The sequence below is a fragment of the Pistacia vera genome, unplaced genomic scaffold, assembly GCF_008641045.1.
Source record: "Pistacia vera cultivar Batoury unplaced genomic scaffold, PisVer_v2 Contig582, whole genome shotgun sequence".
Lineage (NCBI taxonomy): Eukaryota > Viridiplantae > Streptophyta > Magnoliopsida > Sapindales > Anacardiaceae > Pistacia > Pistacia vera.
The window spans coordinates 163759-235847 of NW_022196426.1; the positions used below are offsets into that span (position 1 = coordinate 163759).

General features: G+C 32.5%; 6 protein-coding genes and 1 pseudogene across 7 annotated transcripts; 4 read left to right on the forward strand and 3 right to left on the reverse strand.

Moving 5' to 3' along the window:
• Positions 1 to 3844: 3844 nt before the first annotated feature.
• LOC116109566 lies at positions 3845 to 4799 on the forward strand. Its single transcript, XM_031395793.1, has one exon. The coding sequence runs from the start codon at positions 3915 to 3917 to the stop codon at positions 4563 to 4565; it is 651 nt and encodes a 216-aa protein (XP_031251653.1). The 5' UTR covers positions 3845 to 3914; the 3' UTR covers positions 4566 to 4799.
• Positions 4800 to 19657: 14858 nt separating this feature from the next.
• On the forward strand, positions 19658 to 25056 carry LOC116109562 (protein NUCLEAR FUSION DEFECTIVE 4-like). Its single transcript, XM_031395789.1, has 3 exons — positions 19658 to 20112; positions 22995 to 23878; positions 24285 to 25056. The coding sequence occupies exons 1-3, from the start codon at positions 19783 to 19785 to the stop codon at positions 24754 to 24756; spliced, it is 1686 nt and encodes a 561-aa protein (XP_031251649.1). The 5' UTR covers positions 19658 to 19782; the 3' UTR covers positions 24757 to 25056.
• Positions 25057 to 26452: 1396 nt separating this feature from the next.
• On the reverse strand, positions 26453 to 27417 carry LOC116109563. The gene has a single exon (XM_031395790.1). It carries the CDS (start codon positions 27318 to 27320, stop codon positions 26718 to 26720), a length of 603 nt encoding a protein of 200 aa, XP_031251650.1. The 5' UTR covers positions 27321 to 27417; the 3' UTR covers positions 26453 to 26717.
• Positions 27418 to 35403: 7986 nt separating this feature from the next.
• On the forward strand, positions 35404 to 39722 carry LOC116109564 (zinc finger protein 830). Of its 2 annotated transcripts, none has more exons than XM_031395792.1 (8): positions 35404 to 35545; positions 35632 to 35731; positions 36032 to 36266; positions 36654 to 36939; positions 37507 to 37582; positions 37688 to 37734; positions 37839 to 38052; positions 39366 to 39722. In XM_031395792.1, exons 1-7 carry the CDS (start codon positions 35454 to 35456, stop codon positions 38023 to 38025), a joined length of 1023 nt encoding a protein of 340 aa, XP_031251652.1. In that variant the 5' UTR covers positions 35404 to 35453; the 3' UTR covers positions 38026 to 38052; positions 39366 to 39722. The 2 variants fall into 2 exon arrangements, with proteins under 2 accessions (XP_031251652.1, XP_031251651.1); XM_031395791.1 differs by having other exon boundaries at positions 37839 to 38046; positions 39366 to 39721.
• A 268-nt stretch (positions 39723 to 39990) lies between these two features.
• Positions 39991 to 40793, forward strand: LOC116109553 (protein SINE3-like). Its single transcript, XM_031395782.1, has 3 exons — positions 39991 to 40109; positions 40188 to 40286; positions 40465 to 40793. Exons 1-3 carry the CDS (start codon positions 40020 to 40022, stop codon positions 40789 to 40791), a joined length of 516 nt encoding a protein of 171 aa, XP_031251642.1. The 5' UTR covers positions 39991 to 40019; the 3' UTR covers positions 40792 to 40793.
• A 4181-nt stretch (positions 40794 to 44974) lies between these two features.
• On the reverse strand, positions 44975 to 47776 carry LOC116109559 (annotated as a pseudogene).
• Positions 47777 to 53870: 6094 nt separating this feature from the next.
• Positions 53871 to 55826, reverse strand: LOC116109561 (amino acid transporter AVT6E). The gene has a single exon (XM_031395787.1). The coding sequence runs from the start codon at positions 55625 to 55627 to the stop codon at positions 54299 to 54301; it is 1329 nt and encodes a 442-aa protein (XP_031251647.1). The 5' UTR covers positions 55628 to 55826; the 3' UTR covers positions 53871 to 54298.
• Between the last annotated feature and the right edge of the window lie 16263 nt (positions 55827 to 72089).

Below are 72089 nucleotides of genomic sequence, written 5' to 3' on the forward strand. Positions count from 1 at the left end.
CAACATTTTTCTCACTTTTTTGGTTTCTATTTTTTCTTTTTTCTTTATTTAATCACTTTAATTGTTGTAATTAAGCTTAATATTTTTTTCATTTTAAATTTTTATTGAATTCCATTTCTTACTTATGAGTTGATATTCTTGAAAATAAAATTTAATTAATTTTTTTTGTAATTATTATATATTTATATATTGATTTTTTTTCTTCTCCTCCACTACATTAATGGAGAAAACAATTTGAAAACACAGTTACATTGCTTTAAAAGGAGATAAAGAAATTAGTTAATTTTGAATTATCACCAATTCAAAAATTGAAATTAATTAATGTCGAATCAACAGAGGTAGCGATCATTATAAGTGTCATATATTTAACTATTCGTCATTGTTGTGTCTTTATTTGCTATCAAATTTTAATTAGCCTTTCAAAAATATGCAAATATCTATCATTAGAATAAGATACTTGTTTATTAACCATCTATGGGTGGTTGGATAGGGAGATAGAGACTCTTGGGTGTATTATTTAAGAGATCTTAAGTTCGATTATTCTCAATTGCTAATAAGAATAGCGACAACTGAAAGGTTTATCCGATCGTTAATTTCAGGATCCTAAGGATTAGTCTAGATGCAAGCAAACAAGGTTGAGCACCTCAATCACCAAAAAAAAAAAAAAAAAAAAAAACTTGCTTATTAGGTCTTTATATATTAATAGGGACTTATAAACAAAACTACTACATAAATAATTATTTATATTAAACTGATAATAATAATAATAAATGAATAAACTTATTAGGTCCATGGCCGATAATGGCGAGGGATCTAGCCGTTAGCGGCCAGATCCATCGATCTGGCCATATCAAAGCCTCCTGGAGTCTCCCACCGAGTCTCCTTCTTTTTTAGGGACTCTGGTGATTTTTTGGCAGTGGCCCATGGTGGTTAGCCGCTGTCGACGGTGGTGGCTAGGTGGCAATGGTGGTGGTGGCTGGGTGGCAATGGTGGTCTGTAAATTATTTTAAATATAAATGTATTATTGTCCAAAATTTTAATTAAATAGGGATAAAATTGAAATAGGATATTAATGTAAATTTGTTTTAAAGTAAGGGTATTATTGTCCAAATTTTTTATTAATAAGGGATAAAATTATAACAAAAAAAAAAGATAACCCTAATAATCTCAAAATACCTAAGAAAATGGAGGTAATCAGATTACCTCCAATATTACTAATGATAATCATTACTGACATTTAAATATTACCGATATCTTATATTATTTGACAACCAAACATGGTTATCAAATAATATAAGATATTATTACCCTAATAATCCTCTATAATCCCAAACCAAACACCCCCAAAATTTAAATCTAAAAACTCACTAAAATTATCAAAACATCTCGATCGCCGCAAACCTTAGGTTACTGATTTTGATTTTGATAATGTGAATTTAGTAAAAAAATAGAGGGTAGTTTGGTAAAATAAAAAATGGGTAATCAGACAGATACAACAGCAGAATCTGACAGTTGATCTGTAAAATACTAAAATTTATCTACTTTAGTTTAAAACGGACCCCACAACATAGTAAAAATTTAATACGTGGCACTTCATTATGCGCCCAGCAAATCTCTTATAAATGACGCCTTATGCACTGTGCTTCCATAAAACCTATCGACTCTTATCTCACCCCCCATTAAGGAGCGTGCATTACATGATAAAAGATAGTACTATCTGTAATAAGGAAGATTTTGTCATTTATATATATTTTATTAATTACCATCATAATTTAAAATTTCTTTAAAAAAAAAATTTCTATAAAAGTGTGATGCTATGTTCACCTTAACTAGAAGAAGGAAGTGTGAATTTAGTAAACATTAAAAATGAAAAAATTTGTAATTATAATTATATAACTATATCAATTTTCTATTATTGTGAAATATTTATATAATTAGGAAAAGATCCAAATTACAAAAATATAATGAGTGGCATTACACATCCTTAAAATTTTGCGTCATTTTAACCTTATTATGTGCAAATATTATGCATTTATAAAGTATTTGTTGTTAATATCATTTTCTCAAGAAAAATATTATGTTTGCAATTCAATCTCACAATCTTCTCTTACAACCTTAACGTGATACCAAAGTCACGTCAACTCCCACCACATCCTAAATACTAAATGTTTTTACTAGGAACGATTGTTCATTTCTTTATAAAGAATTATTGTTTCTTATGAATGAACGATTATTCTTTATGAAGAAACGACTACTCCTTATAAAGGAATGACCATATCTTAAGAAAATAAGGAACGATCGTTTCGTAAGAAATGAATGGCCGCTCTATAAGTAAGGAACGACCATTCATTCAATAAGGAATGGATGTTCACTATGAAAGAACGGTCGTTTTTAAGATCTTATAAAATCATTTTGTGTCTTGGGTGTGATGGAGCTGACATGATAGTGTCAATTCAGCTGCCACGTCAGAGTTGTAAATGAAGTTTTTGAGAATAAGTTGTGGATATAGTATTATTCTTTTCTCAAAATATGTTTTAGATATGTTATTAAATTTTTAAAATATGGCACTAATTTTTATTCTTTATAAAGTAATTAACGTTAACAGTTTTACAATACTACAATACTAACATATTTTTCACTTATACTGTATTATCCAGCTGTTATAAATTCACATAAATCAACCCTTTGCAATTCAGGTTTGTAAGCTACTAAGTTGGATAAAAATAAACTCCTTTTTCTAACCCATTAAAATTACAAAATATCAATAATAATCATTTATATATTAATAATTTAACATTTAAAAAATCAAGTCATAAGAACATAATTTTATATTAAAGAGAATACAATAACTTCTTAGGGAATTATGTATACAAATACAATCAAATTAAATGCGTACAATAATGTATGTATAACATTACTTTTTACGTGATTATAGATAAAACATTAAAAATCCTAATATGGATAAAACTATAAACCTTTTTCTCTTCTAACCCCACTTTATTTTATTCTTTGATTTATTTTCTTATGTTAATATATATATTTAAAGAGTAAACGACTTTTTTCCACCCAAGGTTTGCTTTAATGACACTTTTTTACCCAAAAAGTTTTAAAATACCATTTTTCCACCCAAAGCTTATATTCTGACTAATCGTTGATCAATTCCGACATTTTTACGACCTCAAATCATCACAATTCTCTTCCTCAATCATCACTCACCAAAACCCCTTAAACCTTGCTTTCAGCGACTCAGTCAATCGCTGACAATTGAACGATTTGTAAAATGCGTAGCTGCTCTTTCTAAGTCAAATTATGACCAATCCTAACCACCAAAATTCAACCTGTCACCACCAAAAGACTTAACAATATCCTCTCTTCAAAAACCTCAATAGTCTAAATCAAGTTTGCTCTCTTTGGATTGTCTAATCAAAAAATGTATTTTGATTAGTAAATAAAATATAAACTTTGGATAGAAAAATGATATTTTAAAACTTTTAAGTGGGAAAATGTGTCAAGGCAAACCTTGTGTAGGAAAATGTCGTTTACTCATATTTAAATTAGAATAATTTCATAAAAATATTAACTTGTTGGTCTGCTTTACACTCTCTACGCGCGCGTGAAGCCTAGCGCTACTAGGCCCACAGTTTTCTTTTCCTTTTCGGCCTTTCGCAACCCGAAAAGGAAATTCTAACCCGCGACTAGTAGTAGTCTCTCTCAATAACCAGCGAAACCCCCTTACTCATAACCACCCCTCCAACTTCCACAAATTACAATCAACCCACCGCTTCTCCCTCTCCCCACCTATATATACCCTCCCTTCATTTCCGTTAGGTTTGCCAAAATCAGTCTCCAAAGCCGCACTTCAAGAAAAAAAAAAAAAGTACAAAAAAACTCATACTGAGTGTGCTTAAATCAAAATGGCGACGTCAACGTCATCAAGGAACAAATCGAACGGTCCAGATCTTCACACCTTTCGCAGACCACAACTCTCCTCCTCCTTCGCTTCTTCAACCGCTTCAAGTTTCTCCTCTTGCTCCTCCTCCACGTTCTTCGCACGTGCCACTTCTCCCACACGTGTCAGTCTGTATGGATACAGCCACTCCAATCACAACGACCACCGCGTGTCACATCGATCCTCTTCGTCGGTTCGGTTTTCTCTCGACAACCGTCCGATCTCTCCCAACCGGTCGATCTCATTCACCAGGCAGACCGTCACAAACAACGGCAATGCGAAGGCGTTCAACACTCCTAAGAGGACCTGCGCTTGCTCGCCGACGACGCACCCTGGCTCTTTCCGGTGCGCTCTTCATAAGAGAGCGAACAACTATCAGAATCACAAAACGATGTCCTCTCCGTCATACCACTCCAGTAGTCGGCTGAACTATAGGAGATCAGCGATGACGAACTCGCTTGTGAGAATCGGAGGAGTGGAAGGAGAGTTGGTGAAAAGAGCATTGTCCGCTCTAATAAGGCCGTCATCTCACCACCAGCGCCGCCGAGCCGCTTTTCAGCCGAGACCGAGTCGGTTCTACATCATGTCAAAAGCCGAAAATTCAGAAAATTTATGAATGTTTGAGCGGGATTTGAGTTTTTGCTAAATGTTTAGTGAACGAGGGAGACGAGTTGACTCAGTGCTATAGCTGTAAAGCCGAATCACTTTTGTTTTGTTTTTTTAATTTTTAAATCTTAATTTGAGTTGTTTTAGGTAATATTTGTTAGGAAGAGAGCGGTTTTTGGTGTAAAGAGAAGAAAAATATTATATTAAATTTTTGGGAATTAAAATTGTACAGTGAAAGAAATTAATCAACGTTTTATTCTTTTATTTAAATTCTGTGCGTCAGATCACAGACGGATGGCGTGACTTTTGGTGCTTTTGAAATTTTGGTTTTGGGGGCCATCAGATTTTTTCTCGTAAATTAGTACTATTAAAAGTTGTGTCATGTAATCAACCAGTCCGTTGCGTTTTGATATCTTATTATATACATTGGAAAAAATGAAATTATTGAAAGCAATAAAATTTTAATTTTGTATTTAGATATTGACATGATACGATCGGAAGTTTTCTAATTACGAGTATCACCGGTGTAAAGGACTTTTTCCCACAATCACTTCTTCCCTTACAAACTTTTAAAATATTATTTTATTATCTAAATTCATATTTTAATGAATAAAAAGTAATTTCGGTTTAAACTATTAGGGTTTTAAAGAAAGAGACCAATGAGTCTTATGATAAAATATTAGATTTTAATGGTTAAAATTGATCAAATTAGAGAAGGTTGTGCAAACTCCAATCTTTCGATTTTAGTAGGGCTGACAGAAGTAAGGTTTGAAGGATTTTGATAAGTGATGATAAAAAAAAAGAATGGTAATTGTGTGGGATTGCAATGATGCCGGAATCAGAAATAGAATACAAATTTGGGTAATAAAATGATATTTTAAAGGTTTGTAAACGGAAAAATATCATTAAACCATTATTTGGGTGAGAAAAAGACGTTTACTCTTATCATTATCATCATTAAATGTTGGACTAAAATAATATTATAGAGATAAACAACTATAACTCAAAAAAAAAAAAAAAAAAAAAAACACAAAAGGATGAGACATATTATCTTTACGTGATTCCAATTCTCGTTCAAATATGGTAAAGTTAAAAAAGATAGGATAAGATAAGCAATTAAATTTTGCTAAAAAGTAGATTCACAGATTTCAGATGGTTTATGTGAATTATATAGTGGGGGTCGTAAATGTTATGCTATTTTCTTTTTTGTATTGTTCATCAAGAACACGTGGAAGTTTATGAGCTTTCGAGTTTGTTTGAATTGACCCGTAGTAGTGGTACAGGTAGACTTGATTGGGTCAAAAGAAGGTTTCTATTGTATTTGTTTTTATATATCAATTGGGTCAATTTTGTTGACTAATCAAATTGTATCTTGTGGTTGTGGGAAATTCCCATTAAATTAAGAAAAAGTGATGGAAGTTACCTTGGACCTTGGAGAAAAGCATGGTTTGAATCTGATGATTGAATTTTCTTAGCAAAGTAGAAAAAAAAGTAATAGAATTAGTCAATAAAATGAGAATTGAAAGTGGTCTACGGCATAACATAAATTGAAATTGGAGCCTTTGACAATTTATGGGCTCGATGAAGATGAAGACTACTTCGATACACTCACCAGAATCTGTGTTTGTATTTATGTTGTTAATAATATATTAGGGAAGGCAGAAAACACCCAAAAAAAAAAAGGGCGAATGACTTGTACATACCCAAAGTTTACTGTAATGACAAGTTGATACCCAAAAGGTTTTGAAACGATAAATAGGTACCTTCCGTCATATTCTGTTAGTGAGTTTTGTTTATTAATAGTGAAAAGACTAAAATGCCCTTCAAAGTTTTAATTTTTGTTTTTTATAAATTTAAAAATTTCTAAAAAACCCCCTAGGTTTGCTAATTTAATTAAACACCCCCACATATAAAAAGTTTGTAAAATGACAAAAACACCCCCACCACCCCAATGCCAGATTCCGGCCACCATCGCCGGAATCTGGCCGGAAAACTGCATTACGACACAGATCCCCATCGGATCTGTGTCGTAAAGTGCCGATGTGGCCTTTTCAGGCCAGATCCGCCACGGATCTGGCCGGAAAAGGCCAGATCTGGCCGTCGAAGCAGCAGCCAGATCTGGCCTTTTCCGGCCAGATCCGTGGCTGATCTGGCCGGAAAAGGCCAGATCTACTGCCAGATCTGGCCGTCGACGCCGCAGATGGAGTTTTGCGGCGTCGACGGCCAGATCTAGCCGTAGATCTGGCCTTTTCCGGCCAGATCAGCCACGGATCTGGCCGGAAAAGGCCAGATCGAGGCGTTACGACACAGATCCGACGGGTCTGTGTCGTAACGCAACTTTCCGGCCAGATTCCGGCGGTGGTGGCCGGAATCTGGCACTTGCCGGTGGGGGGTGTTTTTGTTATTTTATAAAACTTTTATATATTGGGGTATTTAGTGAAATTTGTAAACTTAGGGGGTTTTTTGAAACTTTTAAATTTATAAAAAACTAAAATTTAAACTTTTAAGGGTATTTTAGTCTTTTCACTATTAATAAACAGTAATAAACAGAAATCACTAACAGAACATGACGGAAAGTACCTATTTGTCATTTCAAAACCTTTTGGGTACCAACTTGTCGTTACGATAAATCTTGGGTATGTATAAGTCGTTCTCCCAAAAAAAAACCTCACTTCCATATAGGGGTGCAGTAGGGATGGACACAAAGCCCGGCCCGCGGGGGTCTTGTCCCGACCTGGCTCAAACGGGACGGATTTTTTCCGAATCGTTCGGGCTTTGGGCCGGGTTTGAGCCTAAGATTAGCTTTGGAATTCGAGGATGGGCCAGGGCCGGGATAGGTCTTGCCCCGGCCCGGCCCGTATATATATATTTTAATAATTAAAAATCAATCATATATACCTATATTAATTTTAATATTTGAAAATTAATCATATATACCTACAATAATTTTAATATTTGAAAATCAATTATATATTATACAATGACAAATTATAATTGTGTAAGTATTTTATGAAACTATATATAAATAGGTAATAAATAAAACTACATTAAATATAATAAATCATTATAAATATTTGTAATATATATATATATATATATAGAGAGAGAGAGAGAGAGAGTAAAACTTCTATATAGTGATACTCTATATAGGAATAAACTCTATATAGTCATAAAAAATTATATTCACAATTTGGGATAATTATAAATAAGAATAAACTCCACATTGTAATAAGTTATAATTTTTTTAATTCTCGTCTTAAGGAAAGTTGCCTCCACATAGTAATAATTATTTGTATATTGCAAAAAAAACATATGCTATGTTACATTAAAGGTTTATGATCAAATAAAATATTTATCTAAAGTTGTTTATGACAATGATTTATGTTTTAGAGTTGTTACCAAATCTTCTAACTTGCGGGTATGTAATAACCCGCTAGCATGGACACCTTCTTGTTAAAGCCAAAATATTTCTAGCTTTTCAAGCATGTTTAGAGCTTCATGGCATGAAACTTTTTGCATTTCTGTACTATCATCCTCAGAATTATTTTATTTCTCTTCTTGTCTAATTGCAGCAATGATTTCTTCTTCAATTAAAACACATACGACTTGTTGCTCATTTGGATGGTCAAGGAAGACATTAATATCCATTCGATTAGTGTAGTAAAGTTGTCGAATCTAATCACTCAATTCTACAATGACTCTTTTATTCTCTTCATCCACTTCATTTGTAACTTGCAATTCATTGACATCGGGGGCCCTAATTTTGCAGTGCTTAAAACAATTGATAATTGTTTGTGGCTTCACATCAATTGACCATGTAGCAACTGCATTTACAACTCCATCAAGGATACTTATCTTTTCTGGTTCCAATACATGATCTTCTATCTGTTTCAAAAGTAAGCGATTAAAGTGCTGCCGATAATAACCTTTGAAATTTCTGATAATGCCTACATCACATGGCTAGATTTTGGAAGTGCTATCTGGTGGTAGGAACAGAACAGTTGTGTGATGAAGTGGGGGGAGATTCTCCTTTTTGCCATGTGCGGTACAATTATCCAATATAAGCAAGACATTTCTATCCAAACGGCTATCAAACCACTTAAGCCATTCCATAAAAAACAAAGATGTCATCCATGCATTTGAATTCGCTCGATACTTGCAATTGAGATTATCACGGTTAACATTATTAAAGCATCTTGGATTAAGAAACTTACCAATGACCCAAAGCGGAAGTTTGTCAGAGCCATTGCCATTGCAACAAATAACAATTGTAATCCTCTCTTTGTTTTGGTTTCGGCCCTCCAACTGCTTTGTTGCAAGAGAGCTATCGACTTGCATTCGATAAAATAAGCCAGTTTCATCCATATTATAAATGTCCTTCCAAGCCATTTGTCTAATTCCTCTCTTATTGATGGCAAACTAGCTTCAATTTTCTCCATATTAACTGAACCACTTTCCCCAAAACAACGAAAGGAATGAATTGCATGTCGTTGCTTGAACTTTTCCAACCATCCATTTGAAAATTCAAACAAGGTAGCTTCGGGATAGAGTTTCCTTAAAAAAATATTTCCCTTCTCTTTTAACAATTCACCATTCATATTGACATGCTCTTGATGGCATACAAACCATTCATAGAGGGCAGACTCCATTGCTGGGTACTTTACCATCTTTGAACGTTTTATGTTTGGGTTCAACAATCCTTCTTCTTGAAGGAGGTTAGTTGATCGTTTGAGTGTCTTAGATATTGCTGCTTGTGATACCTTAAGACCATGAGTATCTTCTAACCACTTCACAAGATCTTTCTACTTCCAACTAGGGTTTGATTCTTTCATTTTGCACAGCTCAACACGAATACTTTCGGTCAATTGAGTTCGTGTATTAACTTTGGGTGGCATGATTGATTTTCTAGAGGAAGAAGAAAGATATCACTTGAATTGGTGGAAGATTTTATTGAAAACTTGATTGAATAAGTTGAAACATAACAACCACTATTTATAGGATAACTAAATAAGAAATCCTAATACTACTACTAAAACAATGAATTGAAATCCTACTAATACTAAAACATGAATTGAAATCCTAATACTACCAAAATATGAATTTTAAAATAGGAAATCAAGTAATATTAAAAGTAAATAGGAAATCCTAATATTACCAAAACAATGAATTGAAATCCTAATACTACTAAAATATGAATTGAAATCCTAATACTATCAAAACATAAATTATAAAATAAGAAACAAGTAATATTAAAAGTAAATAAGAAATTCTAATACTACTAAAACAATTAATTGAAGTCTTAATACATACTACTAAAACATGAATTATAAAATAAGAAATCAAAATAGTTTTTTTATAACTACACCTCTATTAAGTTATAACCTCCTTATAGTAATAAATTAGTTTGATCCCAACATTATAACTATAGAGAGGTTTTATTGTATATATATATTATACATAATATGTTAATGTTATGAAACAAAAGTTATACATTCGACATTATATACTATACATTATATATGGTATACATTTGACATTATACATTATACATTGTATATTATATATGGTATATACTATATAAGTATAATGTATATAACATATATATGTTGTACATTATAATTTATACATAATATGTTATTATCTATAATCTTACGTTAATACATAATATATATGTAATATATTATTTGTTGTTTTGATTGATTATAATGAATCAATAAATCATTATAATTTTTTTTCTTTTGTCCCTCATTGAATCATTATTTCAATTCTATTCCCTAATTGTCTTTGTTATATTGTGATAGCTATTTATTTAGAATTTATTATAATATATATGTATAATGTATCACATGTAATACATTATATATTAAAGAGACATTATATATGTTAATACTTATTACTTAATACAATAATACATAATATTATACTGTTAATATATAATATATTTATATATATGTATAATGTATTATAATTATCATTTTGATAGTTGGATTCATTATAATCATTAATTAGGAGCGGATCCAACACTTGTTGAGGGTGGGCATTTTAACAAAAAAAATACTAATATGTATAATTGTGGGGTGGGTCTTTTTGGTAGCTCATGTTTTGAATCTTGATACTGTCATGTTTTGAATATTTTGATTATAGATCTGTCACATATTGTAATATATTATCAATTTAGTATGATGGTTTTTATATTTAATATGTACATTATAGATTTAATTTCTTTTTTAATGATATGGTCTTTATGTTTAATATGTATATTATATATTTAAATTTTTTTTTTGTTGGTAAATATAATTTGGAGAAAATGATAATAAAACTAATAAGGATACAAAAAGACAGAAAACCCCCAAACGGGAAATTCGGGGATCGGGCTTTTTTTGGGGATTCCCCAAATGGGCTTCGGGTCAGGATCGGGGAATCCCCTTGGGCTTTCGAGCCGGGGCTGGAGACGGGGCCCGTGCCCATCCCTAAGGCGCAGTCGAACCGAGTAGCTCGTGAGCTACTCAGGATCGACTTGTGACGAACTCAGGCTCGACTCGTCGAAAATCGAGTAGTTCACGAGTTCGAGCTCATGAAAAATGTCGAGCTTTTCAGGCTCGATTCGAACTTCTAAGAAACTTGAGACGTCATTCGAGTAGGAGAGCTTGTGAGATCGATCAATTTGTTTCAGCTCGCGTATTCAAATTTGCCCTAAAATCTGAAACAAAGACATTCGGCCGTAAAATCCCTAAACATAGACATTTTCCCTTCAACCTTATTTCACCTTGCCAAATCACACCGCAAGATCTGAGACGTCACCGTTGTCCAGCCTTCATCTAGCCTTCATTCAGCTACTACCGTCCAGCGACCAGCCTTCATTTACCCTTCAACTTTATTTCACCTGCTCGCCGGAAAATCCCTAAAACAGAGACATTTTCCCTTCAATCTTATTTCACCTCCGCCAAATCACACCGCAAGATATGAGACGCCACCGTTGTCTAGCCTTCATTCAGCTACTACCGTCCAACGACCAGCCTTCATTTACCCGTCAACTTTATTTCACCTATGCACCGTAAAATCCCTAAAACAAAGACATTTTCCTTCAACCTTGTTTCACCTTAGCCTTCATTTACCCTGCACCAGCTTTGAATATTTCTCATTGATATTTTTATTTATTCACATTGTTGTTTTAGTAATCTATTTGGTAGCCAAATGGAAAATGAAATATCTTTGGCTGCTGGTCTTGTTGTTCATGCAAGAAAAGATAACCTTCGTGGGTCAGATGGATGCAAGAAAGAGAAGCTGCTACTCTTGTTTGTGTAGCATGTGTAACTGCTACGGTAGAAGAAGACGTGTGATATATAGGATGCTCTTTTGTTTCCCATGGACTTAATTCCATATGCTTAATGTTTGCTTCTATTTTGTGTTTTCCTTTGAATGTTGTTTTTGGATAAGGATTGTTAAATTCACAACTTGTGTTTTGCTTGGATGTTGTTTTTGGGATGAAGGATTGTTGAATTTAGAGCTTACGTTTTGCTTTGAATGTATTTTTTGGGATGAAGGTTTCTTTGGGATCAAGTGGTTGGCTCATTTTCCTACTTTGAATTTTGGGATTTTGGTGAAATTGATTAAATTGAAGTTGAATTTTTTTTTATTTGTTGATTTGCAGTGTAAGTGTATGATAATTTGTCTAAGTTAAACAAAAGAGAGAGGCTTTTTGTTCCTGCATTATTATTTAATCAAGCTTGGCTCAACTCGGCTCGGCTCGGTTAATGAGTGTTCGAGCCGAGCTCGAGCTAGTAATTTTATGAAACGAGCCGAGCTCGAGCTGCACTCCAATAGTAACGAGCCGAGCTCGAGCCAGTCATTACTCGACTCGGCTCGGCTCATATTCACCCCTACTTCCATCCATCACAAATTGCTTGAAAATTTGGACGTGGGTGAGGACGGGAGAAGGTGAAAAGCCCAATAGTGTCATCTCCTTGATAGAAGTAAACGTCTTTTTTCCTACTAAGGTTTGTCTTAATGGCACTTTTTTACCCAAAAAGTTTTAAATATCATTTTTTACCCAAAATTTATTATTCCGTTAATATCTAAAATATACTTCATTTTCTTAACCGGTGTTCTGCGAGTTACCAAGAGCCAGGATAAAAGAGATTTTATAGAGTGGCGGTCGATGGATCGAATGATGGTAATCAATTAAATATTTGTTATAAAAATCAGTTGGAAATTAGCTAAGAATAGGAAACCCTAACTTTGCAGTGGTAAAGAATTGGCGAGAAATCAGATGCTGAAGTAAGAGGGTTTTATAGAGAGGAGATCAGAGGTTCGAATGGTAGTTATGGAGAGAACTTTTGTCGCTAGAATCAACTTTGGGTAGTGATGCAATATTAACTTTGGATGGGAAAGTTTATTAAGGCAAACATTGGGTAGAAAAAATCATTTACTCAAAATATATAATATAATTAATATTTATTTAAAAATTAAATTAGGATTTATGAATACAGGGCTGGGACATGTATTGCATTCTCCTCCTAGATATACTGACTCTTGACCCGCTCCAAAATCTAAGGTTGAATCAAAAGGATCCCACTCCAAAATCTAAGGTTGGGTTAAAAGAGACGGCGTCAAAACGAAATACAGTTAGAGATGAAATTCCTTAACTCTGTCCCCAAAAATTACTAACACTATATTATTAGTTTTTTTTTTTATTTGCACAGAAATGTATATTATTACTACCAAAGATATTAATTCAAACTCTTTAAATATCAAACTAATACAGAACAATGAAGTAGATATTTATCATGACAATAATAAATAATACCGCATCAATTTATATATATATAAACTGTAAACTGTAAAGTAGAAAGATATTATCTAAGTTTATTGATTTAGCCATCAAAATCTAGGGTTAAGGAATTTTTTTTTTTTTTTTTTTTTAAAAAAAGGAGCCATGTTTGAGGATAGGAGACAAATGAATGGGTTCACCACTCTTTGTATCATCAAATCTAGGACAATCTTGGAGGTAACGTTTATTTCAATAATTTTACTGACAACCTGAATGTTGTCCACTATTCTATCCTTTTAATTTTAAATAAGCCTGTCTGCATACACTCTGCACAAAATAAATAATTAATATTACAGAATCTAATGAATGAATGTGAAGGCAATTATTGCTGCCAAAATTTTGCATTATTTTTATGCTCCCTGATATCTTACTCCATTCATTAATCTGTAAATTAATAGGTGTCAGTGCATAGATTCAATGACAGCAATCTGTCTTTGTTAAGAGTACTAATACAATAATGAATGAATCTTTTGAGCCCTATCTTCACACACATGGCCTGGGCCTTATAATGTGAATCTTTTGAGCCCCATTGTGTGATAAGGGAAGCAATTTTTAGTCCCCATCTTTAATTTTAGTGAGGATATAACTGTAATAATTTTATATACATATATATATATATAATTAAGGTGTTTCGGTCAGCTTGTGCACACTTTAATTAATTTTCAGAATTCATTGAACATCTTACAAGCTCAATGTTCCAAGTAAGCTACAAATGTGGTAGGTAGTCCTAAAGTAATTTTTAGGACCTATTAAACACCGTACAAACTCAATATTTCAAGTAAGCTACAAATGTGGTAGGTGGTCCTAAGATAATTTAAACCTAGAAAGTCAATAAAGGGAGCAAATCTTCTTGACCATTAGACCAACCTCTTGAGGTTATTAAAAAATAAAAAAATTCTTCTTTCCTCCATACTTTTAGGTTGTGAATGAACATGGAAATGAGAATCTTTATTCCCTCATCCCATGTTTGATTTTATTAATTTAGTGTGTAAAAAGACTCTTATTCCTTAAAGAATTGTGGAGGAGTAGCATTCCTCACAAATTTGGGATGATAAAATGTTTATTTTAACCCTCTCTACATTTTAATTTTCCATTTTACCCCTTAGAAAATTATTGGTAATGGATGGACTTAAACAACAATAGTCGTGAGAATGTTGGATTGATTTGGGCTTTGTGGCAGGCCTTTGGTCCTTAAGGAGTTAAGCTAGACTTTGGGCCTACAACTTTTTTGTATTACTCTTTCTGACTCAACTCATGTCATACAAACTTTACCACCAATTTAGTACATTTGTTTTTACTCGCCACAAAATATTTACTTAATATGCTTTATTTATCTTTTCAAATATTTATTTGTACCTCATTTTATATCTAAAATACCCTTATAATATTTGAAGTTAGACCTCTTTTCTAAAAGATGATTAGTTAGGCGGCTCAATGATATTTTCACCCCAATCTAAGGTGAAGGACATTTTTCGAATTCAAGCATTAAAACTTAACCATCAGAGGGCAATCTTATCGATTCATAATGGTAGATTAGGTTTTTTGTCTTCATAATGTTATATATGGAAGGTGAATTGACAAGATTACCCTTTCACAGTTAAATTTTAATGCATGAATTCAAAAAATGAGGATAATTTGAGTGTTTGGAACCAGGGAAAAGTTTCCTTTCATGATAGTTTGGGAGTTAAAATGTTAGTTAGCCTTAGTTTTTTTTTTTTTTTTTTTTTTTTTTTTTCAAAAGACTAGGGGTGTTCGAGCTAATTTACACGCACTTCAACTAATCTCCTAAAGACCTTGGAACTACTAGTCAGGTAAGAGCTCTAGTAGTCACCCTTATTGGCAACCGAATAAGAACTTAAACTTAAGATCTTTTGAGTAATATACTCAAAAGTTCCTATTTAACCTGCCTTAATTAGACTTTTAATCTTCTATTATGTTTATCTTCTATATCTAAGTTTTCTCTTTCCGAAAATAAATTTTCATTGAATAACAATTGATGGATATTCAAGGGAGAGAAAGACCTTTTCCCACCCAAGGTTTGACAAAAAGGTTTGGCAAAACGACATTTTCCCACTCGTTAAGTTTCAAAATGACACTTTCCCACCTATTGTTATATTCCGTTAGGAAAATCCGTTATGAAGAAGAATGGGTAGACTTAAATCCATTAAGTTTCAAAGATTCAGAGAGATGTTTGGGTCTGGTAATAGGATGCAGTAAGTAGAATGGGTGGGCTTAAATAAAATTGACCATCATACCCTTCTTTATAACAGAATTTCTTAATGGAATATAACAGTAGGTGGAAAAGTGTCATTTCGAAACTTAGGTGGGGAAATGTCGTTCTACCGATATTCATTAGGTAGTATTGATGGGGTCACCATGTATAAGGACAATGTGATGTACATACGAAGAAATTGGAATTTACTTTTGACTTCCCAAACTGCCACGCCTATTGTTAGCTATGCCTATTTGAAAAGAGAACACCACAATAATTCTGCACAAATACGCAACTTAGACAAATAAATTACGTAATTAATTAAAACTTTGCTCAATGAAGTGGTGATTGGTCCATATGTGCACATGTTGGTGTATCAGAATTGATTTTGTCTGCCAACTCAATCACACTAACACGTGCATGGATATATTTTAATTTCATCTCTCTATCAATCTAATCCATGAATCATGTGAACTTCTTCTGGGAACAAGGAATCAATCCACGTTTAAAATTTGGGATTTGAATTTTGGAGTAGAGTCCACAGAGAGATTGTGTTGTGTTCCTGGATCATTATTATGTTATTTGATATTTAGATTAAAAAATATGATATATATTTGTTTACTTATTGAGATTATTATTTTAAAAATTAATCTAAATTAAATAACATTTTTTTCATCTGAAAATGAAAAGAAAGGGGGATTTGTTTTCAGATTATTCAACTCAAAGTATTTTTTTATTTAACTCTATTTAACTCAAAACATTTTTTTTTTTCTATCTCTACTTCTCATTTTTCTTTCTTTCCAATCTGAAAATCAATCCACTTAAGATCACCATCGCCTGCCAGCAACCATCCACCGCCAACACAGACGAAATGACAATCCAGCCAGTCATGCATGGATATGGCTGAAAACGGCCAGATCTACGACCAGGTTCTGGCCACGATTTGGCCTATCTGGCTATTTGGCAGTTAAAGAGTACCAGATCTCTAGCCGTAGATTTGGTTGTCAACAGCTAGATCTTTGACCGTAGATCTAATCGTTTCTAGCGATATCAGTGCACGATCGGTCAAATCCAGCAGGTTGTGTGTCGTTCCGGTGACTATCGACTGCCATTAGGCAATGGTGGTTGGTGGTCGGTTGTCCTCTTGGGTGGTTATGGTGCTTTTTTTAATTTTTAAATTTTTATTGTGGGATTGTTTAACTAAATAACAAATATAGGAGGTTAAAAAAATAATAATTAATATTTTTAGAAAATGTACCAAACAATTATTCTGTCTTAAAAACATTTTTTTTTTTAAAAAACCAAATAACTATTACAGCATTTTATCTTACTCTAATATAATTTTCAGATATTTTACCAAACGCATTTTCAGAATCTAATCTTACTCGATTTAATCTAACTCAACTCAACTTAAAACACTTTTTCAGAATAACATTTTTCAAATAATCTACCAAACAGGCCGCATTTTCAAAAGACATATATAGATATTTTTTTTTTCTTTTTGGGGTCACTAAAGAAATCCCCACAACTATTTTCTTATTAGATGCATAATTTTATTCATGTAAATTTCAATTTTGTACAATTACTTGTAAGGTATACATAGATAAACAAATGAAGTCTAAATTTGTCCGAGCCAGTAGCTAGGCACGCACCTCAAATAATTTTCAATGTCCATTGAACATCTTACCAGTTTAAAAGAATAAGTAAATCATAATATTATTGTGGTAAGTGGTCACAAGGTTTGAACCTAGAAACTTGAGGAATTGAACAAATCTTCTTGACCACCAATACAATTAATCAAAGTTAGCATATTAGGCCATGGCTCTCACATTAGTTTTATGGATGCATGCCTATACGGCTATACTAAGACCAACTACAAGTCCATAACGAACTTTTTTTTTTTTTTTTTTTTAACTTCTTTTGGGTTGTATTGATATGATGGCATGTGCTTCAATGGACCTTACCTAACCCATTTTATGATAGTTTGTTATGACAAAGAAAAGCAAGCATGCTTCTGAATTTATAAATTAACTTGAGATGTACAAAGTTTGTGATGTGTTCACATGACATGCATGTCCACATCAATCATTTTACGTTACATTATAAAATAAAAAACTATATAATATGTTGTAACACTTTTACTTATTCTTTCAAATTCAATTATATTCAAACCAACATTGAAGATGGTTAATTAGTATAAGCAATTGGAAATGGAGAATGGTCAATTGGCGCGTTATTATGGATAACTCCCAATTTCACTAACAAGAAGTGCATGATTTAAGGCTATTATAAGGTATATCTTAAAAGTTTTATTACACCAATACATATTTACTTATAACTTAATTAGTATAAGTAGAGCTGTCCAGTTTTTTGCTGATGAATTTCCCAAAATGTTATCATAAGGTATATCTTAAAAGTTTTATTATACCACTAAAGACTGATTCACAATTCAATCTCACAAACTCTCTTTTACAACTCCTACGTGATAACTCCCGGTTTTTTGCTGATGAATTTTGAATTTTGGTCAATTCATCAATAAAAACTAGACAGCTCCTACCTAGGGGTTGTGAGAGAGAGTTTGTGAGATTGAGTTGTAAGTATAGTATTGTCCTTATTACACATTAAGAATATTTCAAGGGGTTTTAGGTAAGGATAAAGATTGGCTTACAACCCAATCTTATAAACTTTCTCTCACAATTTCAATGTGACAGCTCGTAATTTGACAGGCAAGACCCATAGCAAGTAAATGAGACCCATTTGTGAGCTGAATAATTGTGAGTTGTTATTTTGAGGTTGTGAAATAAAGTTTATGAGATTAAATTATAAATATAGTATTACTGTGTACGTAAATCTTTGTGCTTTGAGTTTCTATATTTGTTTTGAGTTTAATGTAGTAAGAGTGTAAGACCTTATTTTTAGCTTTTTAAAATCTATGGAGAACAACATTGTCCCAACCAAGGTTTGGCGAAACGACATTTTTCCACCCTCCAAGTTTCAAAATGACACTTTCCCACCTTTTATTAGGTTCTGTTATGTCTTCCATTAATATTTTACTGAAAAGATAAAAATACCCTTAAATATTTGACTTTATAAATTTTTTATTATCTTTTAATCAGCTAAAAAGTTAAATATTAAAAAGTCAAAAAATAAAAAATAGTAAACACCACCTAAAAAATTAGGAGTAATGCTATGAAATTTTTAAAGTTAAATGAGGTTAATATTTATTTATTTATAATGTCATCAATATTCCATCATTATTATTCAATAATATACTAAATTCATAATATTTTTCATAATATAATGTTTTTCATTTTTGCTAATTAACATAGAAAATCAATATTCCTAACTAATTAAATAAACAAAAGAAATAAAATATATTTATACTTAAACTGATAAATAATCGAGTAAAGACTTTAATTTAATTAAATTTTAATTTATAATAAAATAATTAAGAAATAAATTATTTAAAAATATTTTTGTTTTTTCAATCAAATGTTAATAGAAAACACTAATAAAACCCGATGAATGATGAAAACGTGATGTTTTGCCAAACTTCTGGTGGGAAAATGTCGTTCTCCCTAAAATCTATATACTGTAATTATTTATTTTTTCAACTGTCTTTTTAGTTGACCTTCAGTTGGCTAAGTTCAACTTAACAATAGAAAATATTGCACCGCCAATTTATACCATTAATAATTCCTATATTCAAATTCATTATAATAGTGTTGCATTTAATGTATGGGATTAATTATTCCCCCATTACACCTTTAATATATGTTGTAAATAAACCACATAATATAGAATTATCAAAATCTAATTCATAAAGTACTCATTCTTCCATTAAATTTGTTGAAAGAACACTCCTGGTGGGATTTTTAATCTCTTTCTTGGATCACTAAAATTACACTCGACATTCTTGTTCTTGCATGAGAATTATCATCAAGACACCGACATCAAACAGCGATTTTATTTTCATAATTCTTTAAAAAGTCCATTTCTTTTGTTCTTTTGCTTACGTTGTCGTCTTCCAGACCACTGAATTCTGATCCCTCCTTTGTCCCTTTCAGTGGACACCTCATGCCATGCCACCATCACTAACCGCCACCGTCACTTAATCATTTCCATCACTCTCCAACTCATTTATTTCCCACAACAACTTTTTTCAAACGTGAAACAACAACTAGAATGAAGAAACCAGCGCTCAAGCCCGGGAGCCGGCCGCCGTGGGTGGGCTTAGCGGCTGCCGTGTGGGTGGAAATGTCAGCTGGGAATGCTTACAACTTTCCTTTATATTCAACTGCGTTGAAATCGGTGATGGGGTTTAATCAGCAACAAGTTACAATCTTGGGGGTGGCGAATGATATTGGGGAAAATGTTGGCTTGCTTCCGGGTATTGCTTGCAACAAGTTCCCACCTTGGGCTGTTCTTCTTGTTGGTGTTGTGTTTTGTTTCTTGGGTTATGGTGTTCTCTGTCTTGCTGTCAGTGAGACTGTCACTGGCTTGCCTTACTGGCTGGTAATTTTTTTTTTTTTTTGGTTGATGGGCAAACTTGTTTTTTTGAGAAGATTGGTTGCTTGGAAATAGTGGTGGAGAGTTAAATTTGAAGGGAGGTTTCAAATTTTGAGTTTGATTTGCTTGATGGGTATGAAAATTTTCTTTTTTAAACTAAGAATTTTGATGGATGTTTTGTGAACTGAATCGAGAAGTTGGTTGGGTGGAATATTGCCTGTGTGTTCGATTGTAGTTTATTTTCATGTTTGATTGATTTCATGTTTTTTGTTTTTTCGTATCTATTTGGGGATTTGATCTCTTGGTATTATAGTTTGATGGATTTTACTTGCTTTTGGGTTTTGATGCATTTCTTGGTGACTTCAATTACTGGAGCTGATTGACTATAGCTATTACTTGATGTTTAGTACCAGCTCAAGGATTTTGGTAGTTTGGTAGACTGACTCTGAATTTATTTCATCTTGCTGATTGGAAAGTGTAAATTGTGGGGAGCTTGTTGCAAGTTTGATTGTAGAAAATATGGTATAAGCTTCTGAAATGGGTCTATCAGCAAATAGGGAATAGGTTGTTTTCAACCAGGTTGTAGTGATGATTGATTTCTCATAGCAAGTCTCATGTGTGTAAGATCTTACTAGTTCTATACAAATTTGGTTTTTCTTAGTTTCTAAAGCAGTCAAATACAAGCAACTTAAGCTTGAGATGAAATAAGTAAGGTAATGAGAGAAAATTTCTTGTTGTAGAGGTGTTGCTTGCTTAAATTTTGCAAATTGAGTACCTCCTCAGATTAATTAGAGATTTTCCGTCTTCAAAACTTTGGTTTTGGTATGTTTTTTTGGTTGTTTACTCTGTCATCATATTAATGATACATCTCATTAGGACAGTAATCAGTTTGTTTAGCATGAGTTAGGGAATGTTTGAGAATGGAAATTAGTTTTCAATTAGTCAATTGACTTCAACTTGGATGAAGAATATATAAAATTTTAACGTGCACTTTTTCTCCAAGTCTTCTAAAAATTATTGTACTTTTTTCTGTTCTGTATTACCAAATGTCAGCAACTACATAAGAGGTTGTTGGACAGATGGAAATATTCTTATCTTGCCATGCCAAGCATGGCTAGGGTTTCTGCAGGATTCAATCTTCTATCTTGAAAGCAAAGTAAAATCGGAGTAAGTGTCCAGTGGAATGTTTATATATGGAAATAGATGGTATTTTAAACCCATGTAAGTTTCAGGAGACAGGCCATTGTTTGAGCATGGAAATAAAATTTCTTAGACTTTGCATAAAAATTGTTAAAGGAGATATTGAATTCATTATGAAGGTTTTTTAAATTAACTTTGTCAGGAAGGTAGTCCTTTGCAAAATTGTGCAATGAGTAGGTTGAACAAGATAAACCAGTCAATTCAGATGTTACTCCAATACAGTAAATGCTTCTTTATTTTGTTGGTTACTGGTGCTGGTCAGGAGGATGCAGAAGATTCTTCAATTTAATATGACCATATAAAATTTAGAAGCACACATTGTTTCTAACTCAAAGTGACTATATGAAATTTATGGCATCATTTTAAGGTCCTGTAGGAAATAATTTGTGGGAGCCTTTATAATTCTTGCAACAGAACCATCTGGGGCTATCCAGTAGAAACATTGGAAATTACTTCTAATGCCTTGGAAGCCATATTCTTTGATATCGTGAGGAGACATTGGCAACTATACTCACATATATTGACTTGCCTGTTTAATCAGAGGAAAGGTCAAACAAAGAAATTTATTCACTTGAATATTTAAATAAGTTGGTTTCTCAGTGCACATCTGTTTTAGTTGCCATTATTCATATGGAGAGATGGTAGTGTAGAATCATGGAAAAGTTTCCTTATGTTCAAACCCAGTTCTAATGTGCTGTAAGAATGATGAGCCAGTTCTTGGAATATCTTCGTGTTGTTGATTCTGTAATGCCTTGAATCTTTCCTTTGATGAACATCGTGAACAGCAATAGGATTATTTTATGGTCTGAAATATCAATACATGCGTACAGAGAGCAAAGCTTTATTTTATCCACATCACATCTTGTTCAGTTATAATCAAAAGCATGTAGTTTGGGAATTCTTCCAATCCTTTGATGAAACCAATAGTTAAGACATGATTCTTCTTACTTTTCATTTCTTGAACAAAAAGATATGTTTCTTTTTTTTTTCTTTTCTTTTGAATAGAATGGTTGGATTATATTAGATGGAACTTTGTTTTGTCGGACCACCCAGAATATTTTCTTTCCCACTAAACTACTGCCTGGATTAGATCAAAGTGGATGTAAAAATGGGATCAATGGAGGAAAAATATTGGGTTCTAGGCTGTGTTTCTTTTTTCATTACTACTTGTGTACACTGCATGCAAACCACAGAATATCCAGGTTTTGAGAGAGCATTATTTAAACAAATAATAAGCAGTATTTCTAAACTCATTTCTTTATACTTTAATGATACTGGGAGTATGAGCTTGGTTTATGTGCTGAGTGAAAACAAGTTTATGGAATCAAGCTTTATGCACATAGACACACACAATATGTTCCAAGGTATGTTATAAATCTTCATAATGAGTTTTTTTTTTTTTTTTTTTTTTCCTTTTATTGAACTTCAGTGATGTTATATTATCAGCCAAAATCTTGAGATGATATGAAGTTAATTGCATATTGGCAACAATAGATATCATATGAAGTTAATTGCATATTGGCAACAATAGATATCTATGTTTGTAAATGAGCATTAGTTCAATTGATATGTCAACATTTTTGCATGACCCTTTTGTTTTGAGGCATTCTAGTAGGCAGGGATCTTGCCTTGATCGTATCCATTCTGGTGTACATACTTATAATTCTTATTATTCAATGCTATGGCAGTTATTTCTTGCACTCGTTGTTGGCACTAATAGCAATGCATGGTTTGGGACGGCAGTGCTAGTAACTAACATGAGGAATTTCCCCCTTAGTAGGGGCACTGTTGCTGGTATCCTCAAAGGTTATGTTGGGATTAGTGCTGCAATATATACTGCATTATACAGTATGGTGCTTAAAGAGTCTGCAACGAGACTTTTACTGTTCCTGGCACTTGGAATTCCCGTTATATGTTTAGTTATGCTGTATTTAATCCGGGCGTGCACACCAGCTTCTGGAGAAGACTCTTCAGTGCATGCCCATTTTATTTTTACCCAAGCAGCAAGTGTTTTTCTTGCCATCTATGTCACTATAATTTCGATAACAAGTGATGTCATTTCTCTAAGTGATACTGTTTCATACATATTAATTGCCATAATGGTTGTCTTGATGATGTCTCCTCTTGTGATTCCTATCAAAATGACCCTTTTCCCTGCTAACACCAATAAACCTACACCAGCGAGTTCTTCAGATGATTTGGTTCGACAAGGGGGTGATTCAACTCAAACAGATCCTTTGTTGACACCGTCTTCGTCTTTTTATGATAATGAGGATGATGTCTCAGATGTTGAGACACTACTTGCTGTTGGGGAGGGGGCAATAAAGAAGAAACGGAGACCAAGGAGGGGGGAGGATTTTAAGTTAGGTGAAGCCTTTAGGAAGGCTGATTTCTGGCTTCTGTGGGCTGTGTACTTTCTTGGGGTTGGATCTGGAGTCACAGTTCTCAACAATTTGGCTCAAATCGGGATTGCATTAGGAATTGATGACACTACAACATTGTTGTGTGTCTTCAGCTTTTGCAATTTTGCTGGACGTCTTGGCTCGGGTGCTGTTTCTGAATATTTTGTCAGGTCATTACTCGTTGGCTTTGATTAAGAATACACTATGTTGAAATGCAAAGGTTTTCCTTTTTTGCTGAAATATCAAAACCAGGACTGGAATTTTCTTTTAGCATACCTAACATAATCGGACCTTGTTACAGTTTGAAATTCCTATACTTCATGATTTACTTGGATTAGGTTTCCTTAATTCCTCTCTCTGTGTATAGGGATTTCTTTCATTTAAAAGTTATTTGAAAAATGATTAAAGAATTGTGTCATAGAACTGATTTGTTGAGTTTCTCATGTTTTTTCTTCAGTACTTTTCCCTTCAAAACAAGTTTTGAACCTTTTATGCTCATGTCAGATGTGATATTCTTAGTTCTTACTGCATTGGATTGGCTTTTTCCAATTCTATCTAAAATCATGTTAATTGCAGATCTAAGACAATTCCACGGACAGTTTGGATTACGATCACGGAATTAATCATGGTCTTCTTATTCCTCCTCTATGCATCATCTCTTAATGGTACTCTCTATGTCTATGCTGCAACTGCGCTGCTTGGAGTCTGCTATGGAATTATATACTCTCTGATGGTTCCAATAGCCTCAGAGCTTTTTGGGTTGAAACATTTTGGTATTATTTACAACTTTGTTCTGCTGGGAAATCCCATTGGTGCACTCCTTTTCTCCGGCATTCTTGCTGGTTATGTATACGATGCAGAAGCTGCCAAGCAAGGAAGTTCGACCTGCTTAGGTGCCGAGTGCTTCAGGCTCACCTTCCAGATTCTAGCCGGCGTCTGTGGACTAGGAACCATCTTGAGCACAATTTTGACTATTAGAATACGACCAGTTTACCAAATGCTTTATGCTGGTGGTTCTTTTCGTCTGCCTCAAACATCAGGCCACTGATTGTCGATAATAATATTTATCGTCCAGTAGAGGCATGCCTATTTTGTACCGGTATGCTCTATTTATCTTATTTTTGCTTCTCAGTGGGTGCCTGCATTAGCCATATATATCGCAATATTCCTACATTACATGTAGTACAATTTTGCCTGAGCTTGAATATCTGTAGTTTGTTGTAACTTCTTAAAACAATCGCCAAGCTGCGGGATACATAGTGAAATGATGCTGTATTAGCCTGTAAGGATTAAGGAATGCTGTATTTCTTCTGTAATCATATCTGAAGATGCTTTATTATAATCAGGGGAATATCTGGCTTTGAAGTTTGAACTAGAAGGAACATGTGTAATATTCTGAACTAAATGTGATTGATCAATAAGAGCTTCCCTTTACTATTATTCTAGATTTGTTTCTTCACTTCATTGGTTTTGAAAATGTTATACCTACTGTATGTTTAACTTTTCCAACTCTATTATATTCTACTATCCTATCTTAAAAAATGAAAAATGTGTTTGTTTTAATATTGTTCAAAATCCAATCAAATTGTATTAACTCAAAACATTTAACAATTACTTTTCTCAATAATAGTTTATAAATTAACAAAAAACCCCTTATCCACCCAAGCAACAGTCGTCCACCAGTAACCACCATTGGTTGCTAGCCATCGTCGTTGGAATGATGCATGATCAGTCGAATCTAACCGATTGTGCACCGATATGTTCATTTCTGGCTAAATCCACCATGGATCTAACTGAAAACAGTCAGATCTATGGCCAAAAATCTAGTTGTTTACGATGGCCAAGATATAGTCGTCATCAACAGCCAAATCTTTGGCCGTAGATCTAGCCAGAAATAGTCAGATTGGCCCATGACCGACCAAATCCAGTAGTTCGTGCATCATTCTTGTGACTTCTGGGAATGATGGCCAGCTGTCGGCAATCAATTAGGTGGGTGAGGGTGTTATTGTTAATTTATAAATTTTTATTGTGACAGGTGTTTAGCTAAATTAACAAATATAGCGGATTAAAAAAATAATCTAAATGTTTTTAAAAAATATACCAAACACATTCTCAGAATACTGTCTTATTTGATTAAATCATATCCTATCTTACTCAAAATAGAATATTATTAAAAAAATTGTACTAAACGGAGTGTCTTTGAGTTACTTGCCCATGTAGTTTCTTGGAAAACCATCCAGAAAAATAATTTATCAGTTAATAATTAGTTGATGCATCCGAAGGATGTTCAGATAGAGTAGCTCCAGTCAAATGTATAATGGCACATAAAAGTGAACTGCTTCTTTATGCTTTAAATTTTTGGTCAAAATCTTTGGCTGCCAATATCCAAACCAAAAGTGAATAAAAGGTTTCAAACTTCAATATGACAGAAAGAAAAGAAAATGGATTCACTGATCTTATAATTCATAATTCATATTCATATGAACACCTACCAATACAATTTTCTGAGTATTTTCTCAAAACCAGAATAGATACAATGGTATCTTCATATTGCTACATATTTGTATAAACCTAACACAATAGTTATCTCCTCAACAAGCTAGACACTGAATACTAGTGCTTTCTTGTCTATTAAAGAAAGAAAGAAAGAAAATTATAGCATACAAAAAAGTAGTAGGAGACAGCCTGATTACTGAAACAGACCCCTGCTGCTAAAGTATGGCTTTAACTTGACCCACCACTAGATCAAATAACTCTTCTTTGACAAACAGCTGGTGGAAGAACCCTAAAAACCCATCTCTCACCATTACAATTTAGAAGGAAAATTTTTTATTCGCCTCCCTTTATTTGGCTAAACACATAAACTGTAGAATTCCCTTTTGAAATTTTGAAAATTGTCACAAACCCAGATAAAATTTTAATGTGAATAAGCAAAATTAAGGGAAAGTGAATAAAATTTGCCCCTATTGAATCAAGTTTGATCAAAAAATGAAAAATGAAGGCAACCTTTTATGTGGGTTTGAGATCTTGAAACATGGTATCCCATCTGATTTCTTCAACACCAGTTGACCAATATCCATCATCATCACCATCAAATTTCTCTTCCTTTTGGTAATCAAGAACCACTGGACTTGAAAAACTATTAATTCTCTGAGGTCCAGAGACCACCGTGGGGCTTCCATTTGTGAGCAACAATCTCCCTTGTTTAGCCATGATCAGCTTCTTGTTCCTCTTCAACATGCCACCTCTCCATCTTGTTGCATAACCAGCAGGCCTAGGAACAACAACAAGAGCTGAAGATGATGATGATGATGACGCTTCACCATGAACCCAAGTTCTCAAATATTTGGCAAGACTTCTCTTTGTCCTCTTGATTGCAAAAAGAAGTCTTGACACTGGTCTTGGAGTTGTGGCTCCTTTCTCTTTTCTTGCAAGCTTGAGAATTTCCAGTCTGTGTTTGGCTATCGAGATCCCCATGCTTTGAAGAAATTCATGGTTGAAGTATGCTATGTCTTCTTCTTCAAGCTCATTATGTGCAAAAGCAAGGCCATACTCATACACAAGAGATGGCTCAAGGCTACTCTTTGATAGCCATGAATACCAATCCATCATTTTCAGTGATTTGAATTGAATGTGGATTTGTGTAATATCTCCTTAAAGCTTGACACATACATGCACATATATATAAAGTATGAAGGGAAGAAATGGTAAAAAAAGAAAAAAGGAATATATATATATATATATATATATACCTCTAGAAAAATGTCTTGTATTGATGATATTTATAACAACACATGAGAAAAATATCGGCACACAAACTTTATTACTACATAAATCACGTTGTTGTGAAATCAACATAGATACACAATTTAATTACGACACCAATGTTATAGTCACAACATAGTATCATATCATCTATTTCATCATTAACACCGAACCTATGATACGGAATAAATAGATCAAGAATATATTCTTATAACACAAAAATACAATCACTATTTTTGTAAACAATCTTTAAAAAGTTTAAATCCAAAATTAAAAAAAGAATGTAATCAATAAATAAATCTTCGACCTTAATCATCATTAGGATATTAACGATGTGACACGTGTGATGATGGAGTGATGACGTGGTATGCAAGGTGTCCGAATGAGATTTTTAGGGTTTTGATTTCTTGAAATTGAATATTTAATAAGGTGGTTGAATCTTGAGAGTGACTAAAGAAAAAGAAAGAAGAAGCATGTGGTGTGGAGTGGGGTTTCTTCCAAAAATGGGGTAAAGCTAAAGAGATCAAAACTCAAAGGATTTTGTTGTGGAAATGAATTATATTGCATTTCATTGCTTTGCCATCAATCACGGCATGGGAAAAGAGTAAATGGTGTAGGGACGACCACTCACTCACTTTAATTGTGTTTTGTGTGTTAAGGGGGTAAAGTGAAAAGAAATCAAACTCAAAGATAGGGATTTAATTTTTGGTCATATATATTGAAAGCAACTCTCTTGAATCATTGCCACCAAATGAATGAATGAATGATATGATTTTACATATTATCTCTTTTTCTTTTTTTCTTTTTTTTTTAATTTTAGGTAAAAATCTAATTATTTAGTTAATTACTTTGATTTATGATCTAAAAACTTACTTATGGGTAGTTAAGTGGTTCCATAGGGACTCTTGGGTGATTACTCAGTAGGTCATTGAGTTTCGAGTCCCTCCTTGGTTGTTAATAGAATTACTGAAATTCTTACTCGGTTGGTAATTTCAGAGTCCCAAAGACTTAATTGAAGTGCGTATAAGCTAGTTCAAACACCCTTGATCATTAAAAAAAAAAAAAAAAAAACCTTGAAAGATATGTTTGGTTTGAAAAATGCTAAAAGGTTTTCCAAATTTGACTGATAAATACTTTAATTTGGTCGGTTAAAAAGTGTGGGAGGCTTGGCGTATAATATATATGGGTTTTGACTAAAATATATTGTAATTATTATTTAATTAATTAGGTGTTGTCTTCCATCACTATTTAACTTATTAATAATTGACTCTCCTTTGAAAAAACCAAAAAGAAAAGACTGACTTTTCACCTTACTACTTTTCCTCAACATAAGTATTTAATTTCGGGAATACATATTTTTAAAAGAGTATAACGATTTTTTCCCACCCAAGATTTCTTAATAACATTCCCCACCTAAAAAGTTTCAAATACTACTTTCCACCCAGTTTATATTTCATTAATACTAAAATACACTCACTTTCTCATCGACGTTCAGGGAGTTACATGAGTTAAAGTAAGAGGGGTTTTATAGAGTGAGGCCAGTGATCAAATGGTGGTAATCGATTGAATATCCACCGTCAGAATTAGCTGAAAATCAATCAAGAATAGGAAATTAGTTTTACGGTAGTGGGTAATTAGCGAGAAATCAGGTGTTAAAATGAGAAAGGTTTCATAGAGAGGAGACGGAGGTCAAATGATGGTGACGAAGAGAATTTTCGCTGTCAAAATCGGTTTTGGGTAATAACGGAATATTAACTTTGGGTGGGAAAGTGATAGTTTGAAACTTTTAGGGTGGAAAATGTCATTAAGGCAAACCTGGGTGGGAAAAAGTTGTTTCCTCTTTTAAAAAGTAAATAAGAAGAGGAAATGAAAAAAAATTGATTCGATATTTCTAATAATTGAAAACACATATATATATTGTAATTTTATGGGTTGACTATGCATGCAAATTCAGAGCCATTGCTGAAGATTCTACAACTATTTAAAAAAAAAAAAAAAAAGTTGTTTAGAATATATGTAACATTAATTTGATTGTTTATTTCATTAGTGTTGTTTGCCATTACCACTCAAGTTTAGTTAATAATATTATCTAATTAGCAGATAAACACAAGATAATCTTAGTTAGTTCAACGCTTTTACTCTTGCATTATTTTAATTATTAAAATCATAATATAGTTTTTCAAAAAAAAAAAATATATATAATATATAGATATTATATATATTAAAGTCACCAATTAATTTATACAGAAAAATGGACGGCTGGGAATTTGTCTACCTTCAGTCAGAATTTTAAATTTATTTTTTTATACGATTACATGAACATGAGCATGTGTATATTTGTTTTCAAATTTGAGAAATAATTACTTTATTTATTATTATAATGATGAATCAATCGATTTAGATAAAATAATAAAAGCAAAGCATGCAAGTTTTTAGCCGTGAGATTGGTAATGATGTTTAGATTAAAGTAATGCAAGTAGATTAAATCTCAAGGAAACATAATGATCATTTATAAGAAACCTACTTGGTGAAGATAATTTTTTTTTTTTTCTTTTTTAACGACTGAGAGTGTTCAGGCCAATTTGCATACACTTCAATTAATTCTCCAGGATCTTGGAACTACTGATTAGGTAAGAGTTCTAATAGTCACCTCTATTAGTAGTCGTGTGGGCTCGAACTCAAGAGACCATGTTAGATCTTCTCTTACTGCTCTTTTACTATCAAGAAGATTCGAACTTAGGAGACCATATTAGATCTTCCTACTTGAGAGGTCATGTTAGATCCTCCTACTTGAGAGACCATGTTAGATCCTCTTTCTGTCTTTAATCATAAATGTTTTATTATCACTAATCTTATAATTAATTAATAGAACTAAAAAATTTAAATAAGAAAGAGATATTGTGACTTAAATTTTAAGTTGTCGATCTATTACAATCCAATAGTTTAAGATTTGGTGAGGTGACAAAGAAAATAACCATTTCTAACATTCAACTTGCATCTCATATCCGTTAGATTACAATAAATTTATGGCCATGAATTTGTGTTTCAATTTAAGCTAAAAGATTTTATCCCAAATAACTAAATGACAAGATTTATCTCTTGATTCTCGTAGAGCTACATAAGTAAGGGTCTATTTCATTTTTCTCTGGTAAGATTGCTTAGCATTTAACTCATTTGATTAGTTCAAAAAGTACTAAAAACCTCTTTACGTCATCAAAAACATCTTTAAAAATTGAATGAAGTAAATAAGTTTCATTGAACCCTAAGATATTGGTCTGACGGTCAAGAAAGTTTACTCTCTTTAGAATTGTAGAGTGTTTAATAGACTTCGAAAATTAGTTAATTTGTGTGCAAGTTGATCCGAATACTCCGGTTACCCACAAAAAATAATAATAATAAGTTTGATTGTAACAATCTCATTTAAGAACAATGAAATAAATCCTAGTAAGTGATAAGGACAACATGTGAGACAAGATGTTATGAGCAAATGGGTAACAGTCAGAACACTAAGTATTGTCTGAAAACGCCCTTGTTTAAAGTCTTTTGGTTGTGTCCCAATATCACATGCAATCTTATCAATTGCGTTTTGAACTTAAACACCTTCTCCTTCACGGCCTCACACTACTATTTCCATGTGAATGTGAATACTTTTTCTTTTCTTTTTTGGAGCTTTGGATGCAAACAAATATTAAGAAATTTACTTCATTTATTTCAATGGGACATTTTTTGTTAATTTCCTAGTTTTATTTTGTTCAATATGACAAAATTTGTAATGAAAATTGAAAATAATCGAATTTAAGATCTCAATATGATTTGATTAAGCGATGGAGCGCCATGCAATTTTGGACATAATACAACCCTTTTGTCTTCTTCATTGTTATGTTGAGTGTGGGCTTACTCAATAATGGAGTAGTAAAGCCGACAGCCTTATCAATATTTTTGTCTAATTCTTCATTTTACATGCTTCTCCTCACTACGTACTTTTTCTATTATTCTTTTGTTTTGTTTCCTTTTTTTCTTTTCAAATGTCTCATAGCTTATATATTGTTATACCATAAATCCAAAAGGCCTAAGATCTCGACACATGTCTCATGACCATACAAAATACTTGGGTCAGGTGTTTTCCCATGAAAGGGTGGCTTTCCCTATAAGATTGTTATAGGTCACTTCAACTATTCATACAACTACCCGAGTTAACTTCAACCGCAAGACTCACGACTAAATCACCAACCTATGACAACTTATAAGAGGACTACTTCACCGTTAAATCTCCAATCAAGATAGTTTGCCAAGTTACTTACTAGATCATTCATGCAAAACTATAGATAGGGGTTCCTCTCTCCCCTAAAGGATTTATTTCAAATCTTCTCGTTCTCCTCTTAATAGTTACAAAGCAATTATCTTTCTTTAGAGAAAATATCTTTTTGTTGTAAATACATCAATAAAATAATAGTGAAAGTAGAAATTACGCTTTGTATTTAAACCATTTTAAAATAATACTTGTACTATTACTATTAACCACGGGTTCAACATCATATTTCATAGTCTCACACGAACCCTTTACACAAGCTCTCATAAAAGGTTCGTGTACTTCTTTTTTGTGCGAAATATCGCAACAACATATACATATTTAAACCATAATATATCTAAGATAAAATATATATACATATTAGAAACTCATCAGAAAAATCCTTAGATGATCAAGAAAATTAAGAGGTTGAAAATATTATATTGAAAAAATAATATTTATAATCACCCAATTGATATATGAATATTCATGTAATTTCACAATCCAATTTAAGATTAATCTAGATGGCTGATAATTTTAAATTTTTTTTATTTTATTTTCTTATGAATATAAAGTGGAGTAAACAACTTTTTCCCACCCAAGGTTTGGTCTAATGGCACTTTTCCACCCGTCAAGTTACAAAATGCCACTTTTCCCTACCTGTCAATTTTCAAAACGAAACTTTTCCCACCTACCATTATGTTCCGTTAGGAAAATCCATTATGTCACATGATATAAACGGTGTAAACATAAAAATGCCCTTTTCTCTTATTCTTCTCTTTTCTTCTTTCTCATTCACCACCTCTGATTCCGATGACCAAAAAAACAATCACACACAACCACAAACATTTCGAATCTGGCGACCAGAAAAAAAAATTACACACAACCACAAACACTTCTAAACCAACTTCATTAGTCGATTTCTAACAAAACAACTCCAAACAATTACACCCAAATCATCGATGAAGCAAAAAACCCTAAGAAAGGAAGTGGTGATCAGAGACCTTCTGCAGGCAAACAGGATCGGGTTTGTTGGGGGTTTTGGAGAGGAAGTGTCAATAGTGTGTTTGGTGGTGTCGAGGTTGATTTTCGATAACAGGATTGACCGAAAAAGCCTGGGCATGCAAAACAAGCCAAGCGCAGTGACCAGTGAACGATAGGCTAAACAAGTGTGGAGTGGTAGGGGTTTTGATGAGGGAGGTGAGGGGAGTATTTTGGTGGAGTCGAGGGAGGTCGACAACACCAAAAACAAACCGACTTGGCCTGGATTGGCGGCAGGAGGGGGTTTTTCATGGAAAATTGCTTAATTCCGACTAGGATAAGGCTAAAAGGATGAAGAAGTTCAAGATTTCCATTAGTTTTGGTGAGAAAACTAGCCGAAATTGGTTTGAATCGATGGGCAACAACAGCGGCAACATTGTAGCAATTTGAAAGGATTCAAGGTTTTTATATAAGGGATAAAATGACATAAATACCCTTAAACTATTTTTTGAATTTACTATTATGTCATTCTTCAGTTAATAACTTAATGGACAAATCTTAACATGGGTGATAAAGTTGTATTTTGAAACTTTTTGAGTAGAAAGTGCATTGAGTCGAAACCTTGGGTGGGAAAAAAATCATTTCCTCTATAAAGTGTGAGTGCATAAGCTATCAGCTATGAGTGCTACACTCAATTTTTTTTAAGTTATATATATATTTTTGGCACATCAAAATGTTAGTTAGTGACTCATGGGTGAGGGACATGAATTTGGTTTGGTAAGTAAGCTAGTGATGTTGCTTGTTATCTACCTCATTAATTTGTATAATTAATTAAGAGATTTAATTATCACTATCATTATCAATTGCTTTCATCAATCAACCCTAAATTTTAAACAATACAAAGTTGGTTAACAAATTATGATTTTAATCTATTTTGCATGCGCATGAACTAACTTCAAATTTAAACATCATTCTCTTCATTTAACTAATTAATTACATTTCAATCAACTATCAATCTTCAATTTATTTAATCATTTGACCAATTTCTCTGCCACCCTAAACTTTTGAGTTTTTTCACTACATTTTGTGTTCTAAGAACCCTCCTTTTTTTTCTTTTTTTTTTTGGGTTAAAAAGCATATATTATTTTAAAAATAATAATAATCCTCTCTCAAAAGCTAACTAATTTATACTTTTATTAATTTTGAAAAAGTGCATAAAAAATATGTTTATTTGTTATTTATTTATTTTGTGTGAGATCCATCAAGAAGATGAAATTTATGGGGATTTTGAAGAATTCAATTAGCTATGTGGACCAACAAGACAGCTTTTTTTTTTTTTTTTTTTGGTGTAAGAGAAGATCCATCAAGAAGATGAAATTTATGGGGATTTTGAAGAATTCAATTAGCTATGTGGACCAACAAGACAGCTGTTGAATTAGATCATTAATGTTACTCATAATTTCTTGATTTCATTCTAACTTAATTTGGTCAAGTCTCTAATCATTCAAACTCTCATTACTCATTTATTCAATCTCTTAAATGCTTCTTTGACGGACAATAAATGGGAGAATATTTTAACACCACAACTTGCAAATAAATGTTAATTATGACCATTTTTTGTATGACCAAGATATCTGGCTAGCTTGCATAGACCTCAACTACTCATCGGGATCCATTGAATATTCTATAAGTCAAATACTCCAAGATAGGTCACAAATATGGTAGATAATCTCAAGATGTTTCGAACCCATAAAGTTAATGAAGGGAATAAACTTTTTTAACCGTCAAGCTAACCCCCACGTGTTTCATTATCATCATATATTTGTAGGCCCAGTTATATTAAATTGTGGAAACCTCCAGTATAGATTTTAATACTTTAAATGATTAAAATCCTTCATAATTTTGTATATTTCACTCAAACTTTTGAGAATTTTGAATGGGAGTTAAATTAAAATTTTAAAAAAGAAATATTTTAAATTTTTATAATTTGGGTAAATTTTTACCATGCTTGAAATTGTAATTTCCTCAGGCCTGAGATTTTCTCTAAAATTTTGCTATAAACATTTACTTTTCATAGTAAAGACATTTGAAAAAAAAAATTGTGCTAAATATTAATAATTACTTTCACGTGAGAGTTATATAATCCAAAGGTTGGTTTGACGGTCAAGGAGATTTGCTCCCTTCATTGATTTTTTTTGTTCAAACCTGGAGGCCACGTACTACACTGTGACTTACCCAGTCTTTTCGGCTTATAAGGTGTTCAATGAGGGGGCACAAGGATATTGAGGTGCGCGTGACTTAACTCGGACACCTCGGTTACCAAAAAAAAAAAAAATTATCTTTCTGAAATTTTAAATAAAGAGATAAATTAAAATTACATTTCTGGCCCTTTTTAAATTGAGGGTGGGGACTAATGATAAAAATATGTGGGCTAAAGATCACTACCCAATTCATTTATACAATTTTTCCACAAAAGCAAAGCCGCGTTACTTAGTTAAATCTGGAGTGTACTTAGCAGTTAGCACAACCGCCAAAGCCCAATTCATTGTTTGCAAGCCCGCCCATTAGCTCAAACGTGGGTACCCTAACCTAACCCAACCCGAACCCAGATTTTCTTCTCCCTCTGACCCGCAACCTGCTTCTGGAACTCCATTGCTTTTCTCTGTTTGTTCCCTGGTGGAGAGTCTGAGTAAACAAAAGAAATTAAAAAAATGGATGACGCACAAGCGAAGAAGAAGGCGTTGTTTCGCGCTAAATTGAACGCTCAAAAGAAGGAAAAGCGAATAAACTCTCCTCTCGTTAGGTGTAAATGCTAAACTCAAAACGAATAATTTGTTTCTTTTCTATGAGATAACAATCATTAACCTTTTGTTTTTATCGAATTTACAGATATAACGAAGTCGATCAACCCGTTTGTCGAGTTTGCGACGTCGTTTTGAAATCTGAGTCTCAATGGGACGCCCATCAAGCTTCGCGTAAACACCATCAGGTCAGTCTGCTTATATTTTACTAATTTTTGATAATTCAGTTATTATTTTCTCCAATTAATTTTCATTCTTATTAGGGATAGTTTGAGTCTAAACTAGAATTCACTGAGAATTAATGTTGTGATTTTGATAAAATTTTATGATTCTTGCTAGTGGGGAGTTTAGTTTCTTCTACTTCAGTTAATTGAAATGGTTATTTATACATCATTGAACACTTGTTCTTGAGAATGCTAATTTCTTGGAATTCTTTTGTTTAGTTTCTTGTGTTTGGAAATTTTTAATGAAAAGCTTATGTTGGGTAGGCAATTAGTAATCTCAAAGCTAGTGCAACTGGAGTTACTCAAGCTAGTAATGCGAAATCCGAGCCTAGTAATGCATTGTCTAAAACTGAACATCGTTTGGAGTCGCAAAATTCAGAGCTTCAACCGTCAAAGAAAGTAGCTGAAGCTCAAACACCGAAGCAATTACCTAAAGCTCAACCATCTTCTGTTCTTCCTTCAGATTTTTTTGATAATGAGGCAAAGAAGCCAAAAACTGGTATGAACTTGTCTATGATTTTTCCTAGTACTTGAAAGTTTTGCAGTTGATCTCGCACATATAACAGGATATCTAATATATTTCCAAATAATTTGCTAGTGATTGAACTCATCATACTACATTGGTCCATAATAAATTAATAACTATATTGGCATGTTTAAATCTTTAATATAGATTTTACTCATCTTTATGTCGAAAGAGACCATTTTTCCTCTTTACTTAAAAGACATTTGTCTATTGTTGTATATTTTCCATTTGTTAATGTTAGGTATCTATTTCATATCTGGTTGTTAATCATGGTTTTGAGTATTCGGTTAATGCTTCAATCTCTTGAAAAATGATTTTTTGAATGTTGATTTAAATGACTGGAAATTTCACTTTTCACAGATTCTGTTAAGATGGTGGATCCTGATTCATCCAGGAACTCTGGGGGTTCTGCCAAGACTCAGGCAACTGCAAGATTATACTCTGAAAATAAGATGGATGGGTTGCCTATTAGTAATGCAACACAAACAAAGAAAGTTCAGTCAGCTAGGGAGCTTTCTGAGAAATCAACGAAGATGGCTGATTCAGAATCCAAGCAACCACAGGGAGCACTTCCTGAAGGTTTCTTTGACAATAAAGAAGCAGATTTACGTGCTCGTGGCATTAATCCTGTTAAGCCAGATGTTAAGTAAGTCCCTACTGAATCATGTTTTAATATTAGTTCCTAAATCCCCAGTTCACTCAAAATATTGATGATAAAGAATTGCATTTTTTATTTCTTCAATGGAAGTAGATTGTAAGAGAAGACTTGTCCTCTACTTTTATAGAACTTCTCTTTCCAACCACCTGTCAACTTCAATATGTCAGTACTCTGGCGAATACATATGATGAAAGGCTTGAAAACCACTTGTATCAAACACTGTGTCCTGATGAAATTCATACTAAGGGCAGATGAAGCATGAGGGATAAGGGTGATTTCATATGATGGGTATTGTGTCCCATATATAATACATGGAGAGGGCAGAAAGACAGAAGATATCATTAGAAAAGTACTTTAAAAGTTAAAATGATTGTTCACTGGTTCATAATTTTAGAGTTATTGCACATTTTAATCTTTTTTGCATGACTCTTTCTCATTGATCCCTACAAGCTCCTTGGCACTTTCTGAGTTTAAATGTGATGGATCGTATTACTTGTATATGTTTGTTGAAATAGGATCAGCAGTAATCTTGAGTTTATGTTAAATCCTGATCAGGGACGAGTATAAGGAATTTGAGAAGTTGATCCAAGAGGATTTGCAAGAGGTGGATAACCGTATGGAAGAAGATGAGGTTTGCTTTTTTTGTCTCATTGTATTAGTCCCTCAACCATTATTTCCCGTCTTGTCTTCCTTTTGATTTACCATACTGAATTTATGTTAATAATCTGTATTGCAGTTTGATGCTGCAGAAACTATACAAGAGTATGAACTGTTGGAGCAAAAGTAAGTTCAGTGTGGCCAACAGCAGTGAATTCTTGTATTCTTATTTTGGTATTAATCTTTATTAACTAATGATTCTCAATTGGTCAATTTTTTTTTACCTGCAGGGCCTACAAGGAGAAAGTGGAAGCTCTGAAGAAGAGGAAAATGGAGTTGGAGGCCGCCAAGTCAGCCAAACGAAGCAAAAGTTCTGAGTTTGCTCAGAACAAGTCTACTGATGACGAGGCATCCAGTGATGATGAAGATGAAGATGAAAAGAATTTTGCCATTGATTGGAGGGCTCAGCACCTGTGATTTCTTCCACCAAAGTTGCTGGTAAAGGTCTCTCTCTTTATCCAGTGGTGGTATGTGTACAAGTAAAGAAATTCCCAAACAAGTAATGTCACAAGTTTCTTAAATTAAAGTGATTCACAAATACCTGAAGTCAGAAGTCCCTAATAGTGTAATCAAACTGAAAAACAATATATATATATATATATATATAATCCTGAACAAAGTCTTACATGCTTAATACCTGAATCAGACCATCCAAAATGAGCTGAATTGGCAGTTTGATTCGTTGCAACAGATCTTATGCAGTTCACTTGGTTTGAAAATCTTCAAACCACAAGAACCCAACCAAATCAATGTCATAAATATTAAAAAAAATATGGACTTGTGAAATTGTTTAACTGGTCATTTATGTATCAAACTCATATTTCGTTTCACTCTTAATCACTGTCCTTACAAAGTAACTGTAATTTTTTCTTATCTTAGTGTTGAATTTAGTTAGATGTGCCTTAGTTACACTTTGATAAATAATTCTCATTGTGTTAATTTTTTGGACTAGTGTTAAAATATCATTTTTTGGGGGGCTAAACCCCGACCAAAGCAAACCGTCTTTGTTGATTCAGTTTGGATTGGGTTGAACACCAAGCCAAATCAATGAAGTATGGTTTTGTTTGGCAAACCGCATGATGCCTAACCTGATGGATAATACTTGTTTGAGTACATTTTGGTTGTCGTATTTGAAGTAGATTTCAGTTTTTCATTTGAGTTTCTTTAGATTTGCTTTTAAACAAGCCCTCCATAAAAGTCTTTATGCAATTTTAGATTATAGAGCAATAATGATTATGAAAGTTACTGGACCTAGTGTTTCATTTCTCTCTTATTTTTCCTACCCTTTTCCTCTTAAACTCTTTTTATCTGTAGTTCCTTGCCTCTTTATTTTTTTCTCCTTATTCTACTCAATTTTTATCATTTTCTTGCGTTTTCTCTCTAAGATCTATTCTTTCGGCCTTGTTCTTTTGTCTCCTTCTTCCTCTCTTTCTTGTCCAAATGAAGCTGAGGTAATATAATTAAGGGTATCTTTATTTTAATTCAGGTAAAGATGTGAGAAGTCATGTTGCAGCAATGTTCTCATTTGACTTCTGTTTAAATAATAGAAAAGAAAATTCATTTGAATTTTGTAATGTCTTGGCAATCAATTGGCTTATAAGCATAATGTTCATAATTTACACTTTCCAGTAACATTCGCTTTCTGTATGTTCTAGAGACGTGGAAACAATCTTAGAAAACAGATGTAAAAATATCGTATTATACCTTATTCTATAAAGTAGAGAGCATGTTGATCATTTTCGCCGATAATTTTGCAGATGGAAGAATGAAGTGACCTAATTGTTATAACGAAAGTCGCCGGCTCTCGTTTCTGAATTATTGTAATGCAAGACCCTCATTCTCTGGGTGCTGAAGCTGAACTGCAAAATTGGTGCAGCTTGTATATTCAACTATGAAAAGGCTTCTTTGGTTGGGACACATGGGGTCCTGAGCTGCTTCACCAAGTTACTCATCACTGATTTGCATTTTGTGTTATTCATAGACTTAGACATGATTGCTGAAAACTCTTAATAGTTTTTATTCTATTTTTGCAGTAAGAAGTTTTGATCTCTCAACAAGGTCTATTAAATAGAATGGTAATAAGTATTGTAGCACCAATTTGTTTATGTAATATTATAAGTAAAAGCATTTTTACATCACCAAAATATTTTGACTTTTAACTGAAATATCATCAAAGTGCGTCTCCAATATATAAATTACCAGTACCATAAAAAGAAAAGAAAAATTCGCTTTTTCAACATAATTTTTGAGTTATTAATCTAAGTATTTTTAATGGTTTAGATTTAATACAATTAAAATAATTAACATGCATTAATATAAAGTCACGGTCTCCGCTATATCAATAATAAGGAAATTACAAAACTCCCGCCAGTTTCAAAGAGCCAAAGCCAAACGCCAAAGTGTCAAACCAAATGGAAGGCTTTCAAACTCCACGGCAAGATCAATCGCGACTATCCGATCTTGCGAATCGCAAATCCAAGGACTCTCGATTGAAGAAGAAGGTAATCACAATTCAAAGCTTCAACTCAAATTTTCATCCGTTTTCCTTAATTGCTTTTTTTTTTTTTTCTCTTTCACAGGTGGTAAAGAGGAATTTGGATACTTCAGTTCCTGAAAATCTTTTGACGGATACTGTCAAAGAACCTGCTGATTTCTCTCAGATTTCTGACGCCGATGAAGTATGTTTCAGCTCGATAATTTTATTTTATTTTCTGTAATTTTTTATTGCTGCTTCTAATTTGTGTTTCCGTGAAAGAAATTCAGAATACGGTTGTTATCGCCTGAAATGACTGTTTGAAATTGACGTCTCAGTTTTTCAAATTTCGTAGTTCTAAATTTGTTTTTCTTCCGTTTAAGAGCTTTGCACTAGCTTCGTTGGAACCGCTCGATGTCATTTCACTGGAGAGAGAAGTAGTGGCGAATCTTCTCAAACAAGCTCAAAATCAAGTTTCCAACTCAAATGATATAGAGGCCCGGTCTAAGAGACTTCTGGATGCACTTGTTAAGATCATTGTAGAGGAGCTCTACACAGTGCCTGAAGAGAAAGACCGTTTTAATGAACTTGTTTTGGCGAAGATTCGTATTGTGTTGCTTCTTTTCTTGATTTGGATTATTGTAATGTCGGTGGTTTTGTTCTTCAATTCTGGCGCTGGAGGATCTTTCAGTGGATCTCCGCCTACATGATCTATTGCTTGTGAGGTGAGGTTCCTTGTTTGGCGCTAAGTAGGTGAAATAACTATTGTTCTCTGCATTTAGACTTATAGTGAAATTTCGTGTTATTAATTTTTGAAGTGTAACTGGATTGGCATCTTCCTCATTGTTTCCAATACATGTTGTTGTTAGTTTCATATTCGATAAATTGAGCTTTTTACGTTTTCATTTACATGATCTGTTAGTCCATGTTAACCTTAGCTTGTCTGGCACAATGTTACTAAAATGTTGCTTAAACTGAATTGAGTCTTCATTCAATATAGTGTTACTCTTTAAATGTTAGACCTATAGTTTAGAGCAACCAACGTTTAACTTACAAAACTGTGAACAGAGCAAAGATATTAGGTTTTAGAGGAATCCGTTCAGGAGTTACAGGAAGAGATAAGAAAGAATTTGGGATGACGGGACGATTAAGAACTAATTTGACAGTTAGATTAATGATTAACAGGTCAATAAAGGAGCCTGAAACTTAGTAAGAAGAGAATTAGCCATAACTATTAACGATGACTTTGCTTGAAGTAAATCTTGGGAGATGATTTAGGCATGGTGGAATTGGATGACCTGCACTTAAAATAATCGAGTGGTGTAATCCTCCAAAGTTTTGTTAGTTTATGAATGATGATATATGACTTGGGAGGTAGCTGTACTTAAACGCAAAAATATGGTGTAATCCACCAAAGGGATATCTGAGGTTTGTAATGTAATCATTGGGTTGGGCGTGTGCAAAGTTTCCATCAGCAAGTTTCTTTACGCCAAAATCTGGTTTAACCATTAAGTAAAGGCCAATTCCTAGGTGTCCAAAGAAAGTGAAACGATTTGATTTAGTCTCTAGCGTTTCTTGCAGAATTTCATTCTCTAGGATAATGAAATCCGAACTTTTAAAGCATATTATCTTCATACCTTAGAGATGAAAGTGGTAAACCCTCATAATTACATAGCACATGTCTCTCCATCAATTTTGTGTAATTGTTTATTTATTTTAACTACTTGAAACGTTGGATTATAGGTGCTGGAATTAAGATGACAAACGGACATTACATCTCACCAAATTTTTGGGCTACATATCTCTATAACGTTGGAACATTTGACTTTATACTATGTATACATGAATGCATGAACAGATAATAATTTAGAGACATTTCTCTATTTGTGTTTGTCAAACCCCGGTACATAGTCATGACTGTTGATGCACGATCCATGCCTCGTTGTGGGAACCTGTCATACAGCTTCTGCATGGCTTATTTATTTTTATTTTTTATTTTTTTATTAGAACATAATCTTTATGGACAATTAGTGAGCTCGCTGTCAAAATAGTCATTTTAACAAAGCACTATACTTTGGCTTTAATATTTTGCCAGCCAAATTAATATCTTCAAAGGGTTTATGAAAATCAATGTACCCATTTCTTCATTCAGGGTTATTCTTTACCATCAATTAACAAACTGATATATTTTTTCAGGTTGAGTGAAGCTGGCATCAAAGTAGATCGGTCATATTCTTTCAGCTCTTGAGTTTAGTTGGTTGATACAGTAATAGTTTGATTCTAGTTTGAGTCGTGATGCATATGAAACCTGAATTTAGATTTTACAGAAATCAACTCAGCAATATTATACATTTCATAACCCTTCATGCTAGTGTCATTAGGTTCAAATCTTTACCATTTCCCAGACTTCTACTCTGAATTAATATCACAGATTTACTCATAAGCATTTGAGTGAATTAATCAGTTTCTGGTGCTGCTCATTGCTTTGTGATAATTGTTTTTAAAGTGGGTAAGTCATTGTTGATTCTATTTGTTAATGTTTTGTTGATGGCACTATCTTTATCTTTGATAAGTATGATGAAGGGTAGTGATTACTGAATTAAAAAAAGAAGGGACCCATAGCATGAAATTTTGAGCATAACTGTCACACTTATAAAGGAAGAAAATTCCAAACCACCTCAACAAATACAAATGATGCTTTAAATACTTTCCCAAAGATGCCTCAACAGGATGAGGTGTCTTGGAGACAGTTATATCAGCATATGTGTAGGCTGGACAAGTTGAAAATGCCTTGAAAGTGTTTCTCCAAATGTTAGGGACAGGAAGAAACCTAGAGAATTAGCACTTATAGCCTTCTCAGTGCTTGTAGCAGTATGGGCAAACCAAGCTTGGGGAACAAATCATGCCTTGTACTTAAACATGGACTCAATCAGTCTGTCTGCGTGTGTGTGTGTGTGTGTGGTGTGTGTGTAATGCACTGATACAATGTGCTTCAAGTGTGGAAGTCTAGATGGCTTTTCTGTCTTCGAAGAATATCCTGTACGAGACATAGTCTCATGGAATGCAGTTTTTACTGGCTGTGCTCAAAATGGTCTAGGTAAAAAAGCCATCAGCCTTTATTAACAAATGGAAGCAGCTGGAATTTTCCAGATGAAATTAGTTTTCTAGGGGTTATAGGTGCTGTAGCAATGCAGGTTTAGTGGATAAGCCCGGGCCTATTTCAATTGCAGAGCCAAAATTATGGTTCCCCAACGACTCACAAACATAATTATCACCTTGGTCTATGAGTAAGAGCCAATTAGTGAGTCAAAATAAAGTTTCTTCCAGTGCAAACCATGCACCTTGTGGATATTTTCTCTAAAACAAATGTTACTCATCTTTGTCTAGGAGAAAATTTTTTTAATAACATATATTAGAAGGATTGCACCATTAGGACCATTTTTTTCCTGTCCTTGATTTGGATTGATCATAGTTAAATATATACCATTGGAGCTATGGATTATTTTTATTTTTTTTTTTTTTTTTTTGAATATTTGTTATCAAACTTAATTTTATTGCACATAAGGTAATACTAGCTTTCCTTTTCATGGATGTCTCTTACGAGTCTGTAATCTATTAATAAGTTAAGTGAGTTCTACTATTTCATTTGCAATTGCAATGCCAAACTCTTTCACATCTAATACAGGAAACGCAGTTTAAAAGCAGCTGTTAGATAAGGTAGCGCAGATAATGATCCCAATAACGGAAATCAAACACATTTCAAGCTAAAAAAATCACCGAAAAGAAGACTGCTTTACTTACTGGAAAAGGCGACTTATGTTCATAGCATAACTAAAAACTAATTATCTGCTGCAGCCAACAACAGTTAGGTGCCTTAGACATTTCAATGGTATATGGGTTTCTGTAATTAGTAAATGTAGTAATATATAGCTTCCAATGAAGATAGGAAACATAGTGTAGATTGAGAGTTTGGCTACACCCCTCAAACAAGTAACTGCGCATCTCAAGTGTACGAGATTGTTAGGAGTTTCTTTCATGGAGGTTTTTTACGAGTCTCAATGAAACTGCCTGGCATGCAAGTCCACCTATGAGATGCTCCTTTTATCTTTTCACTGTACCAAAGCTTATATCTGATGAAAAAAGTTCAGGTTAAAAATGAAGTGAAAATTTCATCAATGTTCCTGAGGTTTCATGCTATTGTCTAAACTGGGACTCTAAATTAGACAAACCCTCAAATGAAAGCGCAACTCTCACAATTAAAACTTTTATCCAAGCAAATGACAAGAAGCTTATTAAATGAATATAAAATAATGAATGTATTCAATCAACAACAGTTGTTGCTGTACTTATACAAATTATAACAGTGTTCATGTGAAAAAAAAAAAAAAACAAAGAACAACATTATTTGGAACTAGGAAAACCTATCAATATGTTAATCAGACAAAAAATTTCATTAACTTAGATCCGTTGTATGATGCTTCCAGAGGATTCTCCTAACATTCCTTTATGGTGAGTAAATTATCGGAGCTGCTATGCAAGAGTGTATTAAAACATCAAATCTGTAACATGAGCATCTCAGCAATTCCGTTCTCTAATTCTAGCAACGGATCTAATTGCATTTGGATGTTGGCATCAGAAAAACATAAAGCTATTTCTCACCCCCTGACTGTATAACATTCACCAGATTAATACATAACAAAACATCGCAAGACTAACCAAGAATAGAATCATCAGATTTTTCGAGGCTATATATGTTGCCAATAACTCCAATAAGCTTACTACAATGGCCAACTACTAACATCAACCACGACACAAACCTCTCCATAACGCTTAAACCCTCTCCTTGCCGACTTAACCTTAAAGCCACAAGAGATGGGAATATAAAACCTAATGTCAGTGCTGTCGTTGCCCCTGTAAACTGAAAGCGGTCCAAATGTTGGGAATCGTGGTAGAACCAAAATAAATGCAGACCAATAGAACCACTGTTAAAGTCAACGACTCTTCTTACTCTCTATGAGCGGAGCTGACCCCCAAACACCAAGGCATCTACAGTCTGTCTTAACGAGAAAGAATAACAGGGAAAACAAGAATCAAATGAAGAATGTACCCATCCGTACAATATAGTTCAATGCAGAGCTGAAACGGATCCCAAGATCCTTGTCAAAATTGGTCAGCACATCAGACTCAGTGCCCTTCCAAAAAGTAAATACCCTGATGGCAGTTGATAAATAACCACAATGCAAAGGATAATCGTAATTCTCCCCACCCGATTCATCTTCTGAGGAGACCGCCCTTCAAGCTCATTATAAATAGGGTGTACATTAAAATGGCAAACATATGCATTGTCATAGGATCACCACAAGCCATCCAAAATCGCAGTCTTTGACCCAAGTTCAGGACTCATCCTCGGAGGCTCAATTTTCCCTTCAACAAGCTTAATAAATGCAACCACAAAACATACCACAACAAACACCACAGCGAGGGCCACAGATGCAATGAAGTCAAGTCAAGATTCATCCTATCCAACACACAAAGCGGTGCAAGAAAAACCACCACGACAATAAGAACCAACAATTTCCTATGATCCCCACTCCCATTCCCTAACCATTGATCGAAAACTCCAGTATGATGAGGTGAACCCGACATAACATCGCCCAAAATGATCAAATCACTACCAAAACACCACAGTATTTATAATTATACAAATCTCAGACAAAACCCTAGCAGGCTACCCAATGCATATTGCACAACTTCTCCATACGCGAGCCTTACAAAAAACCGAATACCTCACTAACAATTCAACCTAATTCTGACAAAATGCCGATAAGATTATCAACACAAACCCTAAAGTCAATCCAAGAACTTCATAGTAGCAGGCAAGGCCATCATCCCAGCACCAATAATAGTGGTGGTTAAATTAAAAAAAGCCCCATAAGTACCAGACCCACTATTGTTTTGACCAGTATAAGGGGATGAACATCAGTATCACATCAGGATCATCAACTAAAACATTATGATCATTGGCATTCTTCAATTCAAATCCGTTTTCATCATCAAAGATGGGATTTTGATGTGGGTTTTTTTGGAAGATCTTGGATTTGGTGAACTATTATGTATTTGTAACTCTACAGAAAGTCCTTGGATATAGCTGTATAATATACTCCATTGCGGCAAGAACAATACAAAGAAACGAAAGATCTAAAAATTAAAAAAAAAACAAAACAAAAACAAAAACAAAAAATGTAGGTAAAGAAGATCAAAGACTTACAAAAAACATGAAAGAATTGTGAAGAAATTGAATGGAGTAGAGGAACCCTGGATCTCAGGGTCAACTGTTTGTCTTTAAGATGTTTTTGATCTGGTTCGTGGCTTTTCTCTGGTTCAACAACATAACAGACTGGAGATGACTATTCCGAAAGACTCAGGTTTTCTTATTGGTGGATTTTTTTCCCACGTGGACTTTTTTGTTTTTTTAATTCGTGATTAATTAATTTATTAAGTTTCTTTGTTTAGATCTAGCCTTCGAGTAAACGCAATACCGCGGGAGCTTTAGCGAAATCTCAACATAATACCTCTGGTTATATTTATTTTATTTCACCCTTAAATAATACCATTTAGTAATTATTGGAGATGGTCAAAAATGATAAGTGGGGTTGACCAGAAAGTAGTGAGTTTTGGAAGAGGTTATAAGGACCCAACGGTGTTGAAAGTGATTTTAACTTCGAAATAGTCAAAAAAGCACAAACGTCGACTTGTGATCTAAAATAAGCCGTTTTCCTCTGGCCTCCTCCAAAATAATAACAACTTTTTGGTGAGTATAAATTACCAAATATATGTACCATATAATTATTTATTTGTCATATTAATTTGGATATTACAGTTATATAAAATGTTTTACGTAATTAAATAAATGTCTTCAATCAGTAAGTTCTCAAACAAGCGTGTAAGAAAAAAAAATATTAATGCTATTGGGCCAAAATGGGCCTAATATGTGACAAGAGTTCATAGTCCACTAATTACCTAATGGCCCATATTCTTTCATTTTTTTTCTCCCAAACAATGTATTTCTGTTATTCCTTTAATTTTTCTATGCATGTGAGAAAAATTATAATTATTCCATTTTTGTATCATAATATTAGTATTTATTGAAACTTAAAAATGTATCATGTATTAAAATTTGTTTTATACTAAAAAAAAAAAAAAAATGTCAAATTGAGGAAGTCAAATAAGATAACCTAAATTGCATCATCTTTTTTCTGAGCTAAGCTTGTTGTTGCCTCATACTTAACAGTATTAAAAAATTAAAATATTTAATATTAAATAACATTTGATCTAAGGTTGCAATCGGCCGAGTATTGATAAGTTTGAGCTCGGTTGGCTGGAATAGTCAAAACTCAAGCTCGAGCTTCAATTGTGAGCTTGAGCTTGATAGATATATGACCAATTGTGCACTTACATCATTCAGATCCCCAATGACCTAATCTACCAACCCTTCCCAAAAAGGAACCGTTTCAAACGCCTCTCTCACCCTAAACCTTCTAAACTTGTTGTTGTCTCTTCTTCTGCTTCACTCTCCTCACCTCATTCCTCCTTGCCATGCCTCGCATCTTCTACCTCATCTTTCTCCAGAGTCACCTCATATTCCATCAACTCTATTTCTATCAAACCTCTCAATCTCCCTTCTTGTCTTTGCATATTTCTCCACAGGTACTTCACAATCACCGTAACAGTCCCAATAACCACATCGAAATTTACTATGATATAGGAGATAAATGTCGAGCTCAAGTAAGCTCACGAGCTACTCAAGTCAAGTATATTAAGCTCAACTTGACACAAAGCTACTTGAGCTCAACTCACTTGCGAGCGCTAGCTGTTTGCACCCCTAATTGGAACTATAATTTTAAAACATAATGCCAAAAAGTTGAATTTTAGATTTAATTTCAATTTTCCATTATCTTTGGTACATTGAGGAATTCTTATAATAATTTTCACTTTGTAATTACTATAACTTAGATTATATTAGTTAAAAACATTAGAATGAAATTGACCCACGAAACCCTTGAACACAAGAGTGTTATACCCTAACGAAGAGAGTTCTATCGAAGTCGGTTCATAATTCTATATTTCTTTTGGGTCAACACCAAACCTAAATTTGTAATATTTTATGAGTGGATAGTTTTTTAATGTATTAGTGATTTATAATAACTTTTGGGCATTTACTTATTTTGAACCTTATTTAATCATATTTGTGATTTATTTGTTTAAGTGATTATGTTAATATATATTTTGATGTCTTTGATATACAATATTTGTAACAATTTTCTATTTAAGAAGAATTTTATTATTTTTTTAATATAATGTGTGATAGCATTAATATTTTGAACATTGAATTGAATATTGGAAGTTAAAACTGGTTGAATTTTAAGGCCAAGCTGACAATTACATCAAGACCCAGCTGTTTTGACGTCAACATGAAAGGTACCTGTTTTTAATTTTTAATATATTTTATCTTCATATAAAAACAATACATCACTATCCAATCAAACCTCCATATTTGATTCCTTCTGTCCATTTCCCAGAACACCTTCCTAATTTCCTTACTATATCAAACTCATTCAACTCAACCTTATCATAACTATTATTACGATATTTATTTTATAATTCAATTATTACATACTTTTCGATCACCATTAGGTGGTATGACGATAAAAAAACAAAAAGAGGTTTTATAAGCTCTTGAGTTCAAGTCTCCGTAAACCCTAATAGGGTGTCTACATAGGGGCTTACCTGATCGCTAATTTTAATTTTTAGGGTTCCGAAGAATTAGTTGAGGTGCACGCAATCTATCCAAACACTCCCGATCAACAAAAAAATATATATATGTATTACGACTTTACAAAAATTGAAAATTCTCCAAAGTGAACACCCTGAGATTTTTAACGTGCAAATCAAAGGTGAGCATCTAAACGCTCATTTCACAAACTCTAACAATCAAAAGACGTTCACATTTGATTTGCACGTTAAAATAATTATTACAAAAACAGTCTCAATGGGGCAAGAACATAATTGGGCCGTAAACAAGGCCCATAACAGAATTTGTTTCTTTTGATTTTCTATAAATTGATATTTTTATCAAACAGCGTCTCTCACCGTCGTCATGTCGGCAATAATAGTGCAAAATAAATTATTTGTTATTACAATTCTTGTTAGTGACGTTTTAAACACTGTCGTTTTACTTTGTGGGTATTAGCATTTAAGGTCAAAATTTAGGAGGCCCAGGCCAGGACAGGTTTTAAAGGTCAATTACACTTATTTTGAATTTCCAATTTTGTTTGTTTGGGGCCTACAGTATTAATATTTGGATTTTTCGCTTTAAATTTCTCCAATTCCCCATCAAATCATTATTACTATAATCACACTGTTATGTTAATTAATACTAAACTGTTTGATAAAATATTAATATAATATTATCAAATGGCAAATCTCACTTCTTATAGCATTATAATCTTGACTTATAGTACACTATTCAAGATTTGAATCCAATGTCTTTTTTAACTAATAACGTATCCGAAATCTTCATTTAATCAACGAGTCTCAAATATAGAAAATTTAATTTTCATTTTCATTTAAACTTTAATTTTTGTTAATTAGAATAAAAGTCTGTTTGACTAAGCGTATTTATTGGGAAAAAGAAAAAAAAAACTTATTTAAAATTATAAACACTTTTAAAAGCATTTATAAAATTTTAAATAAGTTATGAGTGATGCTATAGGTACTAACGGATGGGTACTAATCTGTGTACTAACTAAAGTATAGTACCCGTACTATACTTTAGTTAGTACACAGATTAGTACCCATTCGTTAGTACCCAAAGTATTATTCATAAGTTATTATACGGTTTCTCTCATAAGCTCTTTTTGAGATTATTCGAAGTGTTAAAATTTCAAAAATATTTCTATTAAATATTATAAAATTTGACTTGATTTATTCTTGTATATAAAGTCCTTTTTGGTAAATTAATACTAGAAAACTCTTTTGCATTTTCTTTAATCAAACAACTAACAGTTTTTCATAAAAACTATATTTTCAAGAACTCTTCTTCTACTTGTGGTTGAATAAACCGTATCAAACAGACTCTAATTTATATATGAATAATCATACATAAGATTTTTGTCCTTTAGTGTTAAAAAACGATTAAATTTTATTTATAATTTATATTAAGGAGAATTAAGGTTGAGATTATAAAGAGAATTTTCTTTGTTTAATAATCTCATTTTGTAATAGCTATCAAAATTCTTGCAATCATGAAGCGAAAGAGGAGTTTTTGTTCTTGTTTTTTTTATCATCGGGACATCCGAACTAACTTACTTGCATCTTAACTAATCGCTCAAGACTCTGGAGTTATCGATCAGATAAGAGTCTTCATAGCTACCATTATTAGTGTCTAGATGATTCGAATTCAGAAACTTACAAAACCTCTTTTTACTAACTAGTTTGTCCATACCTTAACTAATCAGATAAGAGTTATAGTGACCATCCTTAACTTATTAGTGTTTAAAGAATTCAAATTCAGAAGTATGATAAGGGGGCACGTCATGGAAAATACAGTATCAATCATAGGATAGTCACAACCATAAGAGCAGTCTATGACCAGTGGCATATCTTCCGACATTACAAAGTCCGTGTCATTCGATCCATCACAAAAAGATGGGATTTTGATGTGGGGTTTTTTGGGAAGATCTGGATTTGGAATATATGTATTTGTAACTCTACAGAAAGTCCTTGGATATAGCTGTATAATACTATCCATTGCGGCAAGAACAATTACAAAGAAACGAAAGATTAAAAATTAAAAAAAAAAACAAAACAAACAAAAAAAACAAAAAAAAATGTAGGTAAGAAGATCAAGACTTACAAAAAACCTGAAAGGAATGTGAAGAAATTGAATGGAGTAGAGGAACCCTGGATCTCAGGGTCAACTGTTTGTCTTTAGAGTGTTTTGTTATGGTTCGTGGCTTTTCTCTGGTTCAACAAAATAACAGACTGGAGATGACTATTCCGAAAGACTCAGGCGTTTCTTATTGGTGGATTTTTTCCCACGTGGACTTTTGTTTTTTTTAATTGTGATTAATTAATTATTAAAGTTTCTTTGTTTAGATCTAGTTCGAGTAAACGCAATATCCCGCGGGAGCTTTAGCGAATCTCAACATAATACCTCTGGTTATATTTATTTTAATTTCACCCTTAAATAATACCATTAGTAATTATTGGAGATGGTCAAAAATGATAAGTGAGGTTGACCAGTAAAGGATGAGTTTTGAAAGGGTTATAAGGAAGCCCAACGGTGTTGAAAGTGATTTTAACTTCGAAATATGTCAAAAAAGCAAAACGTTCGACTTTGATGCTATTACATAAGCCGTTTCCCTCTAGCCTCCTCCCAAAATAATATACTTTTTGTGAGTATAAATTACCAAATATATGTACCATATAATTATATTCGTCATATAATTTGGATATTACAGCTATATAAAATGTTTTTATACGTAAATAAATAAATGTCTTCAATCAGTAAGTTCTCAAAACAAGGTTGTAAGAAAATAAAAATAATTAATGCTATTGGGACCAAAATGGGCCTAACTAAGTGACAGAGTCATTCTATCGCAATTACCTAATGGCCCATATTCTTTCAATTTTTTTTCTCCCAAACAATGTATTTCTGTTATTTCCTTTAATTTTTCTATGCATGTGAGAATAAAATTATAATTTATTCCATTTTTGTATCATAATATTCAGTATTTATTGAAACTTAAAAATGTATCATGTATTAAAATTTGTTTTTATACTAAAAAAAAAAAAAAAATGTCAAATTGAGGAAGTCAAAATAAGATAACTTAAATTGCATATCTTTTTTGAGCTAAGCTTGTTGTTGCCTCCATACTTAATCAGTAAAAAATTAAAATATTTAATATTAAAAACATTATTGTATCAAGTTGCAATCGGCCGAGTATTGATAAGTTTGAGCTCGGCTTGGCTGGAATAGTCAAAACTCAAGCTCGAGCTTCAATTGTGAGCTGAGCTTGATAGATATATGACCAATGTGGCACTTCATCATTCAGATCCCCAATGACCTAATCTACCCATCCCTCCTCCCAAAAAGGCAACGTTTCAAACGCCTCTCTCACCCTAAACTTCTAAACTTGTTTGTTGTTTCTTCTGCTTCACTCTCCTCACCCTCATCCTCCTCCTTGATTGCCTCGACATCTTCTACCTCTCTCTTTCTCCAGAGTCACCTCATTATTCCATCAACTCTTTCTTATCCACCTCTCAATCTCCCTTCTTCGTCGCGCATATTCTCCACAGGTCACTATCACAATCACCGTTAACAGCCCAATAACCACATCGAAATTTACTATGATATAGGATTATAAATGTCGAGCTCAAGTAAGCTCACGAGCTACTCAAGTCAAGTATTATTAAGCTCAACTTGACAAAAGCTACTTGAGCTCAACTCACTTGCGAGCAGCTCAGCTGTTTGCACCCCTAATTGTAACGATATAAATTTAAAAACATAATGCCAAAAGTTGAATTTTAGATTTTACATTATCATTTTCCATTGGTACATTGAGGAATTCTTATACTAATTTTCACTTTGATAATTACTATAACTATGATTATATTAGTTAAAAACTATAGAATGACAATTTGACCCACGAAACCCTTGAACAACAGAGTGTTATACCCTAACGAAGAGAGTCTATACGAAGTCGGTTCATAAAAGTCTATATTTCTTTTGGGTCAACACCAAACCAAATTTTTAAATATTTTATATGTGATAGTTTTTATAATGTATAGTGATTATAATTAACTTGGGACATTTACTATTTTGAACCTTATTTATCATATTGTGATTATTATTTGTTTAGTGTTATTATGTAAATATATTTGATGTCTTTGTATAACATATTTAACAATTTTCTATTTAAGAAGAATTTTATTTTAAATATATGTGTGATAGCATTCTATTTGTCTCTTACGAGTCTGTAATCTATTAATAAGTTAATGTGAAGTTCTACTATTTCATTTGCAATTGCAATGCCAAACTCTTGCCACGTCTAATACAGGAAACGGAAGTTTAAAAGCAGCTGTTAGATAAGGTAGTGCAGATAATGATCCCAATAACGGAAATCAAACACATTTCAAGCTAAAAAAATCAACCGAAAAGAAGACTGCTTTACTTACTGGAAAAAGGCGACTTTATCTGTTCATATGCATAACTAAAACTAATTATCCTGCTGCAGCCAACAACAGTTAGGTGCCTTAGACATTTCAATGGAATATGAGTTTCTGTAATTAGTAAATGCTAGTAAAATATATAGCTTCCAATGAAGATAGGAAACATAGTGTAGATTGAGAGTTTGGCTTACACCCCTCAAACAAGTAAACTTGCGCAATCTCAAGTGTACCGGAGATTGTTATGGAGTTTCTTTCATGGAGGTTTTTTACGAGTCTCATATGAAAATGCCTGGCATGCAAGTACCACCTATGAGATGCTCCTTTTATCTTTTCACTGTACCAAAGCTTATATCTGATGAAAACAAGCTTCAGGTTAAAAATGAAGTGAAAATTTCATCAATGTTCCTTGAGGTTTCATAGTCTATTGTCTAAACATGGGACTCTAAATTAGACAAACCCTCAAATGAAAGCAGCAACTCTCACAATTAAAACCTTTTATCCAAGCAAATGACAAGAAGCTTATTTAAATGAAATATAAAATAATGAATGTATTCAATTCAACAACAATGCTGTTGCTGTACTTATACAAATTATAACAGTGTTCATGTGAAAAAAAAAAAAACAAAGAACAACATTATTTGGAACTAGGAAAACCTATCAATATGTTAATCAGACAAAAAATTTCATTAACTTAGATCCGTCGTATGATGCTTCCATAGAGGTATTCTCCCTAAACATTCCTTCTATGGTGAGTAAACTTATTGGAGCTGCTATGAAGAGTGTATTAAACACATCAAATCTGTAACATGAGCACCCTCTCAGCAATTTCCGGCTTTTCTCTTAACTTCTTAGCAAAATCGGCATCTAATTGCATTTGGATGTTGGCATCAGAAAAACATAAAAGCTATTTCTCACCCCCTGACTGTATAACATTCACCAGATTAATACATAACAAAACATCGCAAGCAATAACCAAGAATAGAATCAATCAGATTTTTCGAGGCTATATATGTTGCCAATAACTCCAATAATGCTTACTACAATGGCCAATACTAACATCAACCACGACACAAACCTCTCCATAACGCTTAAACCCTCTCCTTGCCGACTTAACCTTAAAGCCACAAGAGATGGGAATATAAAACCTAATGTCAGTGCTGTCGTTGCCCCTGTAAACTTGAAAGCGGTCCAAATGTTGGGAATCGTGGTAGAACCAAAATAAATGCAGACCAATAGAACCACTGTTAAAGTCAACGACCTCTTCTTACTCTCTATGAGCGGAGCTGACCCCACAAACACCAAGGCATCTACAGTCTGTCTTAACGAGAAATGAATAACAGGGAAAACAAGAATCAAATGAAGAATGTACCCAATCCGTACAATATAGTTCAATGCAGAGCTGAAACGGATCCCAAGATCCTTGTCAAAATTGGTCAGCACATCAGACTCAGTGCCCTTCCCAAAAAGTAAATACCCTGATGTGGCAGTTGATAAATAAACCACAATGCAAAGGATAATCGTAATTCTCCCCACCCGATTCATCTTCTGAGGAGACCGCCCTTCAAGCTCATTATAAATAGGTTGTACATTAAAATGGCAAACATATGCATTTGTCATAATTGGAATCACCACAAGCAAATCCAAAATCGCAGTCTTTGACCCAAGTTCAGGACTCATCCTCGGAGGCTCAATTTTCCCTTCAACAAGCTTAATAAATGCAACCACAAAACATACCACAACAAACACCACAGCGAGGGCCACAGATGCAGCTGAAGTCAAGCTCAAAGATTCAATCCTATCCAACACACAAAGCGGTGCAAGAAAAACCACCACGACAATAAGAACCAACAATTTCCTATGATCCCACATCCCATTCCCTAACCATTGATCGAAAACTCCAGTATGATGAGGTGAACCCGACATAACATCGCCCAAAATGATCAAATACACTACCAAAACACCACCAGTATTTATAATTATACAAATCTCAGACAAAACCCTAGCAGGCCTACCCAATGCATATTGCACAACTTCTCCATACGACGACGCCTTACAAAAAACCGAATACCTCACTAACAATTCAACACTAATTTCTGACAAAATGCCGATAAAGATTATCAACAAAAACCCTAAAGTCAATCCAAGAACTTTCATAGTAGCAGGCAAGGCCATCATCCCAGCACCAATAATAGTGGTGGTTAAATTAAAAACAGCCCCATAAGTACCAGACCCATTATTGTTTTGACCATGTATAAGGGGATGAACATCAGTATCATCATCAGGATCATCAACTAAGCTTATGATCATTGGCATTCTTCAATTCAAATCCGTTTTCATCATCAAGATGGGATTTTGATGTGGGTTTTTTGGGAAGATCTTGGATTTGGTGAACTATCATGTATTTGTAACTCTACAGAAAAGTCCTTGGATATAGCTGTATAATACTATCCATTGCGGCAAGAACAATTACAAAGAAACGAAAGATCTAAAAATTACAAAAACAAAACAAAACAAAACACAAGAAAGAAAATGTAGGTAAGAAGATCAAGACTTACAAAAAACATGAAAGGAATTGTGAAAAATTGAATGGAGAGCGAACCCTGGATCTCAGGGTCAACTGTTTGTCTTTAAGGATGTTTTTGATCTGGTTCGTGGCTTTTCTCTGGTTCAACAACCTAACACTAGGAATGACTATTCCGAAAGACTCAGGCTTTCTTATTGGTGGATTTCTTTCCCACGTGGACTTTTTTTTTTTTTTAATTTAGTTGAATTAATTTAAAGTTTCTTTTTTTAGATCTAGTCTTCGAGTAAACGCAATATTCCCGCGGGGCTTTAGCGAAATCTCAACATAATACCTCGGTTATATTTATTTTAATTTTCACCCTTAAATTAATACCATTTAGTAATTATTGGAGATGGTCATAAATGATAAGTGAGTTGACCAGTAAAGTGAGTTTTGTAAAGGAGGTTATAAAGAAACCCAACGGTAATTTTGAAAGTGATTTTAAACTTCGATAGGTCAAAAAAAAGCCAAAAATCGTCGACTTTGATGCTATTAACGTAAGTCATTTTCCCTTTACCTCCTTCCCAAATAATAACACTTTTGTGGAGTATAAATTACCAAATATATGTACCATATAATTATTTCATTCTGTCATATAATTTGGATTTACAGTTTATATAAAATGTTTTTATACAGTAATTAAATAAATGTCTTCAATCAGTAAGTTCTCAAAACAAGTTGGACAAGAAAATAAAAATAATTAAGCTATTGGCCCAAAATGGGCCTAATTTAAGTGACAAGAGTTCTATCAATTACCTAATGGGCCCAATTCTTTCACTTTTTTTTCTCCCAAACAATGTATTTCTGTTATTTCCTTAATTTTTCTATGCATGTGAGAATAAAATTATAATTTATTCCATTTTTGTATCATAATATTCAGTATTTATTGAACTAAAAATGTATCATGTATTAAAATTTGTTTTTTATAAAAAAAAAAAAAATGTCAAATTGAGGAGTCAAATAAGATAGCTTAAATTGCATCATCTTTTTTCTGAGCTAAGCTTGTTGTTGCCTTCATACTTAATCAGTATTAAAAAATTAAATATTTAATATTAAATAACGTTATTGTATCTAAGGTTGCAATCGTGCCGAGATTGATAAGTTTGAGCTCGGCTTGGCTGGAATAGTCAAAACTCAAGCTCGAGCTTCAATTGTTAAGCTTGAGCTTGATAGATATATGACCAGTTGTTGGCACTTCCACATTCAGATCCCCAATGACCTACTACCACATCCCTCCTCCCAAAAAGGCCAACCGTTTCAAACGCCTCTCTCACCCTAAACCTTCTAAAACTTGTTGTTGTTGTCTCTCTTCTCTGCTTCACTCTCCTCACCCTCATCCTCCTCCTTGCCTTCCCGCATCTTCTACCTCATCTTCGTCCAATCACCTCATTATTCCATCAACTCTATTTCTATCAAACCTCTCAATCTCCCTTCTTCGTCTTTGCTATTTCTCCCAGGTCACTATCGCAATCACCGCTAACAGTCCCAATACCACATCGAAATTTACTATGATTAGGATTATAATATGTCGAGCTCAAGTAAGCTCACGAGCTACTCAAGTCAAGTATTATTAGCTCAACTTGACACAAAAGCTACTTGCCTCAACTCAACTTGCGAGCGCTCAGCTCGTTTGCACCCCTAATTGTAACATATAAATTTAAAAACATAATGCCAAAAAGTTGAATTTTAGATTTTAGATTTCATATTTTCCATTATCTTTGGTACATGAGGAATTCTTATACTAATTTTCACTTTGATAATTACTATAACTATGATTTATTAGTTAAAAATATTAGGAATGAAAATTTGACCCACGAAACCCTTGAACACAAGAGTGTTATACCCTAACGAAGAGAGTCTATACGAGTCGGTTCATAAGTCTATATTTCGTTTTGGGTCACACCAAACCTAAATTTGTTAAATATTTTATGATTGTGATAGTTTTTAATGTATTATGTGATTATAATTAATACTTTTGGGACATTTTACTTATTTTGAACCTTATTTAATCATATTTTGTGATATATTTGTTTAAGTGTTATTATGTTATATATATTTTGATGTCTTTGATATACAATATTGTAACAATTTTCTATTTAAGAAGAATTTATTATTTTAAATATATGTGTGATAGCATATATTTTGAACATGAATTGAATATTGGAAGTTAAAACTGGTTGAATTTTAAGGCCAAGCGACAATTACATCAAGACCCAGCTGTTTTGACGTCAACATGAAAGGTACCTGTTTTTAATTTTTAATATTTTTTATCTTCATATAAAAACATACATCACTATCCAATCAAACCTCATATTTGATTCCTTCTGTCCATTCCCAGAACACCTTCCTAATTTCCTTACTATATCAAACTCATCAACTCAACCTTATCATAACTATTATTACGATATTTATTTTAAATTCAATTATACAGACTTTTCGATCACCATTGGTGGTACGACGATAAAAAAACAAAAGGAGGTTTTATAAGCTCTTGAGTTCGAGTCTCCATAAGCCCTAATAGGATACCCACATAGGGCTTATCTGATCGTTAATTTTAGGGTCCCGAATGATTAGTTGAGATGCACGTAAACTATCCAGACACTCCCAATCAACGAAAAATATATATATGTATTACGACTTTACAAAATTGAAAATTCTCCAAAGTGAACTTCCTGAGATTTTTAACGTGCGAATCAAAGGTGAGCATCTAAACGCTCATTTCACAAACTCTAACAATCAAAAGACGTTCCATTTGATCTGCACGTTAAAATAATTATTACAAAAAACAGTCTCAATGGGCAAGAATATAATTGGGCCCTAAAGAAGGCCCATAACAGAATTTGTTTTTTTTTTTATTTTCTATAAATTGATATTTATCAAAGAGGGGTCTCTCACCGTCGTCATGTCGGCAATAATAGTGCAAAATAAATTATTTGTTATTACAATTCTTGTTAGTGACGTTTTAAACACTGTCGTTTTGCTTTTATGGGTATTAGCATTTAAGGTCAAAATTTAGGAGGCCCAGGCCAGGACAGGTTTTAAAGGTCAATTACACTTGTTTGGGGCCTACAGTATTAATATTTGGATTTTTCGCTTTAAATTTCTCCAATTCCCCATCAAATCATTATTACTATAATCACACTATTATGTTAATTAATACTAAATTGTTATCAAATCTCACTTCTTATAGCATTATAATCTTGACTTATAGTGGACTGTTCAAGATTTGAATCCAATGTCTTTTTTAACTAATAACGTATCCGAAATCTTCATTTAATCAACGAGTCTCAAATATAGAAAATTCAATTTTCATTTAAATTTAAACTTTAATTTTCGTTAATTAGAATAAAAGTCTGTTTGATTAAGCGCATCTATTGGGAAAAAAAAAAAAAGTGTTTATAATTTTAAATAAGTTATTATGCGGTTTCTCTCATAGCTCTTTTTGAGATTATTCGAAGTATTAAAATTTCAAAAATATTTCTATTAAATACTATAAATTTAACTTGATTTATTCTTGTATATAAAACCCTTTTTGGTAAATTAATACTAGAAAGCTCTTTTGCATTTTCTTTAATCAAACAACTAACAGTTTTTCTTAAAAACTATATTTTCAAGAGCTCTTCTTCTTCTTCTTCTTCTTCTAGTTATGTTTGAATAAACCGAATCAAACAGACTTTAATTTATATATGAATAATCATACGTAAGATTTTTGTCTTAAAAAACGATTAAATTTTATTTATAATTTATATTAACAAGAATTAAGATTGAGATTATAAAGAGAATTTTCTTTGTTTAATAATCTCATTTTATAATAGCTCTCAAAATTCTTGCAATCATGAAGAGGAAAATGAGTTTTTTTTTTTTTTTTTCTATTATCAGAGTATCCAAACTAATTTACTTATACCTTAACTAATCGTTCAATGTTTTAGAGCCCTTAACTTATTAGTGTCCAAAGAATTCAAATTTAGAGGCTAGTAAAACTTTATTTTTTGCTTTTTTACGTGTGTGGTGGTTAAGAAAGGGGAGTTTAAATGCAGCCAATTTTGAAATGAATTTGAAAAGTTGCATTATAGTGGAATTCAAATAAAAATAAATAAAAATAAAAATAGAAAAGCTCTCAATCACCATCACACCTCACTATCTTTTGTCCCCAAAATACGCTATACACCATGTCACGTCAACCTAAGATCACAGTCAAAATCTCGTGGGAATTTGGTTTCTAATCTCGTACTTTAATTATAGAAAATCTCATTTGGATTTTGGACCACCCGTTTTCTACTTTGCGATAAATTGATGATTTTTTTTTTTTTTTTTTTTTTTTTTCACATATCGTGGGCTTGAATCTCGTAAAGTTTGGAAAGAAAGAAAGTAAAGAAGAAGACAAGAAAAGTTATTCTCCCTTTGTCTAAAAGGAGCTAAAAATTAAATTAAAATTGGGAAGATAAAATTTCTCTTTATACCTAACATTTCTTCTTTTTCTAATTTCTATCCAATATAAAGTTTGATTCAACATGTAGAAAAATAATTCAACCCAATACTATATAATAAGGATCATCATTTAATATATTTTAATCACCCCTAGGTGGTCAGATAAGGCGATAGGGACTTTTGGATATATTATTCAAAAAGTCTTGAGTTTGATTCTTTTCGATTGTTAATATGGGTGATCACTGAAGTTTGAAAAGATATACCCGATCGATAAATTTAAGGCCCAAAGAATTAATCAAAGTATGCGTAAACTGATCTGAACACCTCTAATCACTAAAAAAAAAAAAAAAAAAAAAAAAGATCATAGTCATCCTTTAGTGATTGTTGTTGGTAACATTATCAACCTAGTATAATCCTAAATTTAAACGTTGAAAATATTAAAAACAATTATTAGATCAATCGGTCTCCACGTCAATCAATACCCAGAAAAGAATAATGCTATATGTCAAATTCTTTTTATGGTAAGTAATGTATCATCTCATCTTATGTTGATATATGATAATGTCACGCTACTTGGAACGGAAAATTTAAGAATTTTAGCGATGTGTAGCTTTGCTTTTTACTTACTCAAAATTTAATTAGAAATTTTATAAGAAGTTTGGTGGATTTTATAAAAGGTGTTGGAATAAATTCCCAACTGTGGAATGTACACGGCATTAATTCAAACATTTAATGTTCACTGGTTGAAAAAAGGGGTTTATATAATTTTTGCTCTTGTCCTTTTCTCTCCATTAAATAAATTCTTTTTATTTGGGTCCCTCCTCCTATCTCTTTGCATCTAAAAGGAACGCAAGAAAAATGATAATATAAATTTATGATAAATTAAAAACAAAGAAATTGAAATTTTTAGATTAACGAATGGACGTGAAGGATGGGACTAATAAAAGTTGATGATAAGCATTGGATAATTTGGATAAAATAAAATAAAATAAAAATTCAAAATTCAATTACGTTTTCTATTCTTACCAACCATTCATTTATTGGACAAATAAAATAAAAATACATACAATTGCTCTTACTGGCCCAACCATGTGAAGAGAAAGAGACGGTTTTTTTTTTTTTTTTTTTTTTTCCCTCTTTTTAGTAATCAAGGTGTCAAGATTGGATTAGCGTGTACGCGTGTATGCAACTTAACTAATCTTTAAGATTTATTAAACACGCTAAATGTCCAAAGGACTAGATAAGCTATAATATTAGGTGACCTCAAAGTTACCCAAAAACTCAAGAAAGAAAGTAAACCTCTTTGACTGTCAGGCCAATCCCTTAGAGTTAAAAATTTTAATGATATCTTCCTTTAGGTGATCGAGTGGTTTGATAAAAACTTTTAGGTGTATTACCAAGAGGTCCTGAGTTCGAGTCTCACCTCAGTTGCTAATAAGAGTAGCTATTGAAGCTTTTATCCAGCAAGTAGTTCTAAAGTCTTAGGGGATTAATTAAGGTGTGCATAAGCTGACGTAAACACTTCTTGTCATTAAAAAAAAAATTACAAGTTGACCCATTTGAATTATGAAAATTAAAGATATATAAATGCAAACACAAACTTCTTAACTTTGACTTGTATAAGTGTAATGTATTCCCATATATAATTGTATTTTATTAGTTTGATTTTATGGTGAGTGACAATTATTTTTGGACAAAATAAAAAGACAAATAATAGTACGAAGATTAAGTTTATGAATAAATATTTTGAAAGCAAAGTCTTACTTGTCTGTATATAGCGAAGACGTGTAGAATTAGTAGTTTTTGTGATAAAGAAAGTCTTAATTAAATAATTAAAAAAAATGACTAAGTCGTGGTCGTCACCGTCTGATTTGGATTTAACGATGATGGTGATGTTTGTCTCGACATCGTCTAAGAGAAGGATGAGAAGAAAGACAAAACTCTCTAATGCCCTTTGAATTGACTACTTAATTTAACTCTTTCTTCAAAATCAAGCATTTGTTTTCAAATTTTTGGAAACAACTTCAAAATAGACTTCCCTTTTAATATCATGATTATTTTACAAATCAATGTTTATATAAATAGGGTGTTTATCTAAACTTATAAACTTTAAAATTAAATTGACTTGTTTATTTATAACTTTTTTGGGTTTATAAGTAAAAAAAAAATAAGTTGAGGGGTAGATTTTTTTTTTTTTTTTTCGCTTATAAGCACTCTGCTTATAGCTAGTTTGACCAAGTATATTATCACATTATTCTTGTTTAATTTTAAAATTCTATAGTATACCCTTGTTTAATGTAATGCTATTTTTAGTTATTTTATAATAAAATATACTTATAAGCCACATTTTACCAAACAAGTCAATTATTTATCAGTCACTTATAAATATTTTAACCAAACATGTAATTGCTTAAAATTTCAAATGCTTATAAGCTAAAATTAGCTTATAAGCACTTGTTGCTTATAATCTAATTTTTATAAGCTCAAACAAACACCTCCTAAATTTAAGAGGGATAAGTCAAACTTTTTTTTATTATGATCAGGGGTGTTTAGGTCAATTTACGTATACTTCAACTAATCTTTGAGACCTTGAAACTATTGATCGAGTAAGAACTTCAGTGACCATTCCTATTAAGAGCTATGGGGACTTGAACTAAAAGTCAAACTTTGAGGGATTTTTTATACTTTTACATAGATTTTAACTACCTTAAACCGTGTACAAATAAAATTAAACAATTATTTAAAGGTACGTGATAATAACCTGAATTTTTTTCTTTTTTAAAAAAAAAAAGTGTGTTAACCATTCATAAGCATACCCAAATACCACAATAATTTGTTATATATATATATATAGGAAAATGATAGGTGGAAAAAATAATAAATTGGGTTTTTGTGAAGTTTTTTATTTATTAAAAAAAAAAAGGGAAAGTGCAAGGTTGGTGATTGGTCATTGATTTATAAAAATATAGCATCTAAGTTGTAATAATTTATACTTTTTCATAGTGTTTTAAAAAGAGAATATGATCTCTTTTTCATCCTTATTCTGGCAACCCTTTACTTAGGTTTTAAAAAGATATTAAGTTTATTGGGATATATTTATTTATAATCACTCAATTTTCCAAATATAGGTCATTTATAATTTTTTTTCTTTTTAATTTCATAAATAATTATTTTCTCATTGGGTAAAATAAAAATTATATTTAAAGCATTTGTTTGACGATTTTCTTAATTTCATAAGGACTTTTTGACAAATCTTATAAAGTTGGTGAGATCTGCAGAACTTAGTGGGAAATCAACTAAACTTTTTCTATATATATATATATTTAAATGTCTCAAAAACATTTATGACTTTATAATTTACAATTTATATTGATGACATTAATTAACACTTTAATTATCCTTTATTTTTTTAATATAATAATATTTAAAAATATATATCAATACATGCATGTATAGTTAATTTAACAATTACCAATCATATTATTTATAAAAGATATACCCTGAACATAAGAGAAATAATTTATACATGATATAAGGATATTATTATTATTATTATTATTATTATTATTATGATTAACTTTTAATTTTTAATTTTTATAAAAACAAAAAAAGAAATACAAATAAAAATTCCAAATACAGAATCCATGTGACAGTTCATTATTTATTTTAGTAAGAATTAATGGACGGTCAACATGATGTACATATTTAATAATTAATAGTCGACTTCGTTGGTTGGGAATCCGATTACTTATTGTTAATGACACTAACATCCACTAATCTCATGACAATTAGTATTTTAATAACCTGGAGTGAAACCTAGCAAAGTGGTTAAGTCTTGCGTTGATTGGTTTAATCAGGGTCAAACTAGTGTTTAAAAGTTTGAAATACAATAATAACAACCCTGAAAATTGTATAGAAGTCCTATGGGTTTGAAATCTTATAAAAACACCCTAAACACCACTGCTAGCGTCGACAAATTAGGACAAATAGGTCCTGTTTCCAGTTACGACAACAATCCACATCACTAAAAAACACTCCCCTTAGCCTCCTAAACAAAAACTCATAGTTTTACGATTTTTGGTCGATTCACTCACCATAAATTACATTTGTTGTCACCATTGTACTCACCAGTCATTCCTCTTCAAAAGCCTCAATATCCTAGCCTTCAATTTTGTTTGTCGATCATTGTCTCAATTTGTAGAGTCTTCAGTGAATAGGAAAATTGCTAATAAGTTCAATCGGTCAAGTCGGGTTTTAAAACATTGATGACAACACAATTAAGAAATTTTTATTTTCCTTTTAGAAAAAGGGAAAAAGAAAAATGGAGGTTGAAATTTTATAGTATGGTTTAATATATATATGTTAGAGTATGTACAATGAATCTAATACAATAAATTAATGAAAAAGAAAGGACCCGTATAACTTAAGTAACATCGAAATCAATCAATAACCTAATGTTGTTAATTGGAGTGAGACAATAAGCCGAATCTTAAAGACTATATAACCCAACCATAAATGAGGTAACATTACCTCCTACCGCACCTGCAAGATTCGATTCCTTCCACTTTGGATATGCTTGAATCAACTCATTTAATTAGTAGCTCAAGATCAACCAAATCAAACCAAACCGATCTAAATCAACATTAGGTTATGTTCGTTTAATCAGTGTGGGCTATATATCATGCATTTTGTTTTTTGATAATCGGGGTGTTTAGGTCAGTTTATGTGCATTTCGACTAATTTTTGGAATCCATTGAACACCCTACAAACCCAAAAAATCAGGATAAATTACAATTATGGTAGATGACCCCAAAGTTAAATCACGAAGTCAATGAAATGAGCAAACTTTCTTAACCGTTAGGACAATCCCTTTGAGATTTACATCATGCATTTTTCTATTATGTCTAATTTTAATTTTAAATCAATTAAAAAATATAACAAAAAGATTAAAATGTGTTCATGTACACACACACACACACCATTATGCAAATGTCCTCAAATTTTTAACATGCGGATCAAAGGTGAGCGACTAGGTTTTTGATTTTGTATTTTATGAAGCTGAGTGAGATAACAACCAATTTTTCACCTTCAGTTTACATGTTAAAAACTTGGGAACATCCCTACTAAGATTGACTACACGATAAAAATTGATATCAATAAAGATTAACTCACAATCTAATCTAATAAACGTTCTTTCACAACTTCGACGTGACAGTTTACAATTGAGTAGGTGAGACTTATTGTTAGACATATATTACTCATTGCGAACTGTCACGTTAAAGTTGTAAGAGAATATTTATAAGATTGAGTTGTAAATATAGTAATGTCCGACTTAGATCGAACAATTTCATATAAAATGGGAGATAAAGGCAGTTTGATAGATAGGCATCTGGTGACCTAACTGGCTGGCTTGACTCTTCCAATTTTTTTTTTTTTAAATTTATGAAAAATTATAAGTATAGTAATATCTGCCTTATATGGAATAATTTTAACACCTTATTTGGTTGATGATACGGTGGAACTGTCCAATCAAATAAATACATGTATTGTTAATTTTCAAAACCATCTACTATGAAAGATGTTCTTAGACATGATGAGACTGTTCCAGTTAAAGTGTTGATATGTATTTGAGATAAGATTTAGGTGTGAATTATGCGATGCACACTTTGTGTTAAACAAATCCTAAACAGGAGATAAAGACATGTTGTCATGTTAGAAAACGACTCCTAAATAATAATAATAATATTATATAGCCCTTTCTAAACGCACAGAGACAGGTCTTGTTAGAATTTCATTAATTCGGTGAGCTGACACGTCACTTTCCCTCACAAGTAACCAAATTAATTCCCATCACTCCGTTGCTATCTATCTTCTTTTAACTCCTCCTACTTTCTCTTTTTCATCTCATCTCATCTCAATATAATATCTTCTCATATCACTATTTCTTGATATTTTCAGTTTGATAGATAGGCATCTGGTGACCTAACTGGCTGGCTTGACTCTTCGAATTTTTTTTTTTAAATTATGAAAAATATTTTTTTGGAAAGGGACATTTCATGGACCTTAATAAAAACTACTCCTTTTCCAATTCACTATTCCACGCTCCTACTTGGAGCGTGTACACGTGCTTGTGATAAATGGGCCCCCGAGACATGCCAATAATTAAAACCTGAGTCATCCCAGCTGTACGTTGCAGGAGATTTTTATTTTTATTATTATTATTATTTATTGAGTTTTTCTTTTTCTTTTAAAATATATATTGGCTTAAATTATTGTAGGGTCGAGGGAATTTTGTGCAGCAAAATCGTACACATCTGCAGCTTCTGAGAAGCAGAACCGGTAATTACTTTTATTCTTTTCAACTTTCTTTTGCTTTTTTTAGCTATTAGGGTTTTGTATCTGTTCACAACTTCTTTACAAGGGAATATTTGTGATTCATGATTGAGTGATTCAATAGAGACTTTTAGATATATTATTTAAGAGATTTTGAGTTTAAATTTCTTATTAATTACTAATAAGAGTAACCATTAAAGTTTTTACTCGGTTAATAGTTTTAGGATCTTAGGAGATTAGTTGAGGTACGTATAAACTGGCCCGAACACCTCAATCAGAGGCAGATCCAACCCACTTTTGACCCACCCTCAATTTTTTTTTAAATACTAATATATATAATTTTTAGATTTTTGGCACAGCCTAACAAAAATATTAATATGTAATTAGTGTTTATTTTGGCCCACACTAAACAAATTTTATGGATCTGATGCTGCCCCCAGTCATTAAAAAAAATGGTCATTTAATGTGCATGCTTATAATATCTTAATATTCATGCAAGATTACCTGAGCAATGGTATTTTTTTCGTAAAGCCAGGGTTCAGCTTCTCTCAAACCTGTCCAATAAGATTGTAGGGTCTGACGTAGATTTTAGTTTTAAATTTGAGTAAAAACATTATAATTTTGATACAAGATGTCTAAAAGTTGTATGTTAAGCAATTAACATTTGATCTTATACTCAAAATCGTCACATTTTTAATTCTTATTACTAAGTTATGGATTTTGAACACCCTAACTAAGCCTACAATTTTTATTTAAACAAATTTTTTTTTTTTTTTTTTATGGAAAAAGTTTCAATAATGACAAAGGGAGCTAAAATGATTTGAAATGTGAAGGTAAATTACCACCATTGAGTGGTCGAGTGGTCAATTATGATTCTTGGGTGTATTACTCAAGAGATCTCGAGTTTGATTCACCTCCAGCTACTAATAAGGGTGGTCACTGAAGCTATTACCTGGACGATAGTTATAGGGTCTGAGGAGATTAGTTGAAGTTCGTGTAAGTTGTCCCAAACACTATCGGTCAAACTAAAATTATGTAATTGCAAGGGACATTTTGAAGATACGTGATTTGCAACAAATGAAAATGACCCAATTGACATCTCCAAAAGAAAGACGGAGAGCATGAGCATCCGATTGAAAGTATTGTATAATTTGATGCTCTTCGATCATTAAGAAATGAGCTATCAAAAGAGGCCCCATAAGATGATAAATGGTCATTTTCTTATGAGTTTCCTTGAAAGCTCTCTCTCCATAAATAATGCCTGCCTGCCATTATCAACAACTTTTTATTTTTCTTATTATTATTATTTTTTTTTCAACTTATATATAAATATACCAGTGTCTTTATCCAAAGAAAACCTAAGAGAAAAAGAAGGGGTTTGCCGAAAAGAAATTAAAAGAAAAGAGAAAGTGTCAATATTCTTCTAGTGGGTTCAAGAGAATGGGTATCTCATCACTATCACTTTTAGAGTTTCTTTCCGTCAAGCCAACACTTGATCATTCGCTAATAAATAATCTTTCTTTCTCCAACTACATTAACCCTTATCAAAGTTACCAAGATTTAGGAATACGGGGCTTATTAAAGTAAAGTTTTTATGATAAATTTGTTAATTTTTTGATTAGAAAAATGTAAAAGATTTTTGTACCTATTGATACGAAAAATCGTTTTAATCTGAGGATCTGGTTAACCTTGACAGATTCGAAAAAGATTAACGTGTGATTATAATAATCCGTTAGGAAAATGAAATTAAAAGACAAAGACACTTTTTAAAGTAGTTCGATGGGCTAACTCTCAGGTCTACGTCCACTGTTCTTGACTTCTTGTATTAAATACGAAAGATTACAAGAATAAATACTATTTTCTCTCTCTAAAATTGCTAATCCCTTACAATGAGTTTTTTTTGGGGAAATTTATACAAGAAATTGATAATGGTAAGTGAATGATTTCAAGGATTACGATTTAAACATGGGAAGTTAATCTCGTGATTGGTGTAATCGCACTTAATTCGAATGTGCGTGATAAGATGCCGAAATCTTCTTCTTGATTTTAGGGGATAAGGCTCATTTGTAATCTTGTGAGACAACTGTTCAGTTAGATCACTCCTCCGAGCATTGCTTGTTCATACTGCACCGAGCTTCACTTTCTCCAGCTATCATTAATTCTGAGCTTGTTGTAAACTCTCGCACAACAATATCCTTTCAATTCAAGAAACCATATCAATAAAGTATTTGGTAGATTAATATGTAAATGTATTTAGATGGTTTATAAATGACTAAGATACTAAATTCTCACTTTATTGTTAATCAAACTTAAAGTATAATAAACTAAAAATTATTTATTTGTCAAATTGTGGTCATGGTGAGTGGCAATGACCTCATCCCATTGATGAATTTTCATGTATTTTATTCTTATGGGTTAGAAAAAAAAAAAGTAAGAAAGTGACTTGCTACTTTGACACACTAATTTTGGTAAATAATACCAATTCAATTATAGTCAAAAATGAAATTTTGGGTCCATTTCTTTGTCTCTTATATTTGTCAAGTGTAAACGCTAAAATTTACAATTGAATTGAAGACTGAATCTTGTGAAGAGAGCCACTAACAACCTTGATGGACCTACGAGATGCCTCCTTGCGTCTCTGAGGGAGTCCAGGCGATGTGAGGGGATTGAAGTAGATAAGGGGTTTGGCGATATGAGAACCAAGGCTTAAGGGTGGTCTTCTCAGCCTCTCTAATGAGGGGATTGGCCTCAGCTTATATAGTGAACTGCAGGGGCTCGAATCATAGTAAGACTCTGAGTCCTACTTAGTAGGGAAACTCTCTTTTTGGGAAGAGATTGGATTCTTTGCCTTTATCTGTCAAGGCTTTCCTTTTTGGGTGAGATACGAGATCTTGTCAGAAGAGGAATTTGGTTAGGATTTTGATCCTTGTTATGGATAGCTGTGGGCGAATGGGCTGGACCCAGTTTAGCTTAACTCGGGAGATGACCCAACTCATAGAGCAGATAGTTCCCAAGGTATCCTAAGCGTGGGTCCAATCGAGATTAGGCCAAGGCTCTGGGCTGTCACTTATCACTGTTACGGTTGGATCTCGTCAGGCTCAATACGAATTTTGGCCCATACATCAAGTCACAATTTTATTGTATAAAATAAAGAATTATTTTTAGGTTGCACCTTAAGACTACCCATGAGCAATTTGTGACTTATTGGCCCAATCGGGCTTGTAGGATGTTCAATAGACCCTAAAGGTTAGTTGATATGGGTATAAGCTGGCTCGAACACCTCGGTTGTAAAAAAATTGATCTAATTCTTTGTAGACATCAAACATAAATAAGAATCAAATGACGTCGAAATTATTTTTCCATAAGAATCTCATAAAATAAAAAGTTAGGTATTAATTTTTAAATACAAAGAACCAATGAAAACGACTATGAATTTTGTATTTTATAAGCAAAAGAATGATATCAACAACATAAAGAAAGCAAGGGGACCCAACTTTATAAGGTCCACTGTCTACATCTTGACAAATAATTTTGTGATTCTTGTGACCATTGGCCCAGGCAATGGTTTAGTTGATTAGGACCAAAGTGGGCAAAATAAATATATTGGGTTTGTTTTGGTCTTTTGGGGGTTGATGAAAAAAAAGCAGCGATATTTATGGAGAAACAAGGGGACAAGTGATTGGTGTGCAACTGTGCATAAAACAATGTGCTCCCTCGTCAATTTCTTCTACTTGTTTAGGCTCAAGTTATAATTTGTAACACCAATCAATTCTCATTACTGTTGATAATTTATTAATTAATTCTATCTTAGAGTTGGGACGTGCTATTTCTGGTTTGGTTTTGTTTTATATGACCAAATCATTCTAATAATTGTTAAATATTTATGGCTTCCATAGTAACATAATATATTTCTTAAAATTATGACAATAATTGGTTAATAAAAAGGTACAAACTTTGGGTGTATTATCAAGAGGTCTTGAGTTCGAGTCTCACCTCAATTGCTAATAAGAGTAACTATTGAAGCTCTTACCCAACAAGTAGTTCTAAGGCTGGGAGAATTGAGATGTGCCTAACCTAACGTGAACACTTCCATCATTTAAACAAAAAAAAAAAAAAAAAAAAAATTACAGGTTGACCCATTTGAATTATGAAAATAAAGATATATAAATGCAAACACAAACTTCTAACTTGACTTGTATAAGAGTAATGTATTCCCATATATAATTGTATTTATTATTTTGATTTTATGGTAAGTGACAATCATTTAGGACAAAATAAAAAGACAATAATAGTACGAAGATTAAGATTATGAATAAATATTTTGAAAGCAAACACTTTACTTGTCGTTATAAAGCAAAAGACAAAGCGTGTAGAATTAGTGTTTTGTGATAAAGAAAGTCTTAATTAAATAATTAAAAAAATGACTAAGTCGCGGTCGTCACCGTCTGATTTGGATTTAACGATGTGGTGATGTTTGTCTCGACATCGTCTAAGACAAGGTGAGAAGAAAGACAAAACTCTCTAATGCCCTGAATTGACTATTAATTTAACTCTTTCTTCAAAATCAGCATTTGTTTTCAAATGTTTGGAAACAACTCAGGGTTGAGTTGAACATACTTTTCTATTCCCATTTTGAGTTATCAGTCATAGACTCCCTTTAAGATCATGATTACTTTACAAATCATGTTTATATAAATTTAGAGGAATCAAAAAGTCAACTTTTTTTTTTAAAATTAGACAAGGTGTCCAGGTCAATTTACGGCACTTCAATATCCCTAAGACCTTGAAATATCTATCGATCCTATTAAGGGTACTAAAAGTGTAACTTTGAGGGATTTTATACTTTTACATAGATTTAACTACCTTAAACCGTGTACAAATAAAATTAAACAATTATTTAAAGGTACGTGATAATAACCTGAATTTTTTTCTTTTTTAAAAAAAAAAGTGTGTTAACCATTCATAAGCTACCCAAATACCACAAAAATTTGTTATATATATATATAGGAAAATGATAGGTGGAAAAAATAATAAATGGGTTTTTGTGAAGTTTTTATATTATTAAAAAAAAAATAAAAAAGAAAAAGGGAAAGTGCAAGGTTGGTGATTGGTCATTGATTTATAAAATATAGCATCTAAGTTGTAATTTTTTACTTTTTCATAGTGTTAAAAGAGAATATGATCTCTTTTTCATCTATTCTGGCAACCCTTTACTTAGGTTTAAAAAGATATTAAGTTTATTGGGATATATTATTATAATCACTCAATTTTCCAAATATAGGTCATTTATAATTTTTTTTTTTCTTTTAATTTCATAAATATTATTTTCTCATTGGGTAAATAAAAAATTATTTAAAGCATTTGTTTGACGATTTTCTTAATTTCATAAGGACTTTTTGACAAATTTATAAGTGGGTGAATCTGCAGAACTTAGTGGGAAATCAACTAAAC

What these genes read in the sequence shown, in the direction of transcription:
- LOC116109566 (XM_031395793.1), top strand. Translation starts at nt 3,915, where the DNA reads ATGGCGACGTCAACGTCATCAAGGAACAAATCGAACGGTCCAGATCTT.
- LOC116109562 (XM_031395789.1), top strand. Translation starts at nt 19,783, where the DNA reads ATGAAGAAACCAGCGCTCAAGCCCGGGAGCCGGCCGCCGTGGGTGGGC. An exon ending in CTGGCTTGCCTTACTGGCTG is followed by an intron (nt 20,113 to 22,994) that starts GTAATTTTTTTT and finishes ATGCTATGGCAG; the next exon opens with TTATTTCTTGCACTCGTTGT. An exon ending in GTTTCTGAATATTTTGTCAG is followed by an intron (nt 23,879 to 24,284) that starts GTCATTACTCGT and finishes TGTTAATTGCAG; the next exon opens with ATCTAAGACAATTCCACGGA.
- LOC116109563 (XM_031395790.1), bottom strand. Translation starts at nt 27,320, where the DNA reads ATGATGGATTGGTATTCATGGCTATCAAAGAGTAGCCTTGAGCCATCT.
- LOC116109564 (XM_031395792.1), top strand. Translation starts at nt 35,454, where the DNA reads ATGGATGACGCACAAGCGAAGAAGAAGGCGTTGTTTCGCGCTAAATTG. An exon ending in ACCGTATGGAAGAAGATGAG is followed by an intron (nt 37,583 to 37,687) that starts GTTTGCTTTTTT and finishes TCTGTATTGCAG; the next exon opens with TTTGATGCTGCAGAAACTAT. An exon ending in TATGAACTGTTGGAGCAAAA is followed by an intron (nt 37,735 to 37,838) that starts GTAAGTTCAGTG and finishes TTTTACCTGCAG; the next exon opens with GGCCTACAAGGAGAAAGTGG.
- LOC116109553 (XM_031395782.1), top strand. Translation starts at nt 40,020, where the DNA reads ATGGAAGGCTTTCAAACTCCACGGCAAGATCAATCGCGACTATCCGAT. An exon ending in ACTCTCGATTGAAGAAGAAG is followed by an intron (nt 40,110 to 40,187) that starts GTAATCACAATT and finishes TCTCTTTCACAG; the next exon opens with GTGGTAAAGAGGAATTTGGA. An exon ending in AGATTTCTGACGCCGATGAA is followed by an intron (nt 40,287 to 40,464) that starts GTATGTTTCAGC and finishes CTTCCGTTTAAG; the next exon opens with AGCTTTGCACTAGCTTCGTT.
- LOC116109561 (XM_031395787.1), bottom strand. Translation starts at nt 55,627, where the DNA reads ATGCCAATGATCATAAGCTTAGTTGATGATCCTGATGATGATACTGAT.